This window comes from Crinia signifera, chromosome 9, assembly GCF_055691185.1.
Source record: "Crinia signifera chromosome 9, ASM5569118v1, whole genome shotgun sequence".
Taxonomy (NCBI): domain Eukaryota; kingdom Metazoa; phylum Chordata; class Amphibia; order Anura; family Myobatrachidae; genus Crinia; species Crinia signifera.
In genome coordinates this window covers 55,711,311-55,781,735 of record NC_139225.1, presented here as the reverse complement: position 1 = coordinate 55,781,735, position 70,425 = coordinate 55,711,311, and the positions used below count along the sequence as shown (strand labels likewise).

General features: G+C 44.4%; 1 protein-coding gene, 3 long non-coding RNA genes, 12 other non-coding genes and 3 pseudogenes across 18 annotated transcripts; 17 read left to right on the top strand and 2 right to left on the bottom strand.

The window, feature by feature from the left end:
* The first annotated feature begins 297 nt into the window (after window positions 1-297).
* LOC146038694 (5S ribosomal RNA) lies at window positions 298-416 on the top strand. Its single transcript, XR_014462265.1, has one exon. It is a non-coding gene; the product is annotated as a 5S ribosomal RNA (ribosomal RNA).
* A 346-nt stretch (window positions 417-762) lies between these two features.
* On the top strand, window positions 763-881 carry LOC146038575 (5S ribosomal RNA). The gene has a single exon (XR_014462156.1). It is a non-coding gene; the product is annotated as a 5S ribosomal RNA (ribosomal RNA).
* Window positions 882-1,679: 798 nt separating this feature from the next.
* On the top strand, window positions 1,680-1,798 carry LOC146039164 (5S ribosomal RNA). Its single transcript, XR_014462693.1, has one exon. It is a non-coding gene; the product is annotated as a 5S ribosomal RNA (ribosomal RNA).
* Window positions 1,799-2,144: 346 nt separating this feature from the next.
* LOC146039548 (5S ribosomal RNA) lies at window positions 2,145-2,263 on the top strand. Its single transcript, XR_014463043.1, has one exon. It is a non-coding gene; the product is annotated as a 5S ribosomal RNA (ribosomal RNA).
* A 345-nt stretch (window positions 2,264-2,608) lies between these two features.
* On the top strand, window positions 2,609-2,727 carry LOC146038771 (5S ribosomal RNA). Its single transcript, XR_014462335.1, has one exon. It is a non-coding gene; the product is annotated as a 5S ribosomal RNA (ribosomal RNA).
* A 345-nt stretch (window positions 2,728-3,072) lies between these two features.
* LOC146039121 (5S ribosomal RNA) lies at window positions 3,073-3,191 on the top strand. Its single transcript, XR_014462654.1, has one exon. It is a non-coding gene; the product is annotated as a 5S ribosomal RNA (ribosomal RNA).
* A 345-nt stretch (window positions 3,192-3,536) lies between these two features.
* Window positions 3,537-3,655, top strand: LOC146039721 (5S ribosomal RNA; annotated as a pseudogene).
* Window positions 3,656-3,883: 228 nt separating this feature from the next.
* Window positions 3,884-4,002, top strand: LOC146038824 (5S ribosomal RNA). The gene has a single exon (XR_014462384.1). It is a non-coding gene; the product is annotated as a 5S ribosomal RNA (ribosomal RNA).
* Window positions 4,003-4,345: 343 nt separating this feature from the next.
* On the top strand, window positions 4,346-4,464 carry LOC146039166 (5S ribosomal RNA). Its single transcript, XR_014462695.1, has one exon. It is a non-coding gene; the product is annotated as a 5S ribosomal RNA (ribosomal RNA).
* Window positions 4,465-4,807: 343 nt separating this feature from the next.
* On the top strand, window positions 4,808-4,926 carry LOC146039654 (5S ribosomal RNA; annotated as a pseudogene).
* A 346-nt stretch (window positions 4,927-5,272) lies between these two features.
* On the top strand, window positions 5,273-5,391 carry LOC146039276 (5S ribosomal RNA). The gene has a single exon (XR_014462795.1). It is a non-coding gene; the product is annotated as a 5S ribosomal RNA (ribosomal RNA).
* Window positions 5,392-5,736: 345 nt separating this feature from the next.
* On the top strand, window positions 5,737-5,855 carry LOC146039275 (5S ribosomal RNA). Its single transcript, XR_014462794.1, has one exon. It is a non-coding gene; the product is annotated as a 5S ribosomal RNA (ribosomal RNA).
* Window positions 5,856-6,201: 346 nt separating this feature from the next.
* On the top strand, window positions 6,202-6,320 carry LOC146039483 (5S ribosomal RNA). Its single transcript, XR_014462984.1, has one exon. It is a non-coding gene; the product is annotated as a 5S ribosomal RNA (ribosomal RNA).
* Window positions 6,321-6,665: 345 nt separating this feature from the next.
* Window positions 6,666-6,784, top strand: LOC146038497 (5S ribosomal RNA). Its single transcript, XR_014462083.1, has one exon. It is a non-coding gene; the product is annotated as a 5S ribosomal RNA (ribosomal RNA).
* A 555-nt stretch (window positions 6,785-7,339) lies between these two features.
* On the top strand, window positions 7,340-7,458 carry LOC146039761 (5S ribosomal RNA; annotated as a pseudogene).
* A 26,733-nt stretch (window positions 7,459-34,191) lies between these two features.
* LOC146036594 (uncharacterized) lies at window positions 34,192-35,486 on the top strand. Its single transcript, XM_083160541.1, has 2 exons — window positions 34,192-34,442; window positions 34,536-35,486. The coding sequence occupies exon 2, from the start codon at window positions 34,604-34,606 to the stop codon at window positions 35,210-35,212; it is 609 nt and encodes a 202-aa protein (XP_083016667.1). The 5' UTR covers window positions 34,192-34,442; window positions 34,536-34,603; the 3' UTR covers window positions 35,213-35,486.
* A 1,386-nt stretch (window positions 35,487-36,872) lies between these two features.
* Window positions 36,873-40,185, bottom strand: LOC146036593 (uncharacterized). Of its 2 annotated transcripts, none has more exons than XR_014460872.1 (5): window positions 39,913-40,185; window positions 37,631-37,739; window positions 37,441-37,547; window positions 37,231-37,357; window positions 36,873-37,134 (listed from the first exon to the last, which is right to left on the bottom strand). It is a non-coding gene; the product is annotated as an uncharacterized LOC146036593 (long non-coding RNA). The 2 variants fall into 2 exon arrangements; XR_014460873.1 differs by lacking the exon at window positions 39,913-40,185 and adding an exon at window positions 37,823-37,931.
* LOC146036591 (uncharacterized) lies at window positions 38,589-39,261 on the bottom strand. Its single transcript, XR_014460871.1, has 4 exons — window positions 39,153-39,261; window positions 38,963-39,069; window positions 38,773-38,879; window positions 38,589-38,689 (listed from the first exon to the last, which is right to left on the bottom strand). It is a non-coding gene; the product is annotated as an uncharacterized LOC146036591 (long non-coding RNA).
* A 5,797-nt stretch (window positions 40,186-45,982) lies between the features above and the next one.
* LOC146036590 (uncharacterized) lies at window positions 45,983-67,320 on the top strand. Of its 2 annotated transcripts, XR_014460869.1 has the most exons (5): window positions 45,983-46,006; window positions 53,797-53,916; window positions 57,015-57,270; window positions 60,333-60,655; window positions 64,639-67,320. It is a non-coding gene; the product is annotated as an uncharacterized LOC146036590 (long non-coding RNA). The 2 variants fall into 2 exon arrangements; XR_014460870.1 differs by lacking the exon at window positions 57,015-57,270.
* The last annotated feature ends 3,105 nt before the right edge of the window (window positions 67,321-70,425 follow it).

Genomic DNA, 70,425 nt, shown 5'->3' with positions numbered 1-70,425 from the left:
AAACTTTTTCTTTTTATTGCCGATACAGACATTTGGGAGAGGTCAAACAGACACAATAGCCATCACCTAAAGACTTACCACACTGTTTAGGCCCAATTCCAACTGCTTTTGGCAGCTAAACAGTGTTGAGCCTCTTTAGTAGTTTAATTTGAGACCACCTGCTAATATTATGTCCTGTAGGTCTTTTTACATTACCAACACATGATTTTTTTTCAGTAAGCCAATACAGTTAGGAAACTTTTTTATTAGCTTACCTGGTTATAGAAGTAGAAGAGGGCAAAAAAGTGCCTGCATCTCACCTACAGCCATACCAGATTGGATACGCCCAATCTCGTCTGATCTTGGAAGCTAAGCAGTGTTGGGCCTGGTAAGTACTTGGGTGGGTGACCACATGGGAACACCAGGTGCTGTAGGTTTTTTCCCATTACTGGCAAATTGTTTTTATTCTCTAGCTATTTAAATTGGAAACTTTTTCTTTTTATTGCCGATACAGACATTTGGGAGAGGTCAAACAGACACAATAGCCATCACCTAAAGACTTACCACACTGTTTAGGCCCAATTCCAACTGCTTTTGGCAGCTAAACAGTGTTGAGCCTCTTTAGTAGTTTAATTTGAGACCACCTGCTAATATTATGTCCTGTAGGTCTTTTTACATTACCAACACATGATTTTTTTTCAGTAAGCCAATACAGTTAGGAAACTTTTTTATTAGCTTACCTGGTTATAGAAGTAGAAGAGGGCAAAAAAGTGCCTGCATCTCACCTACAGCCATACCACATTGGATACGCCCAATCTCGTCTGATCTTGGAAGCTAAGCAGTGTTGGGCCTGGTTAGTACTTGGGTGGGTGACCACATGGGAACACCACGTGCTGTAGGTTTTTTCCCATTACTGGCAAATTGTTTTTATTCTCTAGCTATTTAAATTGGAAACTTTTTTTTTTATTGCCAGTACAGACATTTGGAAGAGGTCAAACAGACACAATAGCCATCACCTAAAAACTTACCACACTGTTTAGGCCCAATTCCAACTGCTTTTGGCAGCTAAACAGTGTTGAGCCTCTTTAGTAGTTTAATTTGAGACCACCTGCTAATATCATGTCCTGTAGGTCTTTTTACATTAACAAAACATGATTTTTTTCAGTAAGCCAATACAGTTAGGAAACTTTTTTATTAACTTACCTGGTTATAGAAGTAGAAGAGGGCAAAAAAGTGCCTGCATCTCACCTACAGCAATACCACATTGGATACGCTTAATCTCGTCTGATCTTGGAAGCTAAGCAGTGTTGGGCCTGGTTAGTACTTGGGTGGGTGACCACATGGTGCTGTAGGTTTTTCCCATTACTGGCAAATAGTTTTTATTCTCTAGCTTTTTAAATTGGAAACTTTTTTCTCTTTATTGCCAGTACAGACATTTGGAAGAGGTCAAACAGACACAATAGCCATCACCTAAAAACTTACCAAACTGTTTAGGCCCAATTCCAACTGCTTTTGGCAGCTAAACAGTGTTGAACCTCTTTAGTAGTTTAATTTGAGACCACGTGCTAATATTATGTCCTGTAGGTCTTTTTACATTAACAAAACATGATTTTTTTCAGTAAGCCAATACAGTTAGGAAACTTTTTTATTAGCTTACCTGGTTATAGAAGTAGAAGAGGGCAAAAAAGTGCCTGCATCTCACCTACAGCCATACCAGATTGGATACGCCCAATCTTGTCTGATCTTGGAAGCTAAGCAGTGTTGGGCCTGGTTAGTACTTGGGTGGGTGACCACATGGGAACACCAGGTGCTGTAGGTTTTTTCCCATTACTGGCAAATTGTTTTTATTCTCTAGCTATTTAAATTGGAAACTTTTTCTTTTTATTGCCGATACAGACATTTGGGAGAGGTCAAACAGACACAATTGCCATCACCTAAAGACTTACCACACTGTTTCAGCCCAATTCCAACTGCTTTTGGCAGCTAAACAGTGTTGAGCCTCTTTAGTAGTTTAATTTTAGACCACCTGCTAATATTTTGTCCTGTAGGTCTTTTTACATTACCAACACATGATTTTTTTTCAGTAAGCCAATACAGTTAGGAAACTTTTTTATTAGCTTACCTGGTTATAGAAGTAGAAGAGGGCAAAAAAGTGCCTGCATCTCACCTATAGCCATACCAGATTGGATACGTCCAATCTCGTCTGATCTTGGAAGCTAAGCAGTGTTGGGCCTGGTTAGTACTTGGGTGGGTGACCACATGGGAACACCAGGTGCTTTAGGTTTTTTCCCATTACTGGCAAATTGTTTTTATTCTCTAGCTATTTAAATTGGAAACTTTTTCTTTTTATTGCCAATACAGACATTTGGGAGAGGTCAAACAGACACAATAGCCATCACCTAAAGACTTACCACACTGTTTAGGCCCAATTCCAACTGCTTTTGGCAGCTAAACAGTGTTGAGCCTCTTTAGTAGTTTAATTTGAGACCACCTGCTAATATCATGTCCTGTAGGTCTTTTTACATTACCAACACATGATTTTTTTCAGTAAGCCAATACAGTTAGGAAACTTTTTTATTAGCTTACCTGGTTATAGAAGTAGAAGAGGGCAAAAAAGTGCCGATATCTTACCTACAGCAATACTACATTGGATACGCCCAATCTCGTCTGATCTTGGAAGCTAAACAGTGTTGGGCCTGGTTAGTACTTGGGTGGGTGACCACATGGGAACACCAGGTGCTGTAGGTTTTTTCCCATTACTGGCAAATGGTTTTTATTCTCTTGCTATTTAAATTGGAAACTTTTTATTTTTATTGCCAATACAGACTTTTGGGAGAGGTCAAACAGACACAATAGCCATCACCTAAAAACTTACCACACTGTTTAGGCCCAATTCCTACTGCTTTTGGCAGCTGAACAGTGTTGAGCCACTTTAGTAGTTTAATTTGAGACCACCTGCTAATATCATGTCCTGTAGGTCTTTTTACATTACCAACACATGATTTTTTTCAGTAAGCCAATACAGTTAGGAAACTTTTTTATTAGCTTACCTGGTTATAGAAGTAGAAGAGGGCAAAAAAGTGCCTGCATCTCACCTACAGCCATACCACATTGGATACGCCCAATCTCGTCTGATCTTGGAAGCTAAGCAGTGTTGGGCCTGGTTAGTACTTGGCTTGGCGACAACATGGGAACACTAGGTGCTGTAGGTTTTTCCCATTACTGGCAAATAGTTTTTATTCTCTAGCTTTTTAAATTGGAAACTTTTTTCTCTGTATTGCCAGTACAGACATTTGGAAGAGGTCAAACATACACAATAGCCATCACCTAAAAACTTACCACACTGTTTAGGCCCAATTCCAACTGCTTTTGGCAGCTAAACAGTGTTGAGCCTCTTTAGTAGTTTAGTTTGAGACCACCTGCTAATATCATGTCCTGTAGGTCTTTTTACATTACCAACACATGATTTTTTTCAGTAAGCCAATACAGTTAGGAAACATTTTTATTAGCTTACCTGGTTATAGAAGTAGAAGAGGGCAAAAAAGTGCTGGTATCTTATCTCCAGCCATACCACATTGGATACGCCCAATCTCGTCTGATCTTGGAAGCTAAGCAGTGTTGGGACTGGTTAGTACTTAGGTGGGAGACTACATGGGAACACCAGGTGCTGTAGGTTTTTTCCCATTACCACTGTTTAGGCCCAATTCCAACTGCTTTTGGCAGCTAAACAGTGTTGAGCCTCTTTAGTAGTTTAATTTTAGACCACCTGCTAATATCATGTCTTGTAGGTCTTTTTACATTAACAAAACATGATTTTTTTCAGTAAGCCAATACAGTTAGGAAACTTTTTTATTAGCTTACATGGTTATAGAAGTAGAAGAGGGCAAAAAAGTGCCTGTATCTCATCTACAGCCATACCACATTGGATACGCCCAATCTCGTCTGATCTTGGAAGCTAAGCAGCGTTGGGCCTGGTTAGTACTTGGGTGGGAGACCATGTGGGAACACCAGGTGCTGTAGGTTTTTTCCCATTACTGGTAAATTGTTTTTATTCTCTAGCTATTTAAATTGGAAACTTTTTTTTTATTGCCAGTACAGACATTTGGAAGAGGTCAAACAGACACAATAGCCATCACCTAAAAACTTACCACACTGTTTAGGCCCAATTCCAACTGCTTTTGGCAGCTAAACAGTGTTGAGCCTCTTTCGTAGTTTAATTTGAGACCACCTGCTAATATCATGTCCTGTAGGTCTTTTTACATTAACAAAACATGATTTTTTTCAGTAAGCCAATACAGTTAGAAAACTTTTTTATTAGCTTACCTGGTTATAGAAGTAGAAGAGGGCAAAAAAGTGCCTGCATCTCACCTACAGCCATACCACATTGGATACGCCTAATCTCGACTGATCTTGGAAGCTAAGTAGTGTTGGGCCTGGTTAGTACTTGGGTGGGTGACCACATGGGAACACCAGGTGCTGTAGGTTTTTTCCCATTACTGGCAAATAGCTTTTTTTCTCTAGCTATTTAAATTGGAAACTTTTTTTTTATTGCCAGTACAGACATTTGGAAGAGGTCAAACAGACACAATAGCCATCACCTAAAAACTTACCACACTGTTTAGGCCCAATTCCAACTGCTTTTGGCAGCTAAACAGTGTTGAGCCTCTTTAGTAGTTTAATTTGAGACCACCTGCTAATATCATGTCCTGTAGGTCTTTTTACATTAACAAAACATGATTTTTTTCAGTAAGCCAATACAGTTAGGAAACTTTTTTATTAGCTTACCTGGTTATAGAAGTAGAAGAGGGCAAAAAAGTGACTGCATCTCACCTACAGCCATACCAGATTGGATACGCCCAATCTCGTCTGATCTTGGAAGCTAAGCAGTGTTAGGCCTGGTTAGTACTTGGGTGGGTGACCACATGGGACCACCAGGTGCTGTAGGTTTTTTTCCATTACTGGCAAATTGTTTTTATTCTCTAGCTATTTAAATTGGAAACTTTTTCTTTTTATTGCCGATACAGACATTTGGGAGAGGTCAAACAGACACAATAGCCATCACCTAAAGACTTACCACACTGTTTCAGCCCAATTCCAACTGCTTTTGGCAGCTAAACAGTGTTGAGCCTCTTTAGTAGTTTAATTTGAGACCACCTGCTAATATTATTTCCTGTAGGTCTTTTTACATTACCAACACATTATTTTTTTTCAGTAAGCCAATACAGTTAGAAGACTTTTTTATTAGCTTACCTGGTTATAGGAGTAGAAGAGGGCAAAAAAGTGCCTGTATCTCAGCTACAGCCATACCACATTGGATACACCCATTCTCGTCTGATCTTGGAAGCTAAGCAGTGTTGGGCCTGTTTAGTACTTGGGTGGGAGACCACATGGGAACACCAGGTGCTGTAGGTTTTTCCCATTACTGGCAAATTGTTTTTATTCTCTAGCTATTTAAATTGGAAACTTTTTCTTTTTATTGCCAATACAGACATTTGGGAGAGGTCAAACAGACACAATAGCCATCACCTAAAGACTTACCACACTGTTTAGGCCCAATTCCAACTGCTTTTGGCAGCTAAACAGTGTTGAGCCTCTTTAGTAGTTTAATTTGAGACCACCTGCTAATATCATGTCCTGTAGGTCTTTTTACATTACCAACACATTATTTTTTTTCAGTAAGCCAATACAGTTAGGAAACTTTTTTATTAGCTTACCTGGTTATAGAAGTAGAAGAGGGCAAAAAAGTGCCTGTATCTCAGCTACAGCCATACCACATTGGATACACCCATTCTCGTCTGATCTTGGAAGCTAAGCAGTGTTGGGCCTGTTTAGTACTTGGGTGGGAGACCACATGGGAACACCAGGTGCTGTAGGTTTTTCCCATTACTGGCAAATTGTTTTTATTCTCTAGCTATTTAAATTGGAAACTTTTTCTTTTTATTGCCAATACAGACATTTGGGAGAGGTCAAACAGACACAATAGACATCACCTAAAGACTTACCACACTGTTTAGGCCCAATTCCAACTGCTTTTGGCAGCTAAACAGTGTTGAGCTTCTTTAGTAGTTTAATTTGAGACCACCTGCTAATATCATGTCCTGTAGGTCTTTTTACATTACCAACACATGATTTTTTTTTCAGTAAGCCAATACAGTTAGGAAACTTTTTTATTAGCTTACATGGTTATAGAAGTAGAAGAGGGCAAAAAAGTGCCTGTATCTCACCTGCAGCCATACCACATTGGATACGCCCAATCTCATCTGATCTTAGAAGCTAAGCAGTGTTGGGCCTGGTTAGTACTTGGGTTGGAGACCACATGGGAACACCAGGTGCTGTAGGTTTTTCCCATTAGTGGCAAATAGTTTTTATTCTCTAGCTTTTTAAATTGGAAACTTTTTTCTCTTTATTGCCAGCACAGACATTTGGAAGAGGTCAAACATACACAATAGCCATCACCTAAAAACTTACGACACTGTTTAGGCCCAATTCCAACTGCTTTTGGCAGCTAAACAGTGTTGAGCCTCTTTAGTAGTTTAATTTGAGACCACCTGCTAATATCATGTCCTGTAGGTCTTTTTACATTACCAACACATGATTTTTTTCAGTAAGCCAATACAGTTAGAAAACATTTTTATTAGCTTACCTGGTTATAGAAGTAGAAGAGGGCAAAAAAGTGCTGGTATCTCACCTACAGCCATACCACATTGGATACACCCAATCTCGTCTGATCTTGGAAGCTAAGCAGTGTTGGGACTGGTTAGTACTTGGGTGGGAGACCACATGGGAACACCAGGTGCTGTAGGTTTTTTCCCATTACTGGCAAATTGTTTTTATTCTCTAGCTATTTAAATTGGAAACTTTTTTTGGTTTTTATGTATTATCTGGGCTCCCATGTTAAATGAAGCCCATTTTTTCATACCCCTACTATCCAACTACGCATGGAGTTGATTTGATATAGTGTGGCGAGCGCAGCGAGCCACCGTGACCGAAGCGTGGCGAGCGCAGCGAGCCCCGCGAGGAGACACGGTCTCATAAGAAAAACGGGAGCCCAGATATTACATAAGTACCCTTTTTTTTTTATTGCCAGTACAGACATTTGGAAGATGTCAAACAGACACAATAGCCATCACCTAAAAACTTACCACACTGTTTAGGCCCAATTCCAACTGCTTTTGGCAGCTAAACAGTGTTGAGCCTCTTTAGTAGTTTAATTTGAGACCACCTGCTAAAATCATGTCCTGTAGGTCTTTTTACATTACCAACACATGATTTTTTTCAGTAAGCCAATACAGCTAGGAAACATTTTTATTAGCTTACCTGGTTATAGAAGTAGAAGAGGGCAAAAAAGTGCCGGTATCTCACCTACAGCCATACAACATTGGATACGCCCAATCCCGTCTGATCTTGGAAGCTAAGCAGTGTTGGGTGTGGTTAGTACTTGGGTGGGAGACCACATAGGAACACCAGTTGCTGTTGGTTTTTTCCCATTACTGGCAAATTGTTTTTATTCTCCAGCTATTTAAATTGGAAACTTTTTTTTTATTGTCAGTACAGACATTTGGAAGAGGTCAAACAGACACAATAGCCATCACCTAAAAAATTACCACACTGTTTAGGCCCAATTCCAACTGCTACACACCTGGTGTGTACCTTCTATCAAGGCTCCCTGCGCTTATTCTACAATCTCCGTGAGTCTGCTGCATTTGTGCGCTGTGTCTGTGTGCTATCAGACACAGCAGCTTAAGGTTGTATTGCCTTAGTGAATTGGCTACAGTGTGAACTTCTGAGTAACTGACTGGGCAGCCCTCATCAGTAACCATGGACACTAATGAGCCAGCCGGATCTGCACACAATTAACTATATAGCTATTCTGAGGCTGAAGCCGATATAAGGAATATATATATATATATATACAAGAACATCTGGAAGTCACACACTATACTGTTGTAGATGTGGATGCCGGTCCAAGGTAGCATGAACAAGAAAACTGTGTGACCACTAGGGCACAAATATGGCAGCACTCCGTTGTAAGGATGAAAAAAAATCACTTCTAGTTTATTAGGCTTCAGGCCATCAGCATAGCAGGTAGAAACAGCATTAGAGAATAGTGGGACACTTAGTATTCACCCATCCATATTCCGACTGTATGTGGCTGTATGGCAGTTGTGGCAGTCAACGAATCCGTTTCGGCAACCTGTGCCTTCCTCCGGACTGACTAAAATGAACTCATAGACGAACAGGCTCAGGCTAAGTCTAATGAGGATGTGTATCGTCAACTACTGCATCTTAAATGGAAAGAAACGGATTACTACCATTGTCTCACTTGAAGTGATTACCATCGTACCTGACCAGCATGTCTTTGCATCACTGTAGACTTGTGTCTACCGGAAACAGAGACAAAACATACGCTTTAAACCAATGATTGAGCATGGTGGCCAAAATGTATTCCTCTGACTTTGGTAGACTGACCACCAACTTATTCTGACAAAGCGTATGAAGGGTTTCATCCACAAGACCTATCTGCTTTGCGAAATCACCACACTTTAGCTCCTTCACTTTCTCCAGCTGTTTCTGCAACAGCATGACCAGGGGAATAACCTGATCAGGCTGGAGAACCTTGCACAACATGGAAATCAGCCTCCACTGCTTTTGAGTCAGGTGCATCAACCCTCCTTTGCCTAAGTCATACGTAGCTGTGTAGGCTTGAATGGCCTTTTGCTGCTCCTCCATCCTCTGCAGCATATAGAGGGTGGAGTTCCAGCGCGTCACAACCTCTTGTTTAAGGTGATTGCAGGGCAGGTTCTGGAGTGTTTGCTGGTGCTCCAGTCTTCGGCAGAATGGCAAGAGTGTCCCACAAGCATTTCCTGCACTCCCCTTTCCTTTTTTAGGAAATGCTGCTCCACCAAATTGATTGCGTGTGCAAAACATGGCACATGTTGGAATTTGCCTATGCACGCACAATGTTTGTGGTATTGTCAGATACCATAAATCCCCTGGAGAGTCTAAAATCCCCTGGAGAGTAAACAATTGCAAGAGGTTGTCAGCATTGTGCCTCTTAGTGAAACCTGTGTTACAGAGCGTAGCCGGCCTTGGAACAAGCTGTTGTTTCTGAGATGCTGCTACTGTTGCTGCGAAATCCGATGCATCTAACCAGTAGGCTGTCACAGTCATATAGTCCTTAGTTTCCTTGTACCACTTGTCCACATGTCCATTGTTAAGTGGGCAGTGGGTACAACCGCATTTTTCAGGGCACTGAGGACACTTTTTCAGACGTCTTTGTACATCCTGGGTATCTCCTGCCAAGTTAAGTGTAGCATGACCGTCCTTAACAAGGATTCTCTTGCCTGTACATGTGTAATGAGCATTATGGTGTGTGGCATTATGTGTCATTGGCATTACAGTGTGTGGCATGTGTAATGGGCATTACAGTGTGTGGCATTATGTGTAATAGGCATTACAGTGTGTGGCATTATGTGTAATGGGCATTACGGTGTGTGGCATTATGTGTAATGGGCATTACAGTGTGTGGTATTAGGTGTAAAGGATATTAGACAACTCTTTTAACTCAGAGTTCATGTGCATTCATTCAATTGGCACTAATGCAAGATATCTGTATAATGAAAATGCTGCTACACATGATATTCTAATTTTAACTATTGTTTTTTAATAAATTGTTTAATAAATATTTGGGACTACCATACAGAGTGGACAGTGCGGGTTCTTCTATCCTCCACCCCAGATGGGGTTATTCAAAATACCTGTGAGATCTGGTCACCTTTATCACTTTTAACTCAGAGATCATGTGCATTCATTCAATTGGCACTAATGCAAGATATCTGTATAATGAAAATGCTGCTACACATGATATTCTAATTTTAACCATTGTTTTTTAATAAATTGTTTAATAATTTTTGAAATTTGATTCACTCATCCTTCATTGCTAGCGCTGCTTTTTGTGTTGTTTTTTGTCTTCTTTTGTATGAGGACTGACCCTCCCCATTCAAGCAGCTGCTCCTAAATTGAGACAACAATTCTGCCAAGCGCTCCCAAGAGTACACACAGTAGTGTCTACTCATTTCTTTTGGTAAAGGATATTAGGATGTGTGTCATTATGTGTAATTGGCATTACAGTGTGTGTCATTAGGTGTAAAGGATATTACAGTGTCTGCCATTATGTGTGATTGGCATTACAATGTGTGGCATGTGTAATGGGCATTACAGTGTGTGGCATTATGTGTACTGGGCATTACAGTGTAAATGTTTGCACTGTCCCTATTTATGGTGTGTGGGGGGGAATGATTCGTTCTGAAGCCCATATACATAAATAAGTACCTATTTAGTTAACATTGATGCCCAGTAGGCGGTGATAGACACAACGCCCAGTAGGCGGGGATAGACACACCCAGTAGGCGGGGATGACATGCACCTCTAGCGGTGCACCCCCTAAGAAAATGGGCTGCGCACGCCTATGATTGGCGGGATGTACTAAACAAAAATGCGGTAAAATCCCCATTCCCCATCCCAGCAGGGCTCTGCTGCAGGGGTTAAGCCAGCTCTTAGTAAATTTCCCCCTAAGGGTTTTGTTAGAACAGTATAACATCAAAGATCAAAACATTATATTGCATACATGAAATAAAGAATATAACTACAGTCATGTACAACAGGCAGCCTCTCATTAATGTGTTCATTTTAGAAATAATATATCCAGAATTGAGCTTAGATACATGCATCATGTAATATTAGCAGTTGTAGGAGCAGGGAAATGTGAGCTTATACAAGTTTCTGGGTAAGAGTGGTTTTGGATGAAAGAAACTGTTACTATATAAGAAATGATGATGTTAGCCATTCCTATTTATCTGTGACAATGACAAGTTAACATTACATTCAACAAGTCTGTGCTAATGTGCACAACTGACCTTAGTATTAGGTTTGCAGCTTGCAATTCTCATTAAATTTCATTCACTTAAATGTTGAAACTTTATACATTTCCACATAATTGCTTTTTTAAGAGGATATTAGTAAAGTAGAAAATTGCAGTGGGCCAGATGCACTAAGCTTCAAAAGTGATAAAGTGAAGAGTGATAAACAGCCAGCCAATCATTCCCTGTCTGACATTTTTCAAACCCAGCATGTGACATGGCAGGTAGGAGCTGATTGGTTGGTTGTTTATCACTCTCCATTTTATCACTTTTCAAGCTTAGTGTATCTGACCCAGACTGTTCTCATTGAATAAAATTTTTACAAAAATCCGCAGTTTAGACCAGTGAGAATTGGAGACTTTTGGGGTAATTCAGACCTGATTTGATGGCCAGGAACTTGCGCGGCGCACGATTATCAATATACTGTGCATCAGTTCGTGTCGCAGTAGGCATGCATGAGGCCATGCTGCGATGAAATCCTGCTCTATTTTTAGTTGCATGTTGTTAACAAGGTGATTGACAGGAAGTATCTGGGGTGGAAACTGGCCTTTTAGTAAGAGTGCTAAGAAAAACACAGGCGTGCCAAAGAAAACGCTGGGAGTGTCCAGGAAAACGCTAGGCGTGCCTAAGAAAACACTGGGTGTGTCCGGGAAAATGCTAGGCGTGCCTAAGAAAACACTGGGTGTGTCTGGGAAAATGCTAGGGGTGCCTAAGAAAACGCTGGGGGTCTCCGGGAAAATGGTAGGCGAGCCTAAGAAAACACTGGGAGTGTCTGGGAAAACTGCATCCAAACGGTGAAAAAAGCACTTTGAAAATGCATTGAAATTTCTCACCCATTCGAGCCCGGGACTCATGCCCAGGGCTGTGGAAGTGTCCCTGGGCACTTTGATGCGTCTTCCCCCCTCAGGTCCGGTGGATCCAGGTGATACAAAGAAACCTTTGTATGAAAATAGGGCCTAGTGCCAAGGTGAGCTTTGATTTCATGGGAATGGCTGGTGTGAATTGAAAGAAACCTTTATGGACATATAGGGCCTGATATTCAGGTCAGTAGATAGGAATTACGGTCTATTGGAAAGAAGTCATATTCATTTGCCTAACCTCTATTTCTACTTCTGTTGTCCATTTTTTGAGTGGTATCTACCTTGGATTGGCGTTCATACCAAGGAAAGAGGAGATATTACCACACCGTTCCCTGACAGCGCATTGTTTGTCCACTATTTTGTATTTCGTGACTAAGAAAACACTGGGAGTGTCTGGGAAAATGCTAGGCGTGCCTAAGAAAACACTGGAAGTGTCCGGGAAAATGCTAGGCTTGCCTAAGAAAACACTGGGAGTGTCTGGGAAAATGCTAGTTGTGTCTAAGAAAACACTGGGAGTGTCCGGGAAAACACTAGGCGTGCCAAAGAAAACACTGGAAGTGCCCGGGAAAATGCAGGAGTGCCTGAGAAAATGCTGGGAGTGTTCGGGAAAACGCTAGGCGTGCCTAAGAAAACAATGGGAGTGTCCGGGAAAGTGTTAGGCGTGCCTTAGCATTTTAGGGGATTGTGTGTGATGTCAGCTTCAGGCCAGATATGCCTATTTCCATCTAACCACTGAGTAAATCTCTGGCTACTTTGAGCCTGCTAATTAGAATGGTAAATTATCTGTGCTCCGATGTAAAAGCTGCTCTCTAAATATATAGTCTGTAATTGATGTAAAGATGAGCGCTCTATTTGAGAGGAGAATGGGTAAAGATAGTATTAGATGAAAGATTATTATACTTTACTCTGAGGCTACCACGACTTGTGCCCAGTGTAAAAATCATTTGATGGTGAGCCTGTTACGATGATCTGTTCTCATCTATTCACACAGCGAGCACATTGATTCGCAACCTGGAATTTCACTCTAGTGGAGGGGCCATGCAATCAAGTCTGAATTACTCTATGTTTTAGAGGACAGCTAATGACGCTTTTGAGCATACTGTAGATGAGTTTTTGAGAGGTGGTGACAAATAAGCAGAAAAAAATACATCACCGCCCTTTGCCGCCTGCCCGCCACGATGCCAGCACATATTTAATAACATATGCGGCTTGCATCGCAGTGCGGTGACGGAGACCCCCTGCGATATTTGTACTGTGGTGTGCGGTGGGGGGGGGTCTCCATCACCTCCCTGCTGCCTGCTTCTCCCCTCATGCCGGGGACAGCTAAGCAGGCTGCTCCTCCCCCTGTAGGCGGAAGGACGTCCGGCTGCGTTGCTAGGGGGAGGAGGAGTTTACCTTCCAGGGTACAGGAGGACCTTTCAGGAAGGTAAGACCAAGGGAGGGGGAGAGGGGGGGTCGGCGAGGTGGCAGGGTTGCAGTGGAGGTCGGCGGGTGGTGAAAAGAAGCCCAAAGGCTTCTATAGGGTATCGCCACCCAAAGGTGGCAATACCCTGCCTGGCGATATCGGTGCGGCCGGGTTTTAGTACATAGTACAAATGGGTGTTTTACCACATTTTAATTTTAATACATCTCACCCAAAGGCTCTCAACACTCATTCTTTCCAACTTTTTAGAGGTATCTGGCAGGGGTGCCCTTTATCCCTGCTATAATTTATTTTGGCTTTAGACCCCTCGCCTGTAATTTTCTTAACGTACAGAGGTGGAAAGATATCCATTTGACTGGTTTTAAAATTAAATTTTCAGCCTTTGCTGATGATATTTTATTGTGTTTCACAAACCCAAAAATAGCATTGTTCTATGTTATTGACATATTAAATCTCTGAATTACTAACTGGTTTTATGATTAATTAAAAAAAAAACTGAGGCTTTGTCTTATTTAACGGAGGACAAATCATGATGGGGACATTCATTACCATTTCACTGGGCCCATAATGATTTTATCACGTACTTGGGGAATTGAGATCCCCAAAAACCACTCTAAATTCTACGAACTTAATTATACTAAAAATGTTTTTAGATTTCAAAAAGTGGTCCTATCTTCCATTAACTTATTCTGGTAGATGCCATTTATATAAAATGATAAGTTTCCCTAGGCTTCTTTATTTTCTAAAAATGATATCCATCATTCCAACCAAAACAGATTTGTCTCAATTAAATAAAGAGTTGTGGAAATTTATTTGGGCCATAAAATGTCCCAAGATATCTTTATTTAAATTGCAACAAACTAAAGAATTAGGAGGAATTAATATGCCTTGCTTCAGATCATATGCTCTTGCAAATTATAGAATAGCTTTAGAATGCGTAGGTGGTTCTGATATATACTGTATACTACAACATTTTTTAGAAGAGACGTTTGTTCCACATTGGGATTTGGTGTCATTATTACATGCCCCCTCCCCCTTAACTTTTTCCTGATATTCTTACATTTAATATCTTGATATATTCCACATATGTGGTATGGAAAGCAACTCATACTAAGATAAAAATATCTAAATGTTTCTCATTCTTTTAACATTGTGGGGGAAAATTGTGTGGGAAATTTTTATTTTCGGGTTCTTCTTCCCTTTTTAAACAATGGCATGATGGAGGTTTATGTTCTTTGTTTGCATTTTTAAATCAAATTCTATGGAATTACTTACTCATTCAAAGTTAATTGTACCATTGTACCATTGTTCCCTTTTTTGCAAACCTGTAGTTATGTGTTGAAGATTATTCACTTTTTACGAGACTTAGATACACCAAATACATTGGATAATTCTGTCCATAATGAGTTTGGCCTTACTATACCTCTAAATTAAAATATTTGATAGGTGACTCCACAGATTCTAATTGTTAAAATGTGGAGAACAGGATGCAGATATTGTACATTGATTATGGTCTTGTCCCCGGGTACAAACTTTCTGGTTTACCTTACAGCATTATATTAGGGGACAATTGTCTTTTAAAATTGATAAATGCTGGGCTTTTGGGGCTTTTTGGGGTACAAAACACTTTCACTATCTTATCAATGGGTAATCTAATTATTTTATTTAAATTGGCATCTGCCGCAAAAAATAATATACTGTCCCAATGCACTGTTGGGGGTCCTGAGGACCGAGGTTGAGAACCACTGTGTTAGAGAGAAGGTAGGGCTCCACAAGGCCCATTTGGGTCTTTAGGCATTTCGCATGAGATCAGTCTAATCAGTATCTGCACCTGTTGAAGCTGTGGCAGGGCTTGGCTCGGGTTCTCAGTACCTGTGGAAACATTCATCAAGCATGTCTTTGTGGTAAGGCCATTAAATCCGACCACCCTGGCAGGGAATCTGTTTTTTTTTTTTTGGTGCCCAGGTGGGCTAGAACTTATTTTTATCTTCTGTTTTATGTACGGCACAATAAATCTAGCCATGGCTGAATTGCCCAAAAACCATGGACAGGTGTGCTGTATTCATGCCTTCAGAAAAAAAAAATATTTGTCAGATATTCCTTTGCTATCAGACAACATGTGATTGCAGACTTTGCTTTGGCATAACATTTTCAGTTGAGCAACACATGCACTTTGATTTCATACCTCACAAAACTCAGTGATGATAATGCCAAAAAAGTATTAATGTGCAGAAGGATCATACCAGTGCTCAATGCACACTTGCCAAATGGCCTGATTTTAGAAGGCTAGACCCATTAAGGGCATGTTTTGTCTGATTTATGAGGTGTGTCCTTAAGCAGCAGTGAATTGCAGCAGGCACCAGAGTCTGGGATTAAATATACTAAGCAATGGACAGTAGCGCACGCAGGGGGGGGGGGGGGGGGGGGGTTCTGAGTACCCAAAACCCCCCAGGAATCTGAGGGTCCTAATCTGAAAGCTGAGGATCCCCTCTTTCCATGGGTACAAGAATTTTTAAAATCGGCCCTGGGCAACCGGAGATATCTGACTTCAAAACAGTGGTCCCCATCCAAGCCTGTTAATTGCTCTCCCCAGTCAGATATTTCTGTTTCTGTCTGATTTAGAGATTTTCTGAGGGTATATTCCAAAAGCTGGGACTCTCCCCCTTTGATGGACACTAGTAGCTTGTCTCTACTGTGCCCAGAACCAGAGATATCAGCCTTCCAGCAGCTGGTTACTGCTCCAGCTCCACACACCTGGTATGTAGTTTTATATACTCGTTGGCGGATTGCTCTGCCTCCTGAAATCTGATCCCCTAGTCCCCAATACCATTTGGTAGGTGGGATTATCTAGTTTTTAATTCCATTAAATGCTAAGAAATCTAGTTCCGGGAACTGGAGATATCTACAGTCAAGCAAGCTGTCCTCCCACCAGAAAATTATGAATAATATGCCCACTCCTCTATACACCCCTCCTCTGCATATTAAACATTCTGTACAACCCTGGAAGTTATGTATCAGGGCCCCTTCATTCAGCCCAATGCTCCCTTCTTCCACCCCATCTCCCACCATCTGTACAGTATAGGGGTAATTAGTGGAAATTACTGATCCAGGCCCTACATGCTGAGCGGTTGATATAATGGGGCAGATGTATTAAGCCTGGAGAAGAGATAAACTGGAGATAAAGTGGAGATAACTTGGAAGAGTTAGCGCACCAGCCAATCAGCTGTGTTTGAAATATGACAGTTGGGATCTGATTGGCTGGTGCGTTATCTCCTTCCACTTTATCTCCAGTTTATCTCTTCACCAGGCTTAATACATCTGCCCCAATACCCCCTACCACCCGCAGGACATCAAAGCTGCTGCTCATAGCACCCCCCACCCCTACCGCTGGAGGATAGGTAGGGGCTCCAATACATTGCTATGCCCAGGGGTCTACTCTGCTGTTATGTATATATATTTATTTATATATATATATATATATTTATTATTATTATTTATATACATTTGGGCTATCTATAATACTTTAACTGACCCGGTATATACTGGGTCACCTAAGTGTCCATCTCCATGCTTTGCTCTGCCCCTCTGGAAACCCCCCTTCTGAAAATCCTGCGTTTGCCCCTGATGGATTTGCAGGTGGTTTGCAAATTGATAAATCCCTGCAGATTTGGAAACATATTGGGGCTTTAATTGCAAAATACAACTAAAATGTTGGAGATTGGAGCACTCTTCACCTGGTCTCCTGTGTCCACTAGACAGCACTGCCCATGCTCTAGTGCAGGGGTCCTCAAACTATTTTTGAGGGGACCCCATCTGACAATAAAAATAATTACAAGACCCCAGCAAGTTACTTCAGAATGTCATCACATCACAGCTGTAGTCATCAGACAGCACATATATGGCAGCATTGTGGAGGCACGAAATTATGGACTGAGATTCATCAGAAGTCATCAGCCTGATGGTCATCAACATGGAGTTGCGACCCCATGCTGAGAAGGTCGGGACCCACAGTTTCATACCTCCCAACATGACCCTCTCCAGGAGGGACACAATGCTCTGTTTCTGGACTTCCCTCTGAATGAATATCTGCCATCACCTGTGTTGAAAAACACCTTTCTTATCAATTACCCTGTTTGGCACAGGTGACAGCAATCATACATTCAGAGGAAAGTCCAAAAACAGAGCATTGTGTCCCTCTAGAGAGGGTTATGTTGGGAGGTATTCAGTTTGAGAATCGCTGCTCTAGTATGTACCCAAGTGTCACGTATGTGCAGAAAGGAACCTGATGACTCTGTTATTTCCTCCACTGTCTGGGAAAAGTGTGTGATGCTACCCAAGCTGGAACAGATTGGAGCAGAGCCTGGCACGTACTCCCTTGCGGCTTATACCAGAGAGTGTCAGTGCAGTCACCAACCTCTACAAGCATGAGTCACTGTCAAGTACCCAGAGCATTATCCTTAATAAGAGCTGCATAGTCTCTGAAAATACCTTGCTGTGTATGTGCATATCCTCCTGCTGCTGCAGAACCTTTTTTCCCTCTTTACTAATGTTGTCTTATGAATAGTCAATATACCAACATTCTGACTATATACTGTTACCATCACCCAAACACTGCAACACTCTGCCAACATTAAAAATAATTTCCATTTCTCTCTACCGAGGACCCACGCCCTCCACTCCCCCCCCCCCCCTCTTCTTCCCTCCATCTTTTTTCTATCTTCTACTCCACTCCCTGATCTTCATTTCTACCCCATCCTCTTCCTTCCTTCTATCTGCCCCTGTCGATTCTCTTTCTCACTTCCCCTCTCAGCTTTTCACCCCTTTACATAAAACTGTTAAAAAGGGTCATCCTCTCCTCCAATGTTGTCTTTTTCTAGTTGTATATATACTTCACTGTCATGGTGTTTTTTTCTCCATTGTTAAGTGCATTGTGATCTACCAATAAACAAACTTGAAAAAATAATAATAATAATTATCATTAGTTTCTAGACCCCTGTTCCACTGCAATCCTACAGCTGCACCTTTCAAACTTGAATCTTACTATACTAATATAGTGTCAAAATAGGTGGAAACACAGTTTTTTGTCTCCCTGAATTTCCATTATAATGTACGTGGTTTTTACCAACCAAGGCTGGTGGCACTATAACAGGGGGATACATGGCATGGTGTTGCCTCTGCCAAAGTGACAGACAGCCCAAGGCTGATGACAACAGTTCTGACATTTCTATGGAAATAGGGCCTGCTAATAATGTGCCCACCACTAAGGCTAACCTGTTCTGTACTGACAAAAATATGACTATTCCCCACATCCATGTCATGTCCGATGGGGTGTTTGTATTTAATAGTATAAAAATACTGTTCATTTTATACCTTGCTGGCTGTGGCAGTCACAATGGGTTGAGCCAATTCCTCAAAGGTGTGTGTTGTGACGGTATGGAGTTTGTGTGCCCTGGGAAAACTGCTCTTGGCACTATAAGCTATACCCCGGCCATGGTCATGATGGGAATTATTATAGTTCTCCCAAGATGTATATGTCATGAATTTGGTATCAATTAACTATTGAACTATTGAACAGATGGTTTGGGGATTTGTGCCCAGTTTGTGAGTCTGTGCCCAATGGGACTCAAGCCCAGAGGTCTCAGCAGCCTGAACCTGCGTGGGCGGCTGCATTGGGGAGATCTATGAATGCCTTAGTACAGGCTTTGAATAGGCAGAGAGATGAGCTTGTTAAGTCTCCTAGGCCTTTTTCCTCCATTCAACCTTCTGCAAGCTCTATTACCCCTTCTCAGGGGGACCCTGCTTTATTGCATGTTATGCAGGACACAGCTCAGAGTGTCCATAAAATTAATACCTTTATGGAGCAGTTGTCTAAGGCTCCTGAGGTTACTTCACCCAGGCAACCTTTATCCACGCCTCCCCTTCTTAATTTAGAATCTGAAGATGAAGGGGAATGTACTGAAGATACATTTTGGGACCAGAGGGAAGAATTTGAGTCTTCTGTCCCTTGTATTGAGGATTTGATATTGGCAGTTAAACAGAAGTTGAATCTCTCAGATGAGGATAAAGTGCCAGTTCAGGGTGTATTTAAGAAACTGTGCAGGGATGCAGTTACTTTTCCCTCGGATGAGGGCATGATAGCATTACTTGGGGAAGCATGGAAGACACCTGATAAAAGGCTTCTCATGCCCAAGAGATTTGCAAACATGTATCCCATACCAGAGGAACATGTGAACATGTGAAATTGTGGGAAAAGATCCCTTTGGTAGATACACCTGTTGATAGGTTGTCCAAGACAACTGCTTTGCCTGTACAGGGGGTGCTGTTTTTAAAGACCCTGTGGATAAAAAGAGTATGTTTGTGAGGCTGGTGAAGAAGGCACCAAAATGGCATCAAAAGTGTCAGCCACCTCTGTGACAGCTAGGAGAGCTTTCTAGCTTAAGGCTTGGCAAGCTGACAGTCAGTCCAAGAAGTCTCTAGAAGCATTGGCTTTTAAGGGAAAACTTCTTCTTAGGGCAGAATTGGATACCCTTATCAAGCAATCCACGGGGGGAAAGAGCACTTTCCTTCCCACCACATCTAAGCACTCAGTGTCTAGGTTTGGGGCTTTTAGGCCATCCTTTCGTTCCTCCTTTCAAGGAGGTGCATCTAGTAGAGGACAATCAGGTAGGGGAAAGTTCCCCTCTGGCAAAGGAAGGGGGCCCAGATCCCATTTGGGCCTTTGCAAAGAAACACCCTTCCAAAAGTGAGGATAAGTCCTCAGCATGATGGGGCAGACTCCCCGTTTTGGGATCAGAGTGGGGATCGCCTCCTGCAGTTTCAGGGTTTGTGGAATCTCTCCACCCCAGACGCTTGGGTTCTCTTCATCATTTCTCAGGGTTACAGGATCAATCTCAGGGGTGCCCCCCCCAAGGAGATTTCTCCCAACACCCCTTCCACGAGAAGCTCGCTTGCGAAAAGCCCTCTTCGGGCCGGCAACGTCACTTCTCGAGCAGGGCGGAAGATCCCGGTGCCTCAGGAGGAAAGAAAGAAGGGATTTTATTCCATTCTTTTCTTAGTCCACAAACCAGACAGTTCCTTCAGACCCATCCTAAACCTGAAGTCTTTAAACCTACATCTGTGGGTGGACCACTTCAGGATGGAATATCTGCAGTCAGTGCTTTTAAGTATAGAACCTGGAGAATTTCTAGCATCAGTGGACATCCAGGATGCTTACCTGCATATGCCTATATGCAGGGAACATCAAGCTTTACTGCGTTTCTCAATAGGGGAAACTCATCTGCAGTTTCAGGCTCTGCTTTTCGGACTGGCCACAGCACCGAGAGTTTTCACAAAAATGATGGCTGTTATGGCAGCAGCTCTCAGGTTAAAGGGGATTGTGATTATCCCATACTTGGATGACCTCTTGTTAAAGCGGAATTGGCAGAGAAGTTGCAGGAACATCTGACGATTGCAACGCAGTTTCTCTGAGACCATGGGTGGATGTTAAATCGTCCAAAATCTCACTCAACGCCCACTCAGAAACTTCCGTTTTTGGGCGTGATCTTGGATACACATATATATCGTGTGTTCCTCCCAGAGTGCAAAGTGGTGGACATTCGCCGTTTAGTGCTGTCGAATCTCCAGTCGCCGAATCCATTGATATGGCAGAGTTTGAAGCTGTTGGGCAAAATGGTGGCAACTTTCGCGGCCCTGCAGTATGCAAGGTTTCACTCAAGACCCTTTCAATGGAACATTCTGTCCAGTAGGTCCGCCAACCCGAAATCCATGTAACAGGAAACACTGTTACTGTCTCAGTAGAGAAGGGAATCCTTGATCTGGTGGATGGATCTGGAGTCTCTTCAAGTGGGATGCTCCCTACGCCAGTCTCAGGGGCTGGGGGGGCAAGGTCTGTGGTCCAGTCAAAACTGTCGATCGAAATCCTGGAACTCCAGGCAGTGTGGAAGACACTCATACAGGCGGAAAACCTCCTGAAGGGGTCGCCCATCCGCATGCCATCGGACAATGCCACGGCTGTAGCTTATCTCAACCATCAAGGGGGTACACGCAGCAGAATGGCCATGCAGGAAGTCTTTCGGATTTTTCAGTGAGCAGAAGTGAATATTCCAGCTCTATCAGCTGTGTTTATTCTGGGGATCCGGAATGTGGAGGCAGACTTCCTCAGCAGAGCGGAACTGCTGGAAGGAGAATGGGCGTCAGGAAGTTTTTCAGGAAATAGTAGCACTTCGGGGGCTCTCAGAAGTGAACTTGATGGTGTCCAGAAAAAATTGTCAGGTTCCCAGGTTCTGCTCGCTGAGCAGGGATCCCTTGTCGTGGGCAGTGGACAGGGCTGGCTCTACCACTAGGCAGCTTTAGGCAGCTGCCTAGGGCGCCAGGATCTTGGGGGGGCACCATCAAGTCTACAAATCAAAAAATCAAGGATGTCTATGAGGATCCTTGTTGTCCTTAATGCAGGTGGTGGCTGTGGAACTTCTAAGGCAGGGGTGGGGAACCTTTTTTCTACCGAGGGCCATTTGGAAAATTTGAAAACCCTTTGGGGGCCATATAAAAATGATCAATTATCGGCATATACGCGTGGGCATTATACACAGGGCAGCGGCATAAACACGTGGGCATTATACACACTGGCAGCGGCATATACATGCGGGCATTATACACAAGGGCAGCAGCATATACATGTGGGCATTTTACACACTGGCAGCTGCATATACATGTGGGCATTATACACAGGGCACCGGCATATACATGTGGGCATAATACACAAGGGCAGCGGCATATACATGTGGGCATTATACACACTGGCAGCGGCATATACATGTGGGCATTATACACAGGGCACCGGCATATACATGTTGGCATAATACACAAGGGCAGCGGCATATACATGTGGGCATTATACACAGGGCAGCAGCATATACATGTGGGCATTATACACACGGGCAGCGGCATATACATGTGGGCATTATACACAGGGCAGCAGCATATACATGTGGGCATAATACACAAGGGCAGCGGCATATACATGTGGGAATTATACACAGGGCAGCGGCATATACGTGTGAGCTTTATACACAGGGCAGCGGCATATACATGTGGGCATTATACACACGGGCAGCGGCATATACATGTGGGCATTATACACAGGGCAGCGGCATATACATGTGGGCATTATACACAGTGCAGCGGCATATACATGTGGGCATTATACACACTGACAGCGGCATATACATGTGGGCATTATACACACTGACAGCGACATATACATGTGGGCATTATATACACGGGCAGCAACATATACAACTCGCATTATACACACGGGCAGCGGCATATACATGTGGGCTTATACACACTGGCAGCGGCATATACATGTGGGCATTATACACAGGGCAGCGGCATATACATGTGGGCATTATACACATGGGCAGCGACATATACATGTGGGCAGAGACACCATAAAAAGTGACAGTGTGGAGGAAGGGGGGTGTCCCCCCCAAACAGGTTAATGTGATTATGTCTGATTATGAGAATCAGATATAATCACTTTAACCTGTTTGGGGGTGAATCCAGGGGTAAATGACAACCCCTGGATGTGTCAGTCACTGGGGAAGGGAGGGTGAGAGAAGCAGCGTTGGCGGGCGCGTCTTCTGCACATCTCCCCCGCCACCCGCCCGGCTATATTACCGATTAATCAGCTGACCGCCCGCCTATATAACTGATGTATCAGCCGCCCGCCCGCCTATATTACTGATGTATTATCATCCGCCCGCCCGCCCTCCCTTCTATATTACATACCAGGCGCCGGAGATGGCTGCTACTGCTGCCGCCGGGGAGATGTGTAGAAGACGCGCCCGCCAATCACAGTGGCTGTGGAGGGGATGCGCCGGCAGTGATTGGCGGGCGCGTCTTATGCACATCTCCAAAGCAGCAGCAGCCATCCCCGGCGGCTGGTATGAAATTTAGGCGGCCGGGCGGATGATACTTCTGTAATATAGGTGGGCGTGCGGCTGTAATATAGGCAGGCGGGCGGGCCGGACATACTGGGTGCGGGGGCCGTATCCCCACCCCTGCTCTAAGACCTCTATACTTTCCCTTCAGTCATACTTCCTACATTGCTGCCCCCTCCTCCTTGTACTCTGTTGTGGGTGGCAAAGCGGAGGGTGCAGTGTACCTCAAGGGAAAGCAGGGGACTTGCCCACCTTCCCAGGGGGGGGGGGGAGTAAGTTGAAGTTTTGCCTAGGGTGCTGAGAAGCCTTACACCGGCCCTGGCAGTGGATGCCATGACAGTTACATGGTGTTTCAGCCTCGCCTATGTATTCCCTCCATTTCCCATGATTGCTCGCGTCCTCAAGAGAGTGAGGACACAGAGGGTGCAAATCATCTTGATTGCTCCGGATTGGCCCAGGAGGTCTTGGTATTCAAACATACTGAGGTTGTCGACGGAATCCTGGCGTCTTCCTCTTCGGCCAGACCTACTCAGACAAGGACCTTTTCTACACCAGGACCTAGCTCGTCTCAATTTGATGGCCTGGCTTTTGAAACCTCCTTATTGAGGAAAGGTTTCTCAAATTATGTTATCCAAACCATGCTCAGGGCTCGGAAGCCTGTGTTGGCAGCAAATTATCATAGGGTTTGGAAAATCTATATCAGGTGGTGTGAACATCAGAAGGTACACACCTCTAAGTTCAAGGTCAATAGACTTTTGGAGTTTCTACAAGGCGGTTTTTCAGCCGGGCTTAGCCTGCAGTCTTTAAAGGTACAGCTGTCCGCTTTATCCATATTCTTTCAGAAAAGAGTGGCTCTGTTGCCAGAAGTGCATACCTTCTTGCAGGGAGTTATGAGACTTAAACCTCCTTATAGGCAGCCGGTGGCGCCTTGGGATCTGTCTCTGGTTTTGTCGGTTCTACAGAAACCTCCATTTGAGCCTTTAATTTCAGCTGATCTTAAATATCTTTTTTGGAAACTTACATTTCTGTTAGCCATAGCCTTGGCTAGGCGGGTTTCGAAATTGGGGACCGTTTCTGGTTTTTCATGATGACAGGGCTGTTCTTAGAACAGTGTCGAAGTTTCTACCTAAGGTAGTATCAAATTTCCATTTAAACCAGGAGATTGTGCTCCCGGTGTTTTGTCCTCCAGAGGAGGTGAGATATAGGGACAAGCTGAATAAATTGGATGTGGTTCGCGCTCTGCGATTTGCTTTTGGTACTATATGATGTGCAAAAGAGAGTGTGGCCTGCTTCTAAGCAGACCATTGCTAGATGGTTAAGGTTAGTGCATCATGGGGCTACTGCGGAGCAGTTATGCAGGGCTGCCACCTGGTCCTCTGTTCATACCTTTATCAAAATCTACAGGTTCCATGAGTTCGCATCGGAGGATGCTTCATTTGGGCATGCAGTGATGAGAATGGTAAGCCTGAGCGTATCCTCCCAAAGGATCGGCTCTTGAACGTCCCATGGTAGAGCTGCGTCACTAGGATGTACGACAGAGAATAGGGGTATTTTGTAAGAACTTACCGTTCGAATAACTTTCTCTGAGTCCATCCTGGTGAAACAGCGATCCCTCCCTTACGCTCAGTAAGTTTATACCGTTCATGTTTTGTCATGTTATTTGGTTATATTTGATTGTGCATATTAATATGTTCAGGCGTTGTGCTGGGATGCAGAAGGGAGGAGCCTGCCTCTCAAAGAAGTTAGCATAGGTGCCTTGCTTCTGCGGACCCTCCTACATGTGTATTCCACATTTGCATATTATTATTTTTTCCATTTCTTGCGCGGATTGACTATTCACACACTCGCAAGCAGCTGCTCATATCAGGCGCTCAATTGTAAGTTCAGTTACTTTATTAAATCATCATTTCAAAACTATGTCTGCATTGTGTTAGCCTTGACAAGGTATAAACTAGAATGTTTTGCCAATTAAATGTCCTGGGACAGTGTTCACTTCTCACAGCAGGGGAGCCCTGTTCTGGCCATGGACAAAAGGAAGCAGGCTATAAAAGTGTTAGATTTCTGCCATAAACCCTAGCCATGTTGGGGTAACCCATATCTTACTGAAAGGTATGACTATTCATCATCTTAACCAAGAAAGTCATATCAGGTGTATTCCCAAAGGCAGTCGAAAGGCCCGTACACACTACAACAACCCCGCAAACGCCGATATTGGCCAGCAGCAGGACCTGGCGGGGAGGGACCGGCATCAGCAGGTTTGCTTATGCCACACACGAGGGGGTGACGGCGGGAGGGGAACTAGGGTCATGCTGCAACTGCAGCATGGCTGTCATTGACGATATCCTCCCTCGTCCGGACGTGCTTGGACGGGGTCATTAACGTCGCTTGGGGTGCGCATCAATAATGATGCACAGTGTACACAATGGACGATATTGTTCAAAATATCGTTCAGAAAGCCCTTTCTGAACGATTTTGTGTCCAATATCGTCTAGTGTGTATGGGCCTTAATTTGCATCTACACAGACTGTTGTGAGTACAAAGGAGCAATCTTCTTCCAGTCTTTTTGGAGGGTGGGGGCTACTGGGGAAGAATGATTTGCAGACCTATAAGGATCAGCAACACACCCTGATGTTTGTTCACTTTTTCAGGGGAGACCATTTTTCTGTTTCATGAGGGTCTTCCCCAACACAGATCATCTAAAACCTCAAAGAAAAAAAAATGGAAATCATATTCTGCATAATTGAACTGTATTTCTTGTTTATTTACCTGTTTTACTTTGTAACCTTACTTTAGAGATATTTTCGCACTATGCTGTGCTCTATGAATAAATTTGCCTGGAGAGACCAGTGCTGTAATAACTGCAGATTTTTTTTTTTTTAATAGTTTTTATTGACAGAAAATATGTCGTTTCACACAGTAGTATAACTTACACATTACATTCTTTTACAGACATATAGTTTATACATTTTAAAATTGATCAATATATATATATATATATATATATATATATATATATAACTGCAGATTTTTAAGTGTGAATTAAGTGTCTGGTGATCACAAGAGCACTCTTTTAACACTCTGGGCCTGATTCTGGTTCAATTGTGAAAGCAAACTCTCTCTCTAATGGGCAAAACCATGTGCACGGCATGTGGGGCAGATATAACATGTGCAGAGAGTTACATTTGGGTGGGGTGTGTTCAATCTGAAATCTAAATTGCAGTGCAAAAATAAAGTTTTTACTCTGCACAGAAATAAATTGACTCACCCAAATCTAACTCTCTTTGCATGTTACATCAACAACACCTGCAGGAGTTTGCTTTTTTGAGCCAACCTGAATCACCTCTATATGTATGGGGTCTACGACTTGATAATTAAAACACAGCTGGCTCGGGATGTGGGACAGTCCCAAATAAAAACCTGACTGTCTCATGAAAATTGGGACAGTTGAGAGGTATGGTGTACAACTGCCTGTGCAGTGAAACTGCAGGAGGAGAGCAAGCCTTGCCAGAAAAGTACAGAAGCCTGTGCAGTTAAGCCGCCAGTGGATTGTAATCCCAGAGTACAGATGCCTGTGCAGTGAAGCTGCCAGTGGATTGTAAGCCCGGAGAGTACACCTGCCTGTGCAGTGAAGCTGCTAGTGTACTGTAAGCCCGGTTAGTACAGCTGCCTGTAAAGTAAAGCTGCAGGAGTAGTGAAAGCCCGGATAGGAGACTAGAAGACTGTGCAGTTAAGACACCAGTGGATTGAAAGCACAAAGAGTACAGCTGCCTGTGCAGTGAAGCTGCCAGTGTATTGTAAGCCCGGAGAGTAAAGCTGCCTGTGCAGGGGGGGGGGGGCTCTGAGTACCCAGAACACCCCCCCACCCCACCTAGTCTGAAAGTTGAGGGTCCCCTATTTCCATGGGCACAAGAATTAAAAAAATCGTCCCTTGGGAACCGGAGATATCTGACTTCAAAGCAGTGGTCCCCATCAGGGGCGGATCCAGGATAAAATGACAGGGGGGGCACCATGATAAAAGAGGGCTTAGGTGGGGGAGGGCGATGTTAGTGGTGCCAGTGTACATGCTAAGAGAGCGGCAGAGAGAGGGTGGGAATGGGATTAAAAATAGGCCCTGGCATTTAAAGTACGCAGGCCCACCATGGCAACAAAAGTGAAGGATGTAGTTGTGCGTGCGCCGAAGGCGCGCTCCGGGAAAGGGGTGTGGCCACTCAACAGGGGGCATGTCCTTGAGTGTAGTGTACAACACCATATACAACTTCTACACATTTGCAACAAAATACTAGACCCCATTATACTTGCCCCTTACACATGATGCCAAATGGAATGAGCCAAAATTCACATAATGCCACATGGATTGTGTGAAAATTCACATAATGCCACATGGATTGAGCCAAAATTTACATAATAACACACGGATTCAGCCAAAATTCACATAATGCCAATTGGAATGAGCCAAAATTCACATAATGCCACATGGATTGTGTCAAAATTCATAAAATGCCAATTGGAATGAGCCAAAATTCACATAATGCCACACGGATTGAGACAAATTCATAAAATGCCATATGGATTGAGCCAAAATTCACATAATGCCACATGGATTGAGCCAAAATTCACATAATGCCACATGGATTAAGACAAAATTCACATAATGCCACCTGGATTGAGCCAAAATTCACATAATGCCACACGGATTGAGGCAGAATTCACATAATGCCACACAGATTAAGCCAAAATTCATAATACGCTTCATAAACAGGGACATTGTCCACCAAAGGATTTACACCATAATGTCCATTACACGTTAAGTTGCATGCCATTATGTCCATTATGTATTATGCTAAACACCATAATGCCTATTGAAAATTATGCTACATAAGTGCTGCTTATCTACATGCTGATTGCCAAGGGTTCCATGCTCATTGCCAGAGGTTCCATACTCATTGCCATGTGGGATTACATGCTCATTGCCAAGGGGGATACATGTTCGCGGTAAATGGGGGACAGCCGCCATGCAGAAGTGATAGCCACTGACAGTGGCAGAGCATTGCTGTATTCAGAGCACTGCAGGTCCCGGCTAATTGAAATAATACCCCTTTCACACCAGAAAATGCATTCCCAGGTTGGCCCCTTTTACACCAGCCTAGTCCCTGCATTTTCTGGTGTGAGGGGGAGAGAAAACCACCCCTCCCCTTTAACCAGTTATCTCATTTAACCAGCTATATCTTCGGAACCAACGGACCCATTTACATGAGACAAGTATCATCTTGAAGAACATTTGAGTGGGCTTTGAATGATTTTGGTCCAGTGAAACTGGAACGTTTGGTTCCAGAGTAATCTGCCCTCAAAGAACATGAACAGCCATGAAATTACATTTAAAAAATAAAACAATCGGTTTACATGCAATAACTCTGGAACCGAATGACCAATATGGACCAGCCTGGTATCATATTTAAGGCCCAGCGATTTGGAATTAAATGAGATCAATCACAAGCTTCTGTGATGCCTTGGGGGGACTGGCACCCGTCGGAACCGGGTGGGGGTCGGAATTGACGGGTCCCATATTATCCTATGGGGAAAAAACGTTACAGATTTGCCAGGCGATATCTCATGTTCCCGGGGGGCTAGAGACACGGGGCTGGGCTTGTTGGAAAGCCCTGGTCCTCAACTACAAAAGAAATGACAGGGGGGGCACGTGCCCAGGTGCCCCCCCTGAATCCGCCACTGGTCCCCATCCAAGCCTGTTAATTTTTCTTCCTAGTCAGATATTTCAGGTTCTGTCTGACTTTTTCTGAGGGTATATGTTCCCAGAACCAGAGATATCAGCCTTCCAGCAGCTGGTTACTGCTCCAGCTCCACACACCTGGTATGTAGTTTTATATTCTCCTTGGCAGATTGCTCTGCCTCCTGAACTCTGATCCCCTAGTCCCCAATGTCATTTGGTAGGTGGGATTCTCTAGTTTTTAATTAAAATCTAAGAAATCTATTTCCGGGAACTGGAGATATCTGCAGTCAAGCAAGCTGTCCTCCCACCAGAAAATTATGAATAATAAGTCCACTCCACTATACATCCCTCCTCTGCATATTAAACATCCTCTACCACCCTGGAAGTTATGTATCAGGGCCCCTTCATTCAGCCCAATGCCCCCTTCTCCCACCATCTGTGCAGTAAAGGGGTAATTAGTGAAAATTACTGATACAGGCCCTACATGCTGAGCGGTTGATATAATACCCCTACCACCCGTGGGACATCAAAGCTTCCCCCACCCCTACCACTGAAGGATCGGTAGGGGTGGGGGAGGAGAGAAAGCCCGTATAGGAGAGTATAGAAGCCTGTGCAGTGAAGCTGCCAGTGGATTGGAAGAACAGAGATTACAGCTGCCTGTTCAGTTAAGCAGGTGGATCCGGGAGTCCGATGACACACTGTGACATGGAGGGTGAAATTTAATAGGATGAGTGATTCAGAAAGTGAGAGATTTGGTAAGAAATCTCCAGTTTTTTTTAAAGCGGCAATCATTTACAATCATTCCAGTATGATTTTGCAGTGTAAATGATTGCCGCTTTAAAAAAACTGGAGATTTCTTCCCAAATCTTTCTGAATCTCTTATCCTATTAAATCTCACCCGGAGTTTCCTTAATACTGTGTTAGGTAGACTCATCAGGCCCCTTCTAAGAAATAGGCCTATTAGAAAAAAAAGTGGAATCTAGTGTTTTGCATTTGTAATCACGAATAACCCCCAATTCCTGTCTCATCTGTAGAATATTTCATAGGCTGTGGCTCCTTTCCGATGCTTCTATTTGGTTATGTGGTTGACAATGTTTGTTAACAGAAAGATATAAATAATATTCTGTTTGACTTGCTGAAAAGGGGTAGCGGAGGCGTAGATCTATCCAGTTAATACATTCATTGTTCTTGTAAAAAGTGTGTTTATTGTACAGTGAGAGACAGAGGGCAGTATTCAATGAAAATATTCTCCGTGCACGGCGAGCATTTTTTTTTGCTCGCCGTGCACTCTCCGTGATTTTGCGGAGATTCTCCATGTTTGGAGATTCTCCGTCACGGGACTTTAGTAAATATTCAATGCGGCAGATACTCGCCGCCCCTCGCGGCGAGTATCAGCCAATCCGGAGAATGAGGTGACATGGGAGGAGGGCGGGAGAATGATTTCCCGCTCTCCCGTCCCATATAAATAAATTCTCTGCTGCGCACTCTCGCCGTTGGAGAACTGCAGAGAGCAGAGAGCAGAGAGCAGTTGTTCAGCACCTACTAACCTACCTGAATTCAGGAGCCTACGCACCCCCGGAGAGAGGAGAGGAGTGGAGTTTGGAGTGTGGAATTTGTTTTTTTTTTTTTTAGGTGAGAAATCTGTGTAGTGTTATGTCGCCCGCTATGGGGGTTTTGGTTTTACTTTAGGGGGGGCTATGGCAGTTGTGCATTGTGTGATCAGTTGATATTGTTTTGTTGTTTGATTTTGCTGATTTTTTTGGCTTTTATTGTCATGCTGCATGCTTTTTTGGGGTCTTAGGGGGTGCCCAGCTTGCTTCGGGCGTGGCCCTGGGTCCCCCTTTGCAAGGTTTTTTTTTTTTTTTTAAATGGTGCTTTTTTTCTTGCAAAGTGCATTTTTTCTTTAAAGCATGCAGCATGGCTTTTGGGGGTGGGGGTGGGTGCCCCCCTCTCCTGGGTGTGTGATCTGACCTTGCATGGGGCTTTTGGGGGTGTAAATGTGTTTCAGATGTGTTTTTCATGTTTTTTTTTTTATTCCACCAAAAGTCATGCTGCATGCTTTTTTGGGGTCTTAGGGGGTGCCCAGCTTGCTTCGGGCGTGGCCCTGGCTCCCCCTTTGCAAGGTTGGGGTTTTTTTTTTAAATGGTGCTTTTTTTCTTGCAAAGTGCATTTTTTCTTTAAAGCATGCAGCATGGCTTTTGGGGGTGGGGGTGGGTGCCCCCCTCTCCTGGGTGTGTGATCTGACCTTGCATGGGGCTTTTGGGGGTGTAAATGTGTTTCAGATGTGTTTTTCATGTTTTTTTTTTTTCCACCAAAAGTCATGCTGCATGCTTTTTTGGGGTCTTAGGGGGTGCCCAGCTTGCTTCGGGCGTGGCCCTGGCTCCCCCTTTGCAAGGTTGGGTTTTTTTTTTTAAATGGTGCTTTTTTTCTTGCAAAGTGCATTTTTTCTTTAAAGCATGCAGCATGGCTTTTGGGGGTGGGGGTGGGTGCCCCCCTCTCCTGGGTGTGTGATCTGACCTTGCATGGGGCTTTTGGGGGTGTAAATGTGTTTCAGATGTGTTTTTCATGTTTTTTTTTTTTCCACCAAAAGTCATGCTGCATGCTTTTTTGGGGTCTTAGGGGGTGCCCAGCTTGCTTCGGGCGTGGCCCTGGCTCCCCCTTTGCAAGGTTGGGTTTTTTTTTTTAAATGGTGCTTTTTTTCTTGCAAAGTGCATTTTTTCTTTAAAGCATGCAGCATGGCTTTTGGGGGTGGGGGTGGGTGCCCCCCTCTCCTGGGTGTGTGATCTGACCTTGCATGGGGCTTTTGGGGGTGTAAATGTGTTTCAGATGTGTTTTTCATGTTTTTTTTTTCCACCAAAAGTCATGCTGCATGCTTTTTTGGGGTCTTAGGGGGTGCCCAGCTTGCTTCGGGCGTGGCCCTGGCTCCCCCTTTGCAAGGTTGGGTTTTTTTTTTTAAATGGTGCTTTTTTTCTTGCAAAGTACATTTTTTCTTTAAAGCATGCAGCATGGCTTTTGGGGGTGGGGGTGGGTGCCCCCCTCTCCTGGGTGTGTGATCTGACCTTGCATGGGGCTTTTGGGGGTGTAAATGTGTTTCAGATGTGTTTTTCATGTTTTTTTTTTTTCCACCAAAAGTCATGCTGCATGCTTTTTTGGGGTCTTAGGGGGTGCCCAGCTTGCTTCGGGCGTGGCCCTGGCTCCCCCTTTGCAAGGTTGGGGGTTTTTTTTTAAATGGTGCTTTTTTTCTTGCAAAGTGCATTTTTTCTTTAAAGCATGCAGCATGGCTTTTGGGGGTGGGGGTGGGTGCCCCCCTCTCCTGGGTGTGTGATCTGACCTTGCATGGGGCTTTTGGGGGTGTAAATGTGTTTCAGATGTGTTTTTCATGTTTTTTTTTTTCCACCAAAAGTCATGCTGCATGCTTTTTTGGGGTCTTAGGGGGTGCCCAGCTTGCTTCGGGCGTGGCCCTGGCTCCCCCTTTGCAAGGTTGGGTTTTTTTTTTTAAATGGTGCTTTTTTTCTTGCAAAGTGCATTTTTTCTTTAAAGCATGCAGCATGGCTTTTGGGGGTGGGGGTGGGTGCCCCCCTCTCCTGGGTGTGTGATCTGACCTTGCATGGGGCTTTTGGGGGTGTAAATGTGTTTCAGATGTGTTTTTCATGTTTTTTTTCCACCAAAAGTCATGCTGCATGCTTTTTTGGGGTCTTAGGGGGTGCCCAGCTTGCTTCGGGCGTGGCCCTGGCTCCCCCTTTGCAAGGTTTTTTTTTTTTTTTAAATGGTGCTTTTTTTCTTGCAAAGTGCATTTTTTCTTTAAAGCATGCAGCATGGCTTTTGGGGGTGGGGGTGGGTGCCCCCCTCTCCTGGGTGTGTGATCTGACCTTGCATGGGGCTTTTGGGGGTGTAAATGTGTTTCAGATGTGTTTTTCATGTTTTTTTCCACCAAAAGTCATGCTGCATGCTTTTTTGGGGTCTTAGGGGGTGCCCAGCTTGCTTCGGGCGTGGCCCTGGGTCCCCCTTTGCAAGGTTTTTTTTTTTTTTTTAAATGGTGCTTTTTTTCTTGCAAAGTGCATTTTTTCTTTAAAGCATGCAGCATGGCTTTTGGGGGTGGGGGTGGGTGCCCCCCTCTCCTGGGTGTGTGATCTGACCTTGCATGGGGCTTTTGGGGGTGTAAATGTGTTTCAGACGGATTTCTCATCTATTTTTTTCTCCTTTATATACAACAGGTATGTCGAGGCCAAACAGAGCACGTGGACCCCCTTCCCCTCTTTTTTCCCATACAGGTGAGTCCAGTCAGGAAGCAATGGAATCAAGGGAGGAAGAAACGGAGACCATTCCTACGTTGGCGAGGAATCCTAACCGGCCGGTGCAGGATGTAGCGGAAAGCCAAGGACAAGGAGTGCAACGCACACAAACAATAACTAAAAGAAGACAGGTACTGTAACTTACGGAATAATGAATATGCACACCAGGATGACATACAATCAAAACCAAACTAATTTTTGTTTAATCATTTTTTCAAAAAACAGGCCACAGATGAGGAACAACCCAGTGGATCGGGTGCACAACCGTCTGCACCAAAGAAAAAAAGAGGACGGAAGAAGAAGGGACCCACAGAGGATGCAACAGCGGAAGAGAACACTCCGTTCACTACAACGGAGAATAATGTTCTGGTGGAATACGCGTACAAATTCCAGGACAAGCTGTTTGGTGTACGCAGACAGGAGACCAGCTTCAAGGAGCGAAACAAGATCTGGTCATACATTGCTGAGAAGGTACGCTCTACAGCTGTTTACATCCTTTTAATTCAACTTGTTCATAAGGTCCTTTTTCCAGTTTAATTCCAGATTTATTGATGTATATTTTCACTTCCATCATAGGTTACAGCTGTGAGTGGCAACCCAAAGGATGCAGACAAATGCCACAAACGATTCAATGACTGTCGCCAGCAAACGAAGAAGAAGATGGGAAAGGTACGGCAACATGGTTTGGGGACTGGAGGAGGCTCTCCATTACATATGAAATGGCTTCCATGGGAGGAAGTCATCCAGGCCCACTTCAATCCCATCATGGTTGAAGGAGTACCAGGTTCGGTGGAGTCTAATGTACGCCGGGCCGAAGTGTTGAATGCACAGGCAGATGCGATTCCCAGACAGCACAGAAGACGACGAGAGGAAACACCAGCAGGAACCTCTTCGCAAAGACCACAGGAGGGTAAGCATTTGTGATTAACATATGAGAATTTTTTTTACACTTTTCAACTTAAATGATTTTCTGACATTTGTATAACAGATGTTCAAGCAGAAAACACAGCAGCTGTAACTGCACCAGCTCCAACTACAATCAACCAGGAAAATCCACCCGACGAAGAATCGACGGCACAAGAGACCTTCACCCTGGAACTTTGTCCACTTAGTCACTTGGAAAGCTCAAATGTGACTGAAGACACCTTCATTGGATTTGAAGGAAGCAGTTTGTCTACTTCCCAGCGAACAGAAGAAACAGGATTTTCCATTCAACAACCGAGTTTCCAGCTTTCCAACCTGGATATCGTAGAGGAATCGGAGGAAGAGGAGGTGGATGCAATAACAACACCGCCATTGCAACGTAAGCTATAATCCTTATTTTAAACCTTGTGTTACAGTTATAAAAATGGGTCATTTTGCAGTTTCTCAGACAATCTTTTCTTGATTATTGTAGCGGACTTGCAGCTGATTGAAGACATCCAGCAACGCCAGACTCCATCACGTGTGCAGAGAGTACGTCAAATGGCAGCAGTCATCGAAGACAGCCAGAACCAGTACCGCCTCATGATGGAACAACGGATGACTGCCATGGAGAGGCACCTGGAAACGCTGGCAACATCAATGGCTGACATTGAAAGACGAAGGCAAGAGGACTGGGCAGAAATCGAAAGACGACGTCATGAAGACTGGCTGGAATCCGAACGCAGACGACAAGAAGACAGCAAGGGACTTCGAGAAAGCATTCAGATTTTGACAACGGGAATCTACAAGCTGGTAGAGAACGTCACGTGTCAACAGGAGACCTTGAGGAACATGTCTGCTTGCCAGACTCAAATCTCTGCAAGCTGCATGCTAATTGCCAACTGCCTGAGGACCAGGAATGAACAGGACTACGTGGGACAACAAAGAAGTTCAGACCTAACGACGCCACATCTACACCAGCAGCCTGTGCATCCACCTACATTCATGTATGGTCCATCCCAGTCTTACCAAGGATACTCTGGACTGTACAGCCATCCACCTCCGTCAAGCACCGTCCAAAGGCCAAGCAGACCACCAAGACACTCAACACCTGAAAGAGCATCAACCACCCAAGCACCAGCTGAGGAGGAAGAGGAGCACACATTGTGAACACGGTTGTATATTTCCTTATATATTTTGATTTGTATGTCTATTATCTTAATTCTTACTTATTTATGTTTATGTTCTCATCCCTTCTTTCTATTTTGTTCAATTTTGTGTGTTTATTTAACCCCTGCTTTTACATTTTCAGCTGTGTTCATAAAGGAGTTGGGCGTTACAGATATGCAATGGATGCGCGTGCATGCATTGTAAATTGTTGGGAAATGATGAGAGCTCCTTAACAATGGTGGATGTAATAATGGGCCAAAAAACAGCAATCTGATCCCACATTTTCTTTTTTCCCAAAAATCTTTAATTTTGTTTGTGAAATATGTTATATTGAATGCCAGATGTATCACCATTTTTCCCTAATTTTTTTTTCAGATGTTGCAAAGAAGATTGGTTAGAGTTGAAATCGTGACTCATCTATTTTTGAAGCGGACAGAATGAGACAACATGATCGCATAATGGTGAGTTACAATAACGGTGCACTTGTGTTATCGCACAGGCCAAGCGCTGGACTCCAGCCTTTGGCCTGTGAGATAGAACAACTGCTCTTTGCAAGTGTTTGCGCCAGCAAAGCTCCATTCCACAGGCTCCACGCACCCACCCAACCGTGCACTTGTGTTATCGCACAGGCCAAGCGCTGGACTCCAGCCTTTGGCCTGTGAGATAGAACAACTGCTCTTTGCAAGTGTTTGCGCCAGCAAAGCTCCATTCCACAGGCTCCACGCACCCACCCAACCGTGCACTTGTGTTATCGCACAGGCCAAGCGCTGGACTCCAGCCTTTGGCCTGTGAGATAGAACAACTGCTCTTTGCAAGTGTTTGCGCCAGCAAAGCTCCATTCCACAGGCTCCACGCACCCACCCAACCGTGCACTTGTGTTATCGCACAGGCCAAGCGCTGGACTCCTGCCTTTGGCCTGTGAGATAGAACAACTGCTCTTTGCAAGTGTTTGCGCCAGCAAAGCTCCATTCCACAGGCTCCACGCACCCACCCAACCGTGCACTTGTGTTATCGCACAGGCCAAGCGCTGGACTCCAGCCTTTGGCCTGTGAGATAGAACAACTGCTCTTTGCAAGTGTTTGCGCCAGCAAAGCTCCATTCCACAGGCTCCACGCACCCACCCAACCGTGCACTTGTGTTATCGCACAGGCCAAGCGCTGGACTCCAGCCTTTGGCCTGTGAGATAGAACAACTGCTCTTTGCAAGTGTTTGCGCCAGCAAAGCTCCATTCCACAGGCTCCACGCACCCACCCAACCGTGCACTTGTGTTATCGCACAGGCCAAGCGCTGGACTCCAGCCTTTGGCCTGTGAGATAGAACAACTGCTCTTTGCTCTTTGCAAGTGTTTGCGCCAGCAAAGCTCCATTCCACAGGCTCCACGCACTCACCCAACCGTGCACTTGTGTTATCGCACAGGCCAAGCGCTGGACTCCAGCCTTTGGCCTGTGAGATAGAACAACTGCTCTTTGCAAGTGTTTGCAATAAATACATTATTAATTTATTTTATCTGTTTTTAATTACAGGTAGGTTCTACTGCAATCAAATGAAGATTACAAAGTAATGAAAGACAATTGAAATTTCTCAACACTTTTATTTTTAACATGAAACATAATTATGTAATTTTTTTCTAATAAAAAAAGAAAAAAAAGTGGTGTGTCAAGTGTTTAAATTGTTAACAAGGTGTAGATTCATTGCAAGTGTCCATTAATGTTCAGAAGGTATAGCCCTTAGGTATAGGTATAGGTCCAGGGCAAGTGTCCCAAAGGTATAGGTCCAGGGCAAGTGTCCCAAAGGTATAGGTCCATGGCAAGTGTCCCAAAGGTATAGGTCCAGGGCAAGTGTCCGAAAGGTCCAGGGCAAATGTACCAAATTGTTCTCATGGTAAAGGACCAGGGCAAGTGTTCCCAAATATTCGGAGGAATCTGTAAGACAATTTTTTTTCAACTATCATTTTTATTGATAAGTAGATTTATATTAAAGTACAAATAAGGATGTCTTCCTGATAGTGCGACACTCACCTGATAACAGCAGCAAGTCGACATATAAAGTAGTCATGGAGCACACATCATCAGGTCCAGCCTGTTCGAAAAGTAGGGGGTGACACACATCACTCCACAGCCATTTGGGATCAACCGACGGAAGATGCTGGAAGAAAAAAACAGAAGGTATTATTCCAATTACACAAGGCCCCATTCCTCCCACCTTCCCCATGGGGAAGCGATGCTCACCTGGTGACAGCTCCTGGGAATCAGGCAAGCAGCATCACAACAGCAGGGGTTCCCCCATATACACAGGTATTCATCTGTAGGTCCCAAAACCATTCCGCCTGAAGAAGCTAGAAGAGAAAAAGAAGGTGTATTATTAACATTACACAGGGCCCCATTCCTCCCACCTTCCCCATGGGGAAGCGATGCTCACCTGGTGACAGCTCCTGGGAATCAGGCAAGCAGCATCACAACAGCAGGGGTTCCCCCATATACACAGGTATTCATCTGTAGGTCCCAAAAAACTATTCCAACTGAAGAAGCTAGAAGAGAAAAAGAAGGTGTATTATTAACATTACACAGGGCCCCATTCCTCCCACCTTCCCCATGGGGAAGCGATGCTCACCTGGTGACAGCTCCTGGGAATCAGGCAAGCAGCATCACAACAGCAGGGGTTCCCCCATATACACAGGTATTCATCTGTAGGTCCCAAAACCATTCCGCCTGAAGAAGCTAGAAGAGAAAAAGAAGGTGTATTATTAACATTACACAGGGCCTCATTCCTCCCACCTTCCCCATGGGGAAGCGATGCTCACCTGGTGACAGCTCCTGGGAATCAGGCAAGCAGCATCACAACAGCAGGGGTTCCCCCATATACACAGGTATTCATCTGTAGGTCCCAAAACCATTCCGCCTGAAGAAGCTAGAAGAGAAAAAGAAGGTGTATTATTAACATTACACAGGGCCCCATTCCTCCCACCTTCCCCATGGGGAAGCGATGCTCACCTGGTGACAGCTCCTGGGAATCAGGCAAGCAGCATCACAACAGCAGGGGTTCCCCCATATACACAGGTATTCATCTGTAGGTCCCAAAACCATTCCGCCTGAAGAAGCTAGAAGAGAAAAAGAAGGTGTATTATTAACATTACACAGGGCCTCATTCCTCCCACCTTCCCCATGGGGAAGCGATGCTCACCTGGTGACAGCTCCTGGGAATCAGGCAAGCAGCATCACAACAGCAGGGGTTCCCCCATATACACAGGTATTCATCTGTAGGTCCCAAAACCATTCCGCCTGAAGAAGCTAGAAGAGAAAAAGAAGGTGTATTATTAACATTACACAGGGCCCCATTCCTCCCACCTTCCCCATGGGGAAGCGATGCTCACATGGTGACAGCTCCTGGGAATCAGGCAAGCTGCATCACAACAGCAGGGGTTCCCCCATATACACAGGTATTCATCTGTAGGTCCCAAAACCATTCCGCCTGAAGAAGCTAGAAGAGAAAAAGAAGGTGTATTATTAACATTACACAGGGCCCCATTCCTCCCACCTTCCCCATGGGGAAGCGATGCTCACCTGGTGACAGCTCCTGGGAATCAGGCAAGCTGCATCACAACAGCAGGGGTTCCCCCATATACACAGGTATTCATCTGTAGGTCCCAAAACCATTCCGCCTGAAGAAGCTAGAAGAGAAAAAGAAGGTGTATTATTAACATTACACAGGGCCCCATTCCTCCCACCTTCCCCATGGGGAAGCGATGCTCACCTGGTGACAGCTCCTGGGAATCAGGCAAGCTGCATCACAACAGCAGGGGTTCCCCCATATACACAGGTATTCATCTGTAGGTCCCAAAACCATTCCGCCTGAAGAAGCTAGAAGAGAAAAAGAAGGTGTATTATTAACATTACACAGGGCCCCATTCCTCCCACCTTCCCCATGGGGAAGCGATGCTCACCTGGTGACAGCTCCTGGGAATCAGGCAAGCAGCATCACAACAGCAGGGGTTCCCCCATATACACAGGTATTCATCTGTAGGTCCCAAAACCATTCCGCCTGAAGAAGCTAGAAGAGAAAAAGAAGGTGTATTATTAACATTACACAGGGCCTCATTCCTCCCACCTTCCCCATGGGGAAGCGATGCTCACCTGGTGACAGCTCCTGGGAATCAGGCAAGCAGCATCACAACAGCAGGGGTTCCCCCATATACACAGGTATTCATCTGTAGGTCCCAAAACCATTCCGCCTGAAGAAGCTAGAAGAGAAAAAGAAGGTGTATTATTAACATTACACAGGGCCCCATTCCTCCCACCTTCCCCATGGGGAAGCGATGCTCACCTGGTGACAGCTCCTGGGAATCAGGCAAGCAGCATCACAACAGCAGGGGTTCCCCCATATACACAGGTATTCATCTGTAGGTCCCAAAACCATTCCGCCTGAAGAAGCTAGAAGAGAAAAAGAAGGTGTATTATTAACATTACACAGGGCCCCATTCCTCCCACCTTCCCCATGGGGAAGCGATGCTCACCTGGTGACAGCTCCTGGGAATCAGGCAAGCTGCATCACAACAGCAGGGGTTCCCCCATATACACAGGTATTCATCTGTAGGTCCCAAAACCATTCCGCCTGAAGAAGCTAGAAGAGAAAAAGAAGGTGTATTATTAACATTACACAGGGCCCCATTCCTCCCACCTTCCCCATGGGGAAGCGATGCTCACCTGGTGACAGCTCCTGGGAATCAGGCAAGCTGCATCACAACAGCAGGGGTTACCCATATACAGGGGCGGATTGGCCTACCGGGAAACCGGGCTGTTTCCCGGTGGGCCGGCATATTTTTTAAGTGAAAGGCCGCCCTCCCTCCTTTACAGGGCCGGCCGCGGCATCTACGTGCATTTTGCCCTATGTAAAGATGGCCGCGGCCGGCCTCGAGCTGTGCCAAAGTTAAAATGGCCGCGGGAGTGCTGGTGCGCATGCGCGGCGCACGCAGCTGCTCCCGCGGTCCAGACAGAGGCTGCCGCTTGTTATGGTCTGGCCGCCCTCCCTCCCTCCCTCCTTCACAGGGCCGGCCGCGGCATCTTCTTGAACTTTGCCCTTAGTAAAGATGGCCGCGGCCGGCCTCGACTTCGGCACAGTTAAAATGGCCGCGGGAGCGCTGGTGCGCATGCGCGGCGCACGCAGCTGCTCCCGCGGTCCAGTGAGACTCTGCCGCTTTGCGTCCTGCTCCAGCCTCTCGCCCGCCCGCCCTTCTTCCTTCCCTCCCTCCCTCTTTTACAGGGCCGGCCGCGGCATCTCCGTGCACTGTTCCCTGATTAAAGATGGCCGCGGCCGGCCTCGCATTGTCCCACATTTAAAATGGCCGCGGGAGAGCTGGTGCGCATGCGCGTGCGCACACAGCCGCTCCCGCGGTCCGGGGAAAGGCTGGCTGGCTGCTTTGCCCGGCCACACGTGTGTTCAGACGCCACAAGAACGCCAGAGGGCTCCTGAAAAAGGCTGCAAACATCCGGAGCGGGGCCTGACGTCGGCGTGGAGGTATGCGCAAGGGGTAGGGGGAGCGTCGCAAGTGATGTGTTTGCCCCATTGATGCACAGCTGGAGTCACACTTACATATTGTGGCATGCCCAGAAATTGTGCATTTGGATTTAAAAGTGTCCATGTGTCACCCATCCCCTAAGCTCAGTATGGCAGCATGCAGAAACATTTTATCTGTAACAGTGACTGACACTGAATTCTATTGGCATATGTATATTGGTCATCACGGTGTGTGTGGCATATGTATAATGGGCATCACGGTGTGAGGCATATGTATAATGAGCATCACGGTGTTTGGCATATGTATATTGGGCATCACGGTGTGTGGTATATGTATAATGAGCCTCACGGTGTGTGGCATATGTATAATGGGCATCACGGTGTGCGGCAAATGTATAATGGGCATCACGGTGTGTGGCATATGTATAATGGGCATCACTGTCTCCCCTCCCTGCATCCTCCACCACTTTGTGACTCCCCTCCCTGCATCCTCTGCCACTCTGCATTCCCACTCCTACCCTGCATCCTGGGCCACCATGCCCCACACACTCTGCGTCCTGTGCCACCCTGTGTAAATCCTCACTCCCTTCATTCTCGGCCACTCTGCATCTCTCCTCCCAGCATTCTACGCCACCCTCCATCCCCCCTCCCTCCCTGCATCCTCTTCCACCCTGCCACTCTACTGTGTTGGGAGACCCCCTTTCACCCCCGCCCCCCCCCCCCCCCGCTGTCTATATCTCCCCAGCCCCACAGGCTGCAGAATAAACGCTGTACGCATGCGCCTATTCTGCAGCCTGAGGGGCTGGGGACATAGCCAGCAGCTCAGAGAGCCACTAGCCATGCCCTCACAGCGGCAAAAATTGGGTGTGGCCTTGTTGAAATAGGCCACACCCCCATATTGATAGGCCACACCCCCAAAAAAAATCGGCGCGCCTCCGGCGCGCAGCTACACTACCGACTCCATTAGGGCTGCTTCAAAATATTTCCCGGGCTGGTTTTAATTCCCAATCCGCCCCTGCCCATATACACAGGTATTCATCTGTAGGCCCAAAAAACTATTCCAACTGAAGAAGCTAGAAGAGAAAAAGAAGGTATTATTAACATTACACAGTGCCCCATTCCTCCCACCATAACCATGGGGAAGCGATGCTCACCTGGTGACAGCTCCAAAGTAGCATAAGTTCAACAAAATGATCGGCAAACAACAAGGAACAACCAAACTAGTGGGCCAACAGATGTAAACAAAAAGAACCACGCCAAATAAACTCTGAAAAACATGAAATAAAAATATAGATAGCATTAAAAAAATATATTTATAAAAAAATAAGAAACTATGGAATAAAAATACTCACAGCGTGAAAAATAAGTCCGGATGAGTCGAGCTCTCGCTGTATCTCGTTCATTCATACCGGTGTGCAAATCTGTAGAAAGGTCCCCATGCCGGAAAACCTCGGCATCTACAGTCACCGGCAAACGGTTTGCGATACAAATGTTGTGTAGCACACAACAGGCATTAATTATACCGCAAACCTTCGCCGGTGAGTATAAAAGGGCTCCACCGGTCTTGTCTAAACATCTGAACCGGCTTTTAAGGACACCGAAGGTTCGCTCAATTACTGCCCTCGCTGTCGTATGAGCCTTTTGGTAGTTTTCTGCAGCTTCGCCCACCGGATCAGACAATGGGGTCAGGAGCCAGTCCTTATTGGGATAACCGCCATCACCTATATCAAAAAATGAAAAAATACAATTGTAGATATTTGTATTGCAATAACAAAAAAAAAAAAAAGGAATAGGCTACTCACCTAACAGCCAGCCGTCCGGCATTCGACCGTGCTCGAAATCGGCATACAAGGCAGACTGGCTTAAAATGAACGAGTCGTGGGCCGACCCAGGAAAACCCACGAGTAAATCAGTAATTTTCATTCGGTGGTCGCAGACCACCTGAACGTTCAGTGAGTGAAAATGTTTTCGATTGCGAAAACACTCCTCACTTTCACGCGGTGGTCTGAACGCCACATGGGTGCAGTCGATCGCGCCCAGCACATTGGGGAACTTCCATTTTGAATAAAAAACAAATCTGATCTCATTCCAACCGCTCTCTTGATCTGGGAATTTTATAAACTGGGTTGTCAATTTGCGGAATGCCTTTATGACCTGGCCTATACAGCGCGAAAGGGTCGGCTGTGAGTATCCGCAGGTTTGGCTCAAAGTGGGCTGGAATGTGCCCGACGCAAAAAAATGCAACGCACCCAACAGTTTCTGGAAACCGGTGAGTGCGTGATTGCCCCGTCCCCGAGCGACCAGGTCTGGCTCCATGAGATCATAGAGCATGTGGATTGCCTCAGACGAAAGGCGATAATTAGATATCACCTCCGCCTCGGTGAGATCACCCAGTTCACGCCTACTACGAAAATGGCGTGGACGTGGGACTGAAACCCGCACTGCCTCACCTAATGGAGCTATCGCCGAAACACTAGTGCCATCATCCAAGTCTGATTCCTCCTCCACGCAGGCATTCAGCATGAACGTGACAAAAGTGTCCCTAAACAACTCCATAACTGTAGACAGTGTTAAGAAATTGCAGACAAATGCAAAAAAACGCAAATTACCCTGAAAAAACGTTTCCAAACAGCAGACTGCAAAAGCTGTGTTATCTCCTCAAAGGCCAAACGAAGGAGTGAGGTGGGGAGGTGATTCATGGGTAAAAAACGTGTGGAGAATCATGGGTAAAATAATGCATGCTGGGTAAAAAAAAAATAAACTTATAAATCAGATATATATTTATAATGAACTTGGAGAACAAAATGAACTTGAAGGAAACTCAAAATAAATTAAAATACACTAGTACAGTTTATATTAACACTGCAAAATGCTTATTGCATGAATTCAGAATACTTTTCTCCATGAAAAGATGACGAGGGATACACGGAGAGGCACGGAGAACTTTACCTAGAAATTTATTCTCCATCTTCGCATTGAATACACTCATGGAGAGTGACGGCGAGAGACGGAGAATCTACATGTAAAATCCCATTGACAACACGCGGAGAGTGGCGGCGAGTAAAAGACGGAGAGCACGCAATAAATCACTGTTCTCCGACGGCGAAAATGTCACATTGAATAGGGTGGCTCGCCTTTGGAGAAAAAAAAACTCTCTCCACGGCGAAAAAAGCACAAATTCTCCACAAAACACGGAGAACTTTTCTCATTGAATACTGCCCAGAGCCTGAAGCAATATACTGTAACAAACTGTGGTACAAAGGTACCAGGAATCAAAGCACACTGCCCAGTGCAATATTTATATATATATATATATATATATATATGTGTGTGTGTGTGTGTGAATATATATAGTATGGGCAGATAATATTTTTAATGTGTTAACACCCACATCACGTGACCCGGCAGCTCTCAGACCCAGCAGCAGGAAGCACAGCACATTTTTGCACCATGACGAAGCAGCCAAGTTCCAAGCACATGCGCATCAGCATTTGGAGGACGCCAGTTGCCAAAGTCCCTATGCATGTGCTGCCACACTGGGAAGACACCTGGATACTGCTGCCAAGGTCTCTGTGCATATACAACAATGCTAAAGGCCAGCAGAGGGGCCAGTGCTGCCAGATAGGAGGAGGGAGGAGATCACCGGCTGCATGCTTCTTGGGAAGACACTGAATATCCAAAAAAGGCTAAATCACATCATCATACCACCGTGAGTTTGCCTCTAGACAAGGCTGTAATTACAACTACAGTAGCACATGACTAGTATAAATGGGGGGCATCATTAAGGCGTCTATGGACACTGTGTAGTCTGTGTAGTGTGTATCCATGCCTAGTAGTTGAGGGGAGGATGCTACTGCCGGCCTATACCAGAGGGGTACTTCAGGGGAGGATGCCACTACAGGCCCATACCAGAGAGGTACTGGAGGGGAGGATGCCACTGTAGGCCCATAACAGAGGGGTACATGAGGGGCAGATGCCACTGCAGCCCCATAACAGAGTGTTACATGAGGGGAGATGCCATACCAGAGGGGTACTTGAGGGGAAGATGCCACTTCAGGCTCATAACAGATGGGGTACATGACGGGAGGTTGCCACTGCAGGCCCATACCAGAGGGGTATTTGAGGGGAGGATGCCACTGCAGACCCATACCAGAGGGGTAATTGAGGGGAGGATGCCACTGCAGGCCATACCAGAGGGGTATAGATAGATGGAGCCGCCGTCAGCCAGCCTGCCCAATCGCCAGATCTCATGTGAAAAAAACCATGTCGACCTCGCGACCTGTCGACGAAAGTCATGTTGACTTTTTCACCTGTCTACATTCTATATGTCGTATTCTGACCTTGTCGGGATTTTAAATGTCAGTATTTTTACCTTGTCGGGATTTTGACCATGTTGGGATTTTAAATGTCGGTATTTTGACCTTGTCGGATTTTTACCGTCGGTCAATGGTTGTCGGTATTTTGACCGTCAGGATTTTGACTGCATCCCATATACATATATACCCTCCACCATCAGCAACCGAACAGTCCTTCCTTCTATTCTTGTGGGAATGGACGGTGACCGGAAGGACTATTCTGTTGGTGAATGTATCTTCTGCTTCTAACTTTTAAATCTGCTCTCTTAACTTGTTAAATAACATACCGTAAGTGTTTTCACAAATGTGTTAAATATTCTATTAGGCGCAGTAAATGACTCTTCAAGATTTTTTCTTTTAAGATTTTTTGTGCACTTAGTTTATTCTCCACATATAAGACTTACTGTAAATAGAGGCTACTTATCTGTCCTCATGTGTGTGATAGGCAGCAAGCAGTTTGTATGGAGGCCTCTGTATTCCTCACTTCCGTAATGACTGAACTGCTCCAGCCAAAAAATGCTGGACAAACAACTCTCTTCTAAAGCTCAGCTGAACTATCGTCTGACTTCATTAATGTTTATAATGGCAGATTTCAGCACCAGTTGCATCCGTCACCGAGATGTGACCCCTTGGATACAGTGCGCTACTGTTGTGTGCGCATTTAAGAGGTTGCGAGTGTGAATACGTAAAAGCAATCTATCATTTACTGCTAGGACTGAGAGGAAAGGACCAGACAGGTGAAAGGTTGCAGGTTCCGCCTGCTTTTATAAAACAAACAGAACTTCCTAACACACCTCTGCTATATTCTGTTATTTATTTATAATACTAATTAACTTTCTGTAGGACACTGCCCCTAGAAGCTACTAGCACATTATGATTCTAAATTGAACTTAGCCCTTAGAATTGAAGCTAGGACACATTGATCCCTGTAAGTACAGATTATTATTACATTTTATTTATAAGGTACCACAGGTTGTTCACAGCGCCGTACACAGGGCACACATTAGAACAATACAGGGTACACAGGACTAAACATAACAGTAGCTGAAGAACTGAATCAGAGCACAGGTAACAAATAGCAGCACAATTCTTAGTACACAATACAGCCAAGATGTAGGGAAGCAGAGGAGCAGTCTGCATGTTACCAGGGGCAAGTTGTCAGTCATAGAAATGACTGAATACGAGTGAGAAGAGATGTGGGTATAGATGGCAGGTGGGTAAGAAATCTGTAATTGATGTGCTGGAGAAGAGGGCTGTGAGAGCAGGAGGGAAGAGGTCCCTGCTCCAAGGAGCTTACAGTCTAGACTCTAAAGAGAGAGGGAAGGCAGACAGACATGAGGTTATAGCTCAGATGTGTCACTGTCATAAAATAGAATATTACTTTGACATTAACAATTTGGGCCACAGTTAGAGTTAGAAGCAATTAAGCAGCCTAATAGAGGTAAGTCCACTATGCACATGCAGAAAATATACTGCCTACGCTTGTATACAATACAGTGTAGTAATATGTTTGCACTGCATTAGTTGTTGGATGATGTGCCACTCTTGCATCTAAACCTGTCCATTCATGTTATATGCAATGCATGATATTGGCATGGTGCAAAATTCAATGACACCCTTCTACCTACACCATGTCAAGGGAGGCATCATCAATACCTCTGAGACACTAGTCACCAATATTCTAGAAAAGTTGATGATTAAATCCAACAAACACCCTATCCTGACCAAAACAACGTACCAATAGAACTCACATCCACCAATCACATCATCATGAAAGCTGCAGACAAAGAAGGCAGGAAAGTGATGTTAGGCAAAAAAGATTACATCACAAAGAATACTGCACATACACAACATTGAAAGGGGACCCAATAAGGGGTTACAAAACAGAACTGCACAAATTAATCAAAGAAAGGCTCACATCCAGCATACTGAACAAAATGATTTATCATCCTGAATATAAAGCGACTCATACAAAGCGACTCTAAAGCATCACTTGGAACAAGAACATGTGGCTAGTCACTAGTGACATAAATGCACTAGGCATCATCATCATCCAAACACAGGGGGCATAGATAGCACAAGACACTTTCTGAACCACGGCACAACACTACACCTGGTTGAGACCCAATTCAACACTGATGCCATCAGATTTAGCCCCAAGATATACCAACCTGTTCATTAGTAATTGGAAAGAAAATAATGGGCAGAATGTGTGCCATCCATGTTCTGTGGCAGCATGGGATGCCAGCCAAACTTGGACATTATTTTTTTAAAAGGGCAATCAATTACAAGGCAAAATCATGCCTTGTAGGTGATTGCCCCTTTAAAAAAAAAATCCAAGTTCGGCCAGCATCCCACACTGCCGCCAAACTTGGGTGACATTTCATTCTGCCCATATCTGGAAGGAGCATAAATTTGAGGAGAAGCTGGTGCTGTTGCACAGATATGTTGATGACTTAATTTCCATCAGGCAAAGGACATAAATGCATACACTGCACAAATGGACAAACAGATGGATAAAAATCACAGACATCTGAAATCTAGAAAAGACATAGCAGAATTCCTTGATCTGAATATACACACACACAGAACAGTATGACTTTATTACACACTACATTCATTCACACATACCTAACCTACGGATACCCTCGAAGGCCTGTCCTCTTCTCCAAGTAGAGTCCAAACTGGTACCTGTTGAGGGAAATTCTCACCACTCGCCTCCCGGATAGAGCGCTGTCTTCTTCACCTGCCAGTACACATGCGAGTGAAGCCAGAATGTTTCTTTATATTCTTGGCTCCTCCCATATTAGTCCCACCCACCAGCCAATAAGGAGCAGCCTTTGGCTAGAAATATTTCATCCTATTAAATGTCAGCCATAGGGTGTGATTTTTGTCCGCTCGCTATTCAGCAATCGTTCAAGCAGGGATTACCAAGCCTGCATTTCCAGGGGTATTCCCCTCCAGCAGCCTCCTGGCTGCCCCCTCCCTCCCCTATGAGAGTGATACTTGCTAAAGGCGTTCACACAGGGGGTCTGCACATGTGCAAATACACGCATGCACAGACCCCCAACCATTGGAATGGGGCCGATTAGGCCCCTTCCAAGCCAAGCTGAATCACCCCCATAATATACAAGCACTGGCACATACTAATGCAGAACTTAACAACCTAAAATAGTATATAGAAAAGCACCAGACACTAAAATCAAAATAGTGCACAATCACATACCCTCAGTCAAATGGATGTGGGTCATTTGATCGACCCAATTTAGTTCGACAGGCATTGCGTCGACTACTGAAGGTCAACACACCTTAGGTTGACACCTGAAATAGGTCGACATGGCTAAGGTCAACGGGGTTGGAAAGTCGACACATGCTCATACATGCAGTCGTTAAATAGTTAAGACTGAGCTGTACAGACAAGGGGGTCATTAATGAGTGCGCATTGTTAACAACATTATTTGCCAATCCAGCTCCAGTGGTAGCTCGGGTTCTCCTCTTTACCCTAGGGGCGAGGTGGTGCACTGCGAGAACACGGCCGTGCTTAGAGGCCTGAGGCGCAGCGTGCAGGAGAGGATCAGGGACGGGAAGTATGTGAGCTTTCTTACTATGACGGCCCAAGACTAGAAAGATTACCGCGCAGCAAAGCGTAAAGGGGGGATTGGCGAGGAGGCCTTCTGCACCTATCACCGGTGGCAAGCGGGCCTCTTCATGTTCTCAGCCTGTTATTTGGAAACCAGGCCCCAGGAACACATGAATATGGTGCGATACATGCACATGATTCATGCTATGTTCCTTTTAGATGGGGATTCGTCATGCCGCTCTTATGACAAGAGTTTCAGGCGTAAGCAGTCAGGGCTTGCGATCATGAACTTTGGTTGCAAAGATGTAGAGATATGGATGGGCCCCAAGCCGGCGGCCCCTCCGGCCGCTGCACCTGCCCCTCCCCCTCCAAAAAAGTCCCCGGTGCCCTTTCGCGCGGAGGATGTGGGGGGATCCTCCGCGGCCCAATGCTATGCATACAATGGAGTGGGCTGTTCCCTGGGTGCGCAATGTAAGTATAAACACTGCTGCGCAAAATGCTGGGGCCCCCACCCAGGAAAGGAGTGTAGAAAGGGAAAGCAGGGAGGTCCAGTCGTGGCACAAGCTGCCGGGGGGCCCCCTCAGTAAGGCCCCTTCCCCCGTTAGACTTGACCGCCTGGCCAGTTGGCTGGTGGCGTACCCCCGGTGGGGGAGGCCGCCTTCTTGCGGTCTGGCTTTTGCGAGCGTTTCCGCCTCCCCGTCGACAGGGGGGGGTAATGACCTCAACTCCCCGTAACTTGAAGTCCACCATTCAGATGCCCGGGGTGGTTTTGGAGAAGTTCACCAAGGAGGTGTCCCTCGGTAGGATGGTAGGCCCTTTCCCGGAGCCCCCCATTGCCGATTTGGTGATCTCCCCAGTGGGGGTAGTTCCCAAAAAGGCATCGGGCAAGTTCTGACATATTCAGCACCTGTCTCACCGAGCGGGCAGCTCGGTTAACGACGCTATCCCTGAGGAATCGTGCCGGGTGCGATACCAGTCCTTCGAGCAGGCATTGGCAATAGTTCAGGGTTTTGGCCCCGGTGCGCTGCTGGCTAAGATCGACATCGAGTCTTTCGCCTCCTTCCCCTGCACCCGGAGTCGTTTCGGTTCATGGGTTTTCTTCCCACAGGCTTCTATGTGGACAGGTGTTTGCCCATGGGCTGTTCCATATCCTGCGCCTTTTTTGAGTGCTTTAGCAGCTTTCTGCATTGGTGCATGGTGACGGTTTCGGGGGAGTCCGGTGTGGCCTATTACCTGGATGATTTTTTGTGTGTGGGTCCCGGGTTTGCTGGCGTACATGCTGGGCCTGTTTCAGTATATGGGGGTCCCCATTGCAGTGGACAAGACGGAGGGGCCGGTGTCTTGCCTTTCTTTCTTGGGCATTGAAATTGACACTGTCGCCGGGTGCTGCAGGCTGCCCCTCGACAAGCTGGCGCGACTGCAGGCTGCGATATCCCTCCACGGGTAAGCTTCAGTTGTGCCAGGTACAATCGTTGCTGGGTTTGCTACATTTTGCCTGTAGGGTAATCCCCATGGGCCGGGTTTTCTGTAGGAAGCTCGAGAGATCCATGGCGGGTACAAGACACCCCCTACACTTCATTCAGCTGTCAGCAGAATTGAAGAGGGACCTGCGTACCAGGCTTGCCTTTTTAGAGCAGTTTAACGGGGTCCTTATATGGCCTTCTCCTCCCTGCGACAAGACAATGCACAGCTGCAATTATTCACTGATGCCGCAGGGGGAGTGGGTTTCGGAGCCTTCTTACATGGGTCATGTTGCGCTGCCCCATGGCCTGTGGAGTGGGTGACGGAGGGCCTCACAAAGAACTTGCTGCTCCTCGAGCTTTTCCCCATAGTGGTGGCATTGGAGCTTTGGGGTGACAGGCTGCGCAACACTAGCATAGTGTTCTGGTGCGACAACTTGGGGGTGGTGCACGCTGTTAACCGGCAGGGTTCTGCCTCCCTGCCGGTGGTTTACCTGCTAGCGCGTCTGGTTTTAAAATGCCTGCTGCTCAACATGCAGTTTGTGGCAAAACACGTTCCCGAAGTGGAGAACTCCATGGCAGACGCCTTGTCCAGGGCGGACTGGGCAAAGTTCCGGGCCCTGGCACCTGATGCCTTGCCGGTTGGTGAATGTTGTCCCTCTTATATTTGGCAGATGATCAGGCCGGAATGGAGGAGCTAGCCATGCGTGCGATTGCGCCCAGGACGCTGCACTGCTATCGTGCGGGATGGCATGAGTGGGAACAGTTCCGGCTGTCTGCCCCTCAAGCAGGTAAGACACCTGGTTCGGCCATGGTGGCCTTCGTTTTGAGTTTATACTCCTTAGGTCATTCTGTCATCTCCGTGCACAGGACGCTTGCAGGGGTGTCTTTTTTTTTGTATTGCAGGGTAGGGGGGACCCGTTTTTGGTGTCAAGGGCATTAGGTGGATGGCGGAGGGCCTCGCTGGCTCTCCCGGACCGTAGGCATCCAATTGATTTGACGTTGCTACCAGCATTGCTGGGCACCCTAGGAGACATTTGTTAGCCTGCCTCTGAGGTCCTTTTGTTCCAAACGGCGTATGCAATGGCTTATGATGGGGCCTTCAGGGTTGGAGAGCTGGTGGCACCTTCGTAGCGGACGCCTTCACCATTGTCCGTTGACGATCTGGTGGTCCAGGTGGATTCGGTGCTCTGTCACCTGCGATGCTCCAAGACGGACCAAGCCGGTAGGGGGTGGTGGCTGTCCCTGCTCCCGTGTGCGGTGGAGGGTGTGTGCCCTGTTTGCACAGGCGTGTTTGCACAGGCGGATCTACCTGGTGCATGGTTGATGCATGAGGACGGGTCACCACTCACCAAATACCAGTTTTGCCATGTTTTGGGACGGGCGCTGGAGGCCACGGGCCTTGATCCAAAGGAATTTGGGTCGCGTTCCTTTCGGATCGGGGCTGCTACCTCGGTGGCTGCAGAGGGCCGCTCCGATGCAGAGATTCAATCTCTGGATCGATGGCGCTCGGCAGCATTCCGTAGGTACATTCGGCCGACATTATCTATCACTGCTCACCATTGTCGACTGGATGCATAAGCGCTCGCCAACTTCTAGTGGGGGCCTTGAGGTGTTTTTTCGCATTCGCCCAGGGGCACAATTTGGCTTCAATTACAATCTGACATGGCGAACCTGTTAGTTTACTCCGGGCGGTGTGTTTTGTGCCTCAAGAGCTGGTCGGCCACGGTTTTTCTCTTACCTTTCTCTCTCTAACCTGGTTGGTGTGTGAGTGCTTGTTGCAATTGGGTCTCCTGCTAACTAACCTCGTATGCGTATTTAAGGTCGACGGGACGTAAAGTCCTTGTGAATGTTGGGCCATTCCTTTGTGTACTGGGCCTCGCAGGCGGGTTTAGCCTCTGATGTTTGCATGTTTCCACAGGCTGGGGAGGTTAGGTGGCTAGGTGTGCGGGGCATGAGGTGGTGTGCGCTGCAGGCTCAGCTGATGCAGGCATTGCAGTGGTTTGGGGTCCCAGAGGTCGTTATATTCCACTTAGGTGGGAATGACCTTGGGCGGGGATCCGCTCTGGAGCTACGCTCCGTGATTATCCGGGACCTCCACATCATTGCCCAGTTTTTGCCGTCTTGCATGTTAGTGTGGTCCTCCATGATCTCAAGGAGAGTATAGAGGAACGCTATATCTTGCCCCCGCCTGGAGCGTTCACATAAGAAGGTGAACGCTGCGGTCGAGAGATACCTGTTAGCAAACGGCGGGGGCGTCATTCGCCATGAAGCCATCAGCTTCCAGCGTCCCGAGCTGTACAGGAGCGATGGTGTTCATCTGAGCCCGGAGGGCGTGGCTCTGTTTTTGGGCGATATTTTTTCTTGGTTGTCTTCAAGGTGCTGAGCGTTAGTAGTAGTGGCAGTGGCTGCGGCCTAGGGCCTGGCTGTGGCGGTAAAGAACGGTCATTCTTTAAGAACTCTGTGTGTGTGTAGGTAGTGGGGTGCACTCTCCCTTGACATCGATTGTCATGGGCCATGCTTCTGTACGGGGGATGGCCACACCACCAGGCCGGGTGGCTGACCAGGGAGAGTAATCACCAGCGATGTATGTATGCATAGTGATCTTTAACCCCACCTTTCCTATAGTGACCGTTCTTTAGTGACGCCACCATTTATTGTCATATTTTAGTTGTCAAAATAAATTTGACATTCTTTTGAAACGCCAGCACTTTGTGTCCATGTCTTTATTTTAGGTTAAGTTATTTAAGTTTAAAGTTAAGGTTGTATTTAGGTATGTCAACAGACAAAGTGTGGACCGGGGGGATACCCGATGGTGAGTTTATGATGCTGCTGAGATCTTGGTCCTGGATGTTCTAATCAGACAGAACACTGTGCACTAATCTTCGATGGTTGCTTATTAACAGACACAACAGGGAATCTTGGTCCCAGATGTTTCATGGCAGCTGGGAAACTGCTGTATATGTGCAAAGGCACAGCTCCACAGATTTATTGTCAATAGAGGCTGAGCTGAATACTAGTTTTTTTAATTAAAACCCTTTACAGTTAACTATCAGGCACATACGTTAATAGCCAGATTTCTGCTGTTTTCAGCCGCCAGGTCTCCACCAGTCCCAGCTCCCAGGGTCCCAGCATTGATACTGTACATGCGCAAAAACCTGGCTTCTATGGGCTGCATCATTTGGGAATACAAAATGGTCAGAAACAGTTTTTGTGTGTCAGTATCCATGTGTTTGCATAAGAGCCTATTTGCATGTCAGTGTGTCTGTGTCAGCGTTTGCATGTCATTTGTTCAGCATCCATGTGTCTGGTGTCAGCATTTATCTGTTAGTCAACATCTGTTTGTCAATGTCTTATATCAATGTCGATGTGTCAGTGTCCATCAAAGTGTCAGCATTTGTGTGTAAGTGTTTGTGTGTCCAATGTCCATGTGTCAGTATATGTCTCTTAGTGTCAGCGTCTTTCAGTGTGCCAGCATGTGTCAGTGTCTGTGTATCAGTGTGTCAGCATCTGTGTGTGTCAATTGTTCATATGTGAGAATGTCTGCATCGGTCAGTGTTTTAGCATCAGTGTGTCAGTGTCTGTCTGTGTGTCAGCATGTCAGTATCTGTCTTTGTGCCAGGGTTTGAGTCACTATCAATGTCTTTCAGTGTGTCAGGTGTGTTATCTGTCCTCCAGATCCTTCTCTCCTCCACTGGCAGTCCAGCACCTCTACAAAGGATAGTGACCGGACTGATGCCATCTTACTGCAGCAGACATTGGCAGCCTCCTAACAGAGCTGAGTTATAAAAGGAACTGGTGAGTACAGCTAATATTTTTCACCACATCACTCCAGTCTGCCTCTGCCTGTCATCTTAAGGAAACCTTCCCTTTTGTGTGACCATGCCCCTTTTCCTATATGCAGTACATCCTAGGATGAACGCTAAATCACTTTTAAATTTCCATACGCTCACTTCAAAATTCCCATTTTGACCCCTTCTCTTTACTACAAATAAAGATCTAGGAACCAAAAACTGGGGAAGCATGCAAAGTAGACTGTAGGATTCGCAACATTACAGGTACCTGAAAGAGTAGCCTTTTACATGAAGGCCTTTCTACCATAGCCCAGGCACCAAATTATGGTCATTTGTTTCGATTAAAAATCTTAGTGATCTCCTGTCACTTCTTCAAAGGTGGCTTTGCAAGGTTCGTTGGCAAAGGTCATCTGCTGAGGACGTATTTACTTATGTTGCTTCAGTGCCACAAGTACAAAGAAAGTGTTTTGTGCACTTGACAGAAACACACAGGAAAACATGTGAAGCCCCAGCATGGTGCTCTAGACTAATCTATCCCCTGCGTGCATTAGCTATGTATAAACAAGATGAAGAGCAAAAGAGCTTAGGAAAGATGATGGACCTTGGATGCCAGGTCTAAACAATCAGGTTTTCACCAGTTAGATACACTGCTGAGATTCTTTTATCTCAATATTTCCTAAGAGCTGAAACCAGGGGGAATTTCTAATTATCAAAGAGTAGCTACAGAAAATAAAGATTAAAATGTGATAAAGGCAGGGAGTACAAAGTGTGACTCCTCAGCCACAATTATATGCCAACAAAGATTAGCCGATCTGCTAAACCACTGTGCACTAAACAAATCTCATAAAGTACGTAGAAGTACAAATACACATTATGGGCATCGCATCATTAATACCCCTTTTTGACTAGCAAAAAACCCTGAGTCGATATGCATTGGGAAGCACATCGACCTGGATTTTTAGCTAGTGGAAATGCAAAATAACTCCAACCTGGATAGTTACTTGGGTTGGTCCCAGGATGCTCCCAGGTCCAGAATAGTTGAAACTGGTAACCTGGGTAAATTTTTACCTGGGCCTGGGTCTGCCGGAGGGGCCCGGGTCTTGCTCCCTCCCCTTTGCAAGGAGTCAGGCAGAGTAAAGTAGAGAGGACAGGCTGCTGCTGCAGCACAGCCTCTCTCCCCAGCTCAGCACATGCTGCTCAGTGCCGTGTGCTGAGTGGAGGAGAGAGACAGCAGCAGCCTGTCCTCTCTCAGCCTGTCCTCTCTAGCCCTGATCGGCTGCCCACACACAACCCGCTAAATATTTTTTTTACAGTGGTGTGGCCACGCCCCTCCTGTTGGCCATGCCCCCTTTTTTACAGGGGCCTTGCTGTGATTTCGGCGGCCTTGATCATGGGTTTCATTGTGGCGTGTTTCTGTCATCTGCTTTGAGCTTGTACATACCAAACATCAACTGCATCACTCTTGTTTCCAATCTGCAAACTCAGGGGTTTATTTACTAAGATTGTTGGTATGTTGCCATCACATTTTACTTCTTATTTATTTAGCACATTCTAAAAGATAATAGATAGAATTTGATTGGTTGCTCATAGCAACATCCCATATTCAAACATTAGCAGCTCCATAGCCTGGAAAATCATAATTGGAATTACTTTTGATGACAGACATGAATTATGCCCATATTCATCCTATGGGCACAAATCTGCACTGAAAATGCTTCGCATAGAGTGTATTATTTTTGTATTTGGGAAAACACTGACTAGAGTTGAATGTTGCCTACAAAACAAGGCACCTGTGTCAGAGTTGAGCTGTACACTGTATTGGTATTGGTTACTCCCAGGGCTGTCAACAGAAATCTTGGGGCCTGCAACTCTGATATCTCTGAGGCAACCCATACCTCCCAACATTAGATGAACCCAAGGAGGGACCCTTGTGCTCAAAATTTAGGGCATGGCCTGCCAGCAAGAGGGAATGGCCTACAAATCGTGTCACTACCGCGAGTCCATACCCCCATTTTTCCACTGTGGGGGCATGGCCATTTGTGAGCCATCTGTGAGCTGTTGGCCATGCCTCCAGCCCCTCTGCCTGCCAGAATAGATGCAGACAGGGGGCAATCCCAACTGAACCCAGCCGTTGGACACTGCTGGCTGTGGGCGTAACGCAGGAAGGTCCCAAAAAAACGGAATGTTCCTGGGAAAATCTGGACAGTATGGGCAACCCCAACCCCTCCCCACTTGAGCAGCGTATTTTTAATACATTGCACATTGTTTTTTATTATTACAAAAAAAGACAGATAATTAATATTCACTATGCAATGTAATACAAATCTGCTGCACTACTGCTGAGCACAGTGGCCATATTAGCATCTGCATTTTGATTTTACATTGCATAGTGATGATTTAATTATCTGTGAGGTTTTTTTATTATTATTAATAACATCATGTTCATAAATAAGACTGAGGGAGAAATGGCTGATTAAGGCCGATTATGACTGATCCGTGGCAAGAACGGGTATGACCTAGATCCCCGAAAATATAACCTGAGAATTGGGCTAATTTACTAAGCAGATGAGTTTTCAGGCTTTGTATTTTCCGATGGTGAAGTAATTTGTATCTGGCTGCCGAGTTTCGGCCAGTTATGGATGAGGTGGAAGCTTCGCATGGATCAGTCTGTGCAGGCTTCTCAGTGTAAAATAGATTAAATAAATAAAAAACTGGCAGAGGCCCACCCCACAAGTATAACCAGCCCGGGCTCTTTGAGTTGCAGTAAATAAAGTTTAAAAATAAAATATTAAACTAAGGAATCAGGTTTTGGAATAGAACTACAAGCCCCAGCCTCCCCTGCATGCTGGGACTTGGAGAATTACAAGTTCCAGCATGAGAGGCATTAATGGGTCTGCTGGGACTTGTAGACCCAAAATAAAGTATGGCTGTATTTAAGATCGAATGGGGGCATTCGTACCCATTGGATCTTAGCAAATTTCCCCCTTAGAGTGAGTGACACATTCTACCTTTTGCTAACCCACCTCCCCTGTACCACCGGTGCCACAATCCAGGTTCCAGTCTATACTGCCTGTGTTTCTCATGCAGTTCTGCTCCTCCTAGGTGGACAGGCCATCACCACTGCAGGGAGAGATCAGTGAAGGGCAGGTGTTATGGTGCAGCAAGGTGCACCATGTGATGAAAATTGAGCTGGACAAGTGACCAGGCCGGTGGTTCCAGGAGGGGGGTCCAAGTACATTCCCTTCCAGAGATCCAGACGGGTGTGCAACTGATGCTTATAAATCATTGCTAGGCACTGCACTGCTACAACCATGTTTACAAGCCCTGAAGCCCTGAGAACCTTGGGGCCCCTCACAAGGTAGGTGCCCTGGTTATGCCCCTAGTGAGCATTGCTTTGTCTATGTTTCTATCATTATTATGTTTTTATGGAAATCCCATCTGATTGCATGAAAATCAGGACAAACATACTAAACGTGAGGCAGACCAATGAAATCAGAATTTGTTCTAGATGTATTCACTAGGCCCCATACATGCCTACCCATCTGGAAGCTGTAGGCCATGCCTCCTACCCAAGAGTCACAGGCATTTCCCCATTTTGGGAACAGGGCCCGGTGACATGAAAGTCTGAAGCCACTTGAAGGGATGTGCTGCATCTCCCATCACTCTGACGTCTAATTAATGACTAAACAAAGAAAACCAATCGGGTGCAAATATTGACCAAATGATTATAAATTATTTTAAAATTAATAACCAATTTATATTGATTGGATGAAAACTAAAGATGGCTGCTCCCAATGGCAAACTGGAAGTTGCTCAGTAAACACTAAAAGGACAGGTTAGATATAGATACACAGAGATTTTACCTTTTTGCATATACCTCAGAGAGTGCCACACAATTGGATGGATGATTAGTATAAAATGTATTTATTAGCTTGTATAAGCAATGCAAATTACATAAAAATAATATACATACATTATAAATGACAATATAAACATGCAAATTCATATATTCTCCATGGTATAGAAATTTTGTTTATAACCTGGAGTCCAGGACAGAAATCCTATGATGGTAATTTGGTTGTGAGAGCCCCAGCTGTGCAAAAGGTGCAGATGGAAATAGAAACGGCTCCAACCTAATATTGCATATAGCTCCCTCTCCTTAAGGGGAACTTCAGTGGTAGACTTAAATAGGTGGAAATAAACCTGATGTATACGAAGAATTGTGTCTCTAAGCAAGAAGCTGTACCTGCAGACAGCTCTAGCTACCCCGCTCAGCAGTTGCCACCTGTTGACGAACCACCAATGTCAGAATGGGCAGGGAGCGAGCCGTCCGCCACAAGCCGTCAGCGGTGTTAACAATCTGCGCAGACTCGTTCCAAGCCGTTTGCAATGGGAAGATGGACATGGTTCAGCGTGCAGCAGAAAATGTAGGCCGTCAGTGCGATTTCAGCCCAGCACGGCAGGTTTCATCAGTATGTTCGAAGGAGTTTAAAACCCATGGGGTACAGAAAAGCCTCAGTCCTTGATGCGTTTCTGCGCTATTAACCCTTGCAGCGGTTTCATCAGAAGGAAATTAATGATTTTTATTGATTGATAATAAGGCCTAATTTTAAACCAGTTTAACAGAATAATATTAAAAACAATATAATTACATTTCTATTGTTAATTATGTATACATATTTAGTAAGTAGGATAGTTTATAGGGGCAGTATAAGCATGCCTTACCCATTTACACTCCATTCAAAATTATATATGGTACTGTACAGTGGAAAACTTTTTAGGGTGAGGGTACATTTCGGACAGACAGTACCAACACAATCATCCATCTACACCACAGCGCTGTGTCTGGCTGTCAGATAGTGCATAACGGAGGACGATAGTTGGGAATGCACCAGGGGCAGTAGTGCTGCCAACAGTAGTAGTGCTAATTGTAGATAAAGCACACAGTTACTGACAGTAATAGCGCTAATTATAGTAGATAACGCCCACAGTTGCCGACAATAGTAGCACTAATTATAGATACTGTAGTTCTTCCTCTCCTCATCAGCTCTGTTCCACCCCCTCCATCCCGTGTATTTACTCCCCCTTTTCAGTCCCTGCTGCATCTTATGTTTTCTTGGGGGGTTAGAGCTTCATGCAGCCGCAGCAGCAGCCAGAGAGGTGAGGACAGCAACAGTAGGAATGCAGCAGCATCCTCTGCTGAGGAGCTAGTGCCATATACAAATTTTGGCTACTGGAGCTCGTGCTCCACTGGAACCACACTCCCAAAATCCCTGACTGTATACCTTCCACTCTTTGTTAGTCAAGAACATCCAGAGCCAAAAACTTTGTAATAGTTTCGAACCAATGCATTTTTTTAAAGTGAACCCAATAAACACTGTCCTTCTAATCTCTATTTGACAATTTGAAAGCAATTAACTTAATTGTTATAGCTTTAAGTTGATGATGATAAAGGTAAACAATATAAATGGCACAAGATTTGCAGACTTACAGTACCTGGTTATTATTATACATATAACTATATTCGTATAAAGTGCTCTGTACACTTGTTTTCTAGAAATAGCTGCTACAGTGTTTTCCAGAAAGTTTAGATAAACATTTAAACATTGATGCAAGAAAGTTTGACAAACAAGGAAAATTTATATTTACTCTACTTCACACCACACTAAACTAAGCCCAATACTCTGTGCCAACATAAATGGCTCCTGGTCCCAGTCTGGCATGGACAGAGCAGTTTCCATTTCCAAGGTCACGGAAGGCGTCAGGGGACCTGGTTAATGTTTGACCCCTGCAATATGTTTAATTTGCCAGTGTGCTCATGACAGAGGATTGCTGAATAGACATATGTAAAAGTTAATAACTTACGCTTAATATATTTTCTAGAAATGTTTTAAATGCAAAAAAAAAGGTCAATAGACACACTGCGTTTTTTGCCGAGCGTGTATGGTGCCTGATGATGGGGAAAATCAATAGGCTAAAACAATGCACAGTGTGTAGAAACTGAGTGTTTTTAGCCAGTTTTGGCAGGATACTATGAAAAGCCAGAAATACAGGGGGGGGGGACATCAAATCCCCCTCCCCCCCCTCTGTATTTCTATATAAAAATAACCAGGCTCTTGACTCTGCCTTGGTTCCCAAAATATTGGGGAGAAAAGGAGTAGGGGTCCCCCATATTTCGGAAACCAGCACTGGGCTCAAACAGCCAGCAATGTAATGACAAACCCGGAGGGACACTTTTTACATAACGTCCACCGACCAAGGCATGAGCATTTATTTTAAAATGTATCTAAAAATATAAATAAGGATATATATATATATATATATATATATATATATATGTATATCATTATTTATAATTTTATATGTGCAATGACAGATGTGTTATATACTGTACACTGAATACCATATGGTTCTTCCTAGGGATCGATTACCCAAACACAGAAAGTGAATAATTAATGGATACCCACAACCGACAGCCAAAGATGTACATAAGACTTGGAAGCCACAATTACTAGGCTTCAGAAGGAACTGACATTCAAGATAAAATACAAGATAAAATACTACATTAGGCCATTATATTTGGGACTTTTATTATAAGATTAATATAAGATGTAAAGATCACCAAGACGTCACAGACAACACTTTCAACATTCAACTTCCACATCACAGCACAACAAAAATCAAAAGTATATCTCCGCTGGACTGAAAGGTTTATATAAGTTGCAGCACAATATAGAACAAAGGTGTGTTTGTTTCCAGCAGACTAATGAGCTCAATGAATCTCTTTCAGCAGATCTCCATTTATGAACTGGAACAATCCGGTTCCTAGGAGTATTCTGTTTATTTGCCCAATCTTCCACCTGCCCTAGTTGAGCAATACAAGTTTGCATGAACACACTTTTTTCTATTAAATTTGTATTGATTTTTCAAAAGAAATCATACAATAAAGCAGGAAGGGAGAAAATTTAAAAAAACAAATAGGAAAATAAAAAGTCTTGAAATAGTTTGCATTTCAGGTAAATATGAGTAAATAAAAGACCATAACACATATGTGATATAAATAGAAATGAGGCATAGAATAGTACTAAGTTTAAATATTAAGACAAATAAGCACAAAGAGACAATTAGTCAAGGGGAGGAGTCAGATCAGAAATCATAAGAAATATTAAAGATTAGATCCCAGGTTCAAGCTAGGTGAATGCAGAATAGATAGATCAATGGGGGAATCATTGGTACAATTTTACTTTAAATTCACTCCAACGGAACCTCATATGAGTAGATGAAGGCGAGTAGAAATATGTAACATCTGCAATCTTAAATATGAAGGGTTTATGGATCTTATTTTCAGTTATATTGTCAGTATAGTAGAGGACTTCCAATTCTGGGGGGCAATAGAAGCTTTAGTGGCTATCAATGTGTGGCCAAGAAGGTATTGATCTCCAAGAGACAATTTGTCTGCGCAGTAATGGAAGAGAGCCATGAGAGGGTTATTCGGCACCTCACGTCCTAAAACTTTTATTTTATTTTCTTACTTTATAATTCTGCCAGCATTGCGAGGATACATTAGGCCAAATCTTAGGTTGCTGGTTGGGAGAAAGGGCTAGTTTGATGTCATCTCTGAATGATTAATGCATTAAAATTTTTTAAAACAGGACTATAAAATAGATTCCCAAACCTCATCTAAGAATATTGTTGGTAAGTCTCGTTCCCATTTAAGGTGTGTGGGGAATCTGTTTCCCAGACTTCCCATGATCAGATATCGGTACCATCTAGAGATGCAACTGTTACTGGTCTAAGATTCAAAAAGAGGGATTAATATATTAAGAAGGCCCAACTGCTTAGGGGGTTTGGGGAGATGTCTCTGGAGCCAGTGGCTTATTGAAAATATGTATAGAAATCCCATTTCGGAACATGGAAATGTGTCTGGAGGTGAGAAAAAGGGACTGCATTGCCATCGGAGACCATATCTTACAAATATGAGTGACCCAGAGTTTTTTAAGTATCTATATTTAAGTCAGGGATCATAGATGCTATGGTGTGCAACGACAATTGTGGAGAGGGCAGGGTTATATTTCTGCTGAAGGAGACTAATTTATGCCATGTAAGCAATGTTGTTGGAATCGCTTTCAAACACTGATTTTAGTGGAGACAATAGAGAGGGGAAGGTGAATCAAATCTGTATGGGCAAAAGGAACCATAACAGCACGGTAAATAGTGACCCAAGTTTTAATTGAGTCATGTGAGAACCAGTCTCTCGTCTGGGCTAACAGACAAGCTGACTGATACTTCTCTAGATCAGGGTATGCTAAATCTCCCTCAATTTTGGAAATGGATAGGGTAGATCTTGCTATTTTCAGTTTTGCTCCTCTCAAATGTAGGAAAATAGCAATCGGTACTTATGTATTATCTGGGCTCCCATGTTAAATTCACCCCATTTTTTCATACCCCTACTATCCAACTACGCATGGAGTTGATTTTATATAGTGTGGCGAGCGTAGCGAGCCACCGTGCCCGAAGCGTGGCGAGCGTAGCGAGCCCCGCGAGGGGACGCGGCCTCATAAGAAAATCGGGAACCCAGATATTACATAAGTACCTAGCAATCTATTAAATTTGTTGCAAATCGCCGTGGGGAAGGAGTGGGGTATAGTGCGGAAGAGGTAAATTAGTTTGGGAAGAAGTACAAAACCATTTTAGCCGCTGCAATACGCCCAACCCAGAAGATTTCCTGCAGAATCTAATCTGTATCAACTTGTCTTTCATATGATTGGCCATATCCCCTGGTACATTGAAGGAAAGTGCTTCAGTTTTAGTGGTGTTCAATTCATAATAGGATCAATTAGAGTACATATCGAGAATAGAACATAAGTGTGGGAGTGAGGATTCTGGGTTATGAATACATAACAAAATGTAATCTGCGAACAAGCTAATATTGTGGGGAATACCCCCATAATAGGTCCAGGTGTGGAGCTATAAGACCTAACACACTCAGCCAGAGGCTCAATTAATAAAGCAAAAATCATATGGGAAAGCGGGCACCCCTGGTGAGTACCATTAGTTATATCAAACTTTGAGGAATAGCATCCATTAGTAAACACTGTCCCCGGTGGTGCAGAGTATAGGGCTAAAATGGAATGAAGTAGTCTACCTGTAAAACCAAACCATCATAGGGTGGCTTGCATATAATCCCAGTGGAGTCTATCAAATGCTTTTTCAGCATAAAGCGATAGGACCAATAAAGTTTGTTTCCGCATCTAGCAATACTCAGTAATATCTATAACTCTGCATGTATTGTCAGAGGCTTATGAATCTAACTAGGTCAGGGTTAATTAAACCAGGTAGAAAAGGGAATATTTGGTTAGCAACCTTTTTGCAAATAATTTAACATCTGTATTCAGTAAGGCTATGGGTCGATAGTTTTGAAGGGCCGTATCATCAGAGTGATAGGTTTCAAGATACAAGTCTAAGGACCCTTGAATAGCCTATTGAGCCTCTGGTTGAGAGAGCAGATGAGCTCCCAATCTTCAAGATCCAGGTGCAACCGTACGTCTGCATACATTCCACACTAGAGCTAAAGGAGAGTGGTCAGACCAGGTAATTGTCAGAATATCAACCTTACCAATGGAGGGTAATGTCTATTCATTCACTAGTGGCTAGGTCAATTCTAGAGTATGATCCATGAACATGCGAATAAAATGTGGAGTCCCTCACAGATGGGGGTTTAGTTCACCATGTGTCAAATAGATCATACTCTGCTAATAAGTGACAGAATCTAGGGTAGAAGTCTTGAGGGTGATTACAACCGGGAACCTTCATCGAGTGGGACCTATCAATGTTTGGATCTAATACCATATTAAAGTCTCCCAGGAATAAAAGGGCCCCTCTAACTCTATCTTGAAGAGTCCTAAATCAGAAGGGCAGTTGTTTGAGGTTGGGCACATAGCAGAAGGCCCATTAGCCGTTTAACAATAGGGATATCTATGGTCAGTAAAGGGATTCAGTATTGAATCCCGGCGGTCGGGATCCCGGCGTTCAGAATCCCGACGCCGGAATCCCGACAAATGCCGACAAGGGGGGGACGTGGATCGCCCCCCCTTGCAGGCTCGCTGCGCTCGCCACGCAGCGGGCCCGGTGCCTCGCTACGCTCGGCACACTTATTTATTCTCCCTCCAGGGGTGTCGTGGACACCCCAGGAGGGAGAAAGTGTCGGCATTTCGGCGGTCGGGATTCCGGCGTCGGGATTCTGAACGCCGGGATCCCGACCGCCGGGATCGTAACTGCATCCCCAGTAAAGAGGGGAGGATTGTGACTTTGAACGTACATTTTTTTTCTTTATCATGTGAATGTTACAACATCAAAGCTTGCAGTCTGGTTTTCTGTTGTGATTAATTCAGTGAAAACATGTAAAATGAATAGTCTGAATTTATAATACTATTTCTAGCATAGCATTCTTAATTGATTTCTAATTGAGTATTATTTAATATTATTTATTACCAGAAATTTATATACTGTAGTTCACATATTTTCCTCATTGCTTTAATGAGAAAATTTGAACATTCACATCAATCCCTGCTTCAGTGGAGCATACAAACTAGATTTCCTACACACATTCATTGTAGGGTTAATTTTGTTTGGAGCCAGTTAACCTACCAATATATTTTTGGCGTATATTCTTGATATTGCTCCTCTCTGGCTCACTCACAGTTCTCTCTCTCTACTATTTTCACAGGCACCTTAGATGTTGGCCATCCACTATACTCTATGAACAAGGCCATGAAGATAGTGATAAACAAAAGAGCAGAGGATGACCCTGGTGGAACCATAAAGGTCATCTAGTTGACCTCTCTTATGTGAAGGTTGGATTTAAAATTGGGATCTAAAATACTTAACTTATTTTACTTATTTGATCCTGGGAGCTATGCCATTTAACTTACATAAGAACTGGAACCAGACTGCTCCACTTACAGGAGGCATGGAGATAGACTCTTACCTGAAGGCCTTAGCTCATTGCTTACCTGAAGGCCAAGACTCAAACTGTTTTGCTTACCTAATCCTGTAAACCAGACTGCTTCACGTACCTGAGGCTTGGAGCTAGACTGTTTTACTTACCTAAAACCTGGGATTGAGACAGCTTTGCTTACGCAAAGACTGGGAACTGTTTTATTTACAGTACCTAATCCTGATCACTTACCTGAGGTAGGGATCCACAAGCACAATACTTTACTTACCAAAAAAGTTGGCATATTTTACTTACCTGATCCTGGAATCATGAACATGTACTTACCTAAAGGCTGGGATTCTGACTGCTTAACATAGGCTGGTATTCAAATAGTTTTCTTACCTAATTCTGGAAATAAGACTGCTTCACATTCCTGAGGCATGGGACAAATTAATTGACTTACCTAAATACTGGAAAAGAGGCTGTTTGACTTGGCTGTGGCTTGGAGCCATACCTCCTTAGTTAGCTAAAATCCAGGAACCAGATTGTTTTACTAACTTGATCCTTGAAGTGATACTTCTTAAGTGATCTAAAAGCTGATAGCTAGACCACTTTACTTACTAACTAAACCTCAGAGCAAGACTGCTTGACAGATCTGTGAATTAATGCTATAGTCCTTACATTACTTGAAGGCTGGGGTAGAAATTATTTTACTTACTTGATCCTGAGATACAGAGTGCCGAACTAACATAAAGGCTAGCAGTCAGATTTCTTAATTTACCTAAGACTTGGAGATAGAAATTATTATTTTCCTGAAGTCTGGGATCCAAACTGTTTTTTTTACCTAATCCTGGGAGCCAGTGTACTTCGCTTATCTAGATGCTGGGAGCCAGAACACTCTACTTATCTGAAGGTTAGAATGCAAGCTGCTTTACTTACCTTAATGCTGGGAGACTGAATGCTTTGCTTACTTGAAAGCTGTCATCTAAAAAGTTGTACTTACCTAATCCTGGGAATGAGACTCCTATACTGGGAGCCAGTCTTCTTTTATTAGGCCCCATACACGCTTGACAATATATCATTACCAATATGAATGATAATTATATAAATAACAACATATTGTTCATATTGTCTAGTGTGTATGCTCAATATCGTAATGAGGTACACTATTGTTCAAAAGTTTGTTCTTATTTTTTATAGAAAAGCATTTTTTTTTTCAATGAAGATAACATAAAACTAATAAGAAATACACTTTATACATTTTTATTGTGGTAAATGACTATACTAGCTGAAAACATCTGTTTTTTAAAGGAATAGAATTATAGAGGCCCATTTCCAGCAACCATCACTCCAGAGTTCTAATGGTACATTGTGTTGGCTAATTGCATTAGAAAACCATTAAAAACCCTTGCAATTATGTTAACATAGCTGAAAACAGGTTTGCTCACTAGAGAAGCTATACAACCAGCCTTCATTTGAGCTAGTTGAGTATCTGGAGCATCACATTTGTGGGTTCGATTATACTATCAAAATGGCCAGAAAAAGAGAACTTCATGTGAAACTTGACAGGCTATTCTTGTTCTTCAAAATGAAGGCTATTTCATGTGAGAAACCGGCAAGAAACTGAACATTTCCTACAATGGTGTGTACTACTCCCTTTAGAGAACTGCACAAAAAGGATCTAACCAGAGTAGATAGAGCAGTGGGAGGTCCCAGTGCACAACTGAGCAAGAAGGCAATACTTTAGTTTGAGAAATAGATGCCTCACAGGTCCTCAGCTGGTAGCTTCATTAAATAGTAACCGCAAAACACCAGTGTCAACATCTACAGTGAAGAGGCAACTCTGGGATGAGTGGCAAAGAAAAAGCAATATCTGAGACTTTCTAATAAAAGGAAAAGATTATTATGGGCAAAATAACACAAACATTGGATATTGAGCTGTTGTGGGAGCAGCTTGACAGTATAGTACGCAAGAAATGCCCATCAAGCCAATCCAACTTGTGTGAGATGCTTTAGGAAGTGTGGGGTGAAATGTCTGCAATTCTGTAATTGCTGCAAAAGGAGCATTCTTTGACGTAAGCAAAGTCTGAAGGACAAAATTATTATTTCACATAAAAATCATTATTTCTAACCTTGCCAATGTCTTGACTATATGTTCTATTCATTTTGCAACTCATTTAATAAATAAAAGTACATTTTCATGTAAAACAAAATTGGGTACTTATGTATTATCTGGGCTCCCATGTTAAATGCACCCCATTTTTTCATACCCCTACTATCCAACTACGCATGGAGTTGATTTTATATAGTGTGGCGAGCGCAGCGAGCCACCGTGCCCGAAGCGTGGCGAGCGCAGCGAGCCCCGCAAGGGGACGTGGTCTCATAAGAAAAACGGGAGCCCAGATATTACATAAGTACCCAAAATTGTCTGGGTGACCGCAAACCTTTGAACAGTAGTTTTTGTCATTTGCACATGCAGCACAATCTTGACTATATTTGCATGCACAGTGTGGGACTCAATGAAGTCAATGAATTAAATCATTACTTATATTGTTCAGTGTTTATGCACTATATTGCCCAGGAACCAGTGGGAATCGTTGACAATGACAATTATTGAGAATTATCATCTAGTGTGTTTGTGGCTTAACTTGAAGGATGGCAGCCACGCTGCTCTATTTATCTGAATACTGGAAGCCACACTGCTTTACTTACTCAATGTCTGCAATCTTAATTACTTTTCTTACCCAATGCTGGTAGCTAATCTGCTTTACTTAAGTCAAAGCTCAGACTCCTTAACTTTCCTGAGGTCTGGGTTTGAACTTGCTTTACTTACCTTTAGACTGCGAGGCAAACTACTTTACTTTCCTAAAGGCTATGGAGCCAGGCTGGAAGCAAGACTTACCTGACATCGGAGTTCCAAATTGCCTTACTTACTGAGGGTTGGAAGCAACACTGTTTTACTTGTGGGGAGGCTGGCAGAGTCTGCTTTACTTACCTGAAGGATGTGAGCCATACTGTTTTACTCTCCGAAATGCTGGGAACCAGCACTCATTACTTATCTAAAATTAGGGGTTAGACCACTTTATTTTCCTTACAGCTGGGAGCCAGACCACTTATCTGAAAGTAGGGAGAAGGACCATAAAGGTAAAATAAATTTCATGTAGGAAAAATCTGTCAACTTGTACAGGTTGAGTATCTCTGATCCAAAATGCTCGAGACCAGAAGAATTTTGTATAATGGATTATTCCGTATTTCAGAATATTTTTATATTTCAATGATGATTCTTCAGGTATCTTGCATTTATGTCGTACAAACACATCAAACACATGAAATACACATAAATATATTTTATTTGTGCATGAAACAAGGTTTCAAAACATGAAACAAAGTTTGTGTACTACTGTATCTCAGGTACTGGATTTGAATGTCAAGCAATCATTACCTTGCAGATATTTAGTGCCAGTTACAGTACTTATCATGTCCTCAGTAATACTGTTACAGATGTCCCCAGTAGTGCCAGTTACAGTACTTATCATGTCCTCAGTAGTACTGTTACAGATGTCCCCAATAGTACTTTTAGCAATAATTTTTTTTTTCACTTTCTGGAATGTATGGTTTTCGGAATAATTTGGAAAATGAATATTTGGATAAGGGATAATCAACCTGTAATTGTTGTAAACATTTACTGGACAGGTTTATATATCAATGCAATTCAGAGTTCATGCCTTCCTCATTTTTCTGCAGATATTTAACCTGGTCGCCTAAGTTTACCACACCGTATACTCCTTATTGAAATCATGCAACACAATAAACACTAGCCAAATTCACACTATGGCACATGGATTGAGTCAAAATTCACGTTATGCCACACAGAATAAGGCACAATTCACATTTTGCAACATGGATTGAGCCAAAATACACACTATACCAAATGGATTGAGCAAAAATTCACAATATGCTTCATAAACATGGGTATTGCAAGCCAAAGACGCACATTAAAGATTTACACCATAATGCCCATTACATGTTCAGCCACACACCATAATGTCCATTACGTATTGTAATGTAGCTACAAAAAAGGCCAACAAAATTCTGGCATGTATTAAGAGGGGAATGGAAACTAGGGACTCAAGGGTAATTATGCCACTATATAAAGCATTGGTGAGACCTCACCTCGAGTACGGAGTACAGTTCTGGGCCCCACACTATAAAAAGGACATCATAGAATTAGAAAAAGTCCAAAGGCGAGCAACAAAGCTTATTAGGGGAATGGAGAATTTAAGCTACGGGAAGAGATTAAGCAAGTTGGGACTATTTACATTAGAAAAGAGACGTTTAAGGGGGGACATGCTCAACATGTACAAGCATATCAAGGGCCAATATAAGGAACTGTCACACACCCTCTTTTCTACTAGAAAGGAATCTAGGACACAAGGGCATGAGTATAGATTAGAAGAAAAAAAAAAAGCTGCCCATTGAAGCTGGCCGCATGTTCAATGCGTCCTTTATTGTGCATGAGACACATTTGCACACCGCACCCCCCCCCCCCCCCCTTTTGTGCAGGAGATGCACGCACTACCGAACTCCTAACCCTGTCCGTCTCCCTGAAGCGGACACAGGCAGGGTTGCCGTACCCTGCCGCAAGACTTACTGAGACGCACAAGTGTCTGCGTACTACACAAGTACCGGTTTTTCTTTCAAGCTTTAGCTAATCAACATGTGTGCCCTTAAATGTTTCAGTCTTTCACAGCTTTGATTGAATGCCCCATTGCATCTAACTTTTTTCTTTAATTACCCCACTGGAACATTTTGAATTAGTACCAAAGAGAAGACAGAAGATCCAGGTGCCAGAGGGCTATCAGGAAATGCGGGCAGCAGGCAGAGGTGTTACTAGAATTTTTTTTTTTTTTTTAATATAATTTTTATTGAAATATTAATAATTGACATTGAATTACAGGTTCAATAAACATCTCATCACGAGTACACTTCACATAGAAAACATCGGCACTAGGGTTGACTTGGACCACAGTACAAAGTTATAAATAATGGTCTGAAGACAATATAGAATGTATCGTATTTCTCAGTGACGTTAGGGTTTAAAAGGGAGGCTTCCCGGTCTCTAAGACATACATATTGTACCAGGTGGACAAGTATACAGTCTTTCTGATAATGTCTCGTTCTAAGGCAGGGAGCGTAAGTATATAAGGCAGCCATATATCAAAAAACTTGGATGCTCGGGATTCCACATCTAATATACATTCTACCCAATCCATCTGATACATATATATCAATCTGGGCATAAACAATGTTAATGACAAATGATCGGATTGTATCCATTTTGACAATATGGTTTTCTTTGCCGCAGTAGCTATCCTGGCTAAAAGGAGGCATATCCCAGGTGGTAATTTAGGGTTGAGGGATGGGGGATAGTAATTCCACAAGACCCAAGGCATAGTGATCTTAAACTTAATATTTAGAGTATTGTTGATATATAACTGTATATCATCCCAAAAGAGCTGTACAATTGCACAGGACCAGAGACAGTGGGTAATCTCTGCATCTGGCGATGAACACTTA

Excerpts from the sequence above, each read along its gene's own strand:
- LOC146036594 (XM_083160541.1), top strand. The coding sequence starts at position 34,604 with ATGGCAGCAGTCATCGAAGACAGCCAGAACCAGTACCGCCTCATGATG.